The sequence below is a fragment of the Opisthocomus hoazin genome, chromosome 3, assembly GCF_030867145.1.
Source record: "Opisthocomus hoazin isolate bOpiHoa1 chromosome 3, bOpiHoa1.hap1, whole genome shotgun sequence".
In the NCBI taxonomy this organism is placed as follows: domain Eukaryota; kingdom Metazoa; phylum Chordata; class Aves; order Opisthocomiformes; family Opisthocomidae; genus Opisthocomus; species Opisthocomus hoazin.
This window is the reverse complement of record NC_134416.1, coordinates 41,045,776-41,109,138: the sequence shown is the minus strand read 5'-3', so window position 1 is coordinate 41,109,138 and position 63,363 is coordinate 41,045,776. Positions and strand designations below refer to the sequence as shown.

Below are 63,363 nucleotides of genomic sequence, written 5' to 3'. Positions count from 1 at the left end.
ATCAGTCTCCTTTCCTAATGACAGAGCTTGAGGTTGCAGCAGTGGGGCTTAAAGAGGAGCACTACAGGCGGTTAAGGTCAGAACAGAAATGAAATCTGTTCCCCGGTCAAAATTCCTACTGTTAGAACTCTGCAATCATCTTTTCTTAAATTCTGGTATTCACCTTTTCTTAAATTCTGGTATTCTAGGGACGCCCCTACCACTGCCACCACTGTGACACCTGTGTCCAGCCCTGCTGTCACAGCGCCGACTCCTCCGCTGCTAACCCAGCACTAACTACCCATGTTATTCCATAAAGTGCAGGGACTCGGGGAGGAGCAGTCATTCCACACTCTCTGGTAGCCGAGGAGATGTTCAGTGATGGTTTACAAACAGGCTCCCATGGGACACTGTGATGGCAAAGTAGAGAGGAGAGCATCAGGGCTGTATTTGAAAGGCAGGGCACTGTGCTAGAACAGCAAAGTGCTTGGTCGCTTACTCTCCAGGAGTAAGCGGGATTCTCCCACTTCTCTAACTGCTTTTGTTTTATTTATATCCTTTCTTCCTTCATGCCTCATTCTCACTGCAGGACATATTTGGGGGTGTGGAAAAGCAAGTCTGTGCCTGTTATCTGTGAAACTTGTCCCTAGCCCTGGAGAGGACCTATTTTTAGGCAGGCAGTAGTGCAGGGCTATTCTCCATGTGCAGTACTTCCTCTGTGCAGTACTTTGGACACACTTTGACGCTTTGCAGGTGAAATATAGATGTCTTTCTATCAGTAATGTGTTGAGGGTATGAGGGTTTGGGGAACTCTGGGCTTATAAACTTGTGTATGGCTCAGGGAGGGACTGGACCACTAATCTCATATTTGTTAGACCACAGCACTGGCAGCCTGTCTTTTCAGGCTCACTGACTTTGAGACTTCAGAGAATACAGATAACTGAAGGGAAGATGATAAACACCTTGTCTTAATCACCATTTGGGATTACCTTGCCTCCCTGAAGGGAATGGCCCAGCCACCATTTCTCATCCTGACCTCGAGGACTGTGAGGAAACCAGAGGTTTCTGCTGGGAGGGTTTTCTGTTTCCCTGTGGCCCCTTAAGCTGGGTGACGCTTGGGCCCATGCTGGGCTGCTGGCATTGATGGAGGGCAGCGGGAAGCCACAGGACCCTCTGTCTGCCAGGCAGGGAGCCGGGAGCAGCGTCCCCATGGCTTGGTGTCCTGCCAGCAGCAGAGCCACAGCACGCGGAGGTGACACCCTAATGGAGCTCAGCTATGGACTCTCCCCATTTCAGAGTCTTTTATTCCAAATCTCTGAAGTTCGTCTGCTATAATTTATGTTGGTACTGCTGCTGAATATGGAACAGAAATTATAATCTAGTTCATTTGCCCTTTTATCCTATGTTTCTGTCTGCTGCAAACTGTGGAAGATCCTTGAGCATACATAAACCCAAAGAAGGCTGCTTTTGAGCACGATTTAGCTCAGGTCAATGTCCATCCCCTGTTCGAAAGAAAATGGCAGCCGTCATCCCTCTGACTGGTCTTTGCAGCTTGTCCCTGAAACCCTGTCCTCCTGCACGTTTGATGTGCTCCCAGTGACTCACCCTCAGACATGCTTCGAGCTTGCCCATGCTGCTGCGATTTTGTATGTGCAAAAGGAAATACTGAAAGATGTCGTTATCTCCTGTGCTGGGCCTTGTTTTTCTGGAGATCTGAAACCGTCTCTCAGATTGTTTTTAGGAGGTCTCCAAACGCTGACCTCATATGGCCTATCATCACGTATGAGGTACACAAAGACATATATATGTACCGAGTGGAAAAATGTCAGTCTCAAAACTGTTTTTGAAAGCACTTGTCTCTGTTGCAAAGGCTCTTTTGATGCATAAATTGAGTCACGTACAAGGGTAGATTTGATATTTATTGTGGGGTGTTTAGTGACCACAATATAATCTTGAAATGCAAGTTACTGTTTGCAGTTTGCACTTGTATAGGTAGGAGGGCTTCATCTCATAGCTGGCTCATTGGCTTAGTAAGTTGCGGCAAATGTAAGCAAAATTTGAGCTTCTGCAACATGCTGGCTGTAGGTGGGAATGCCGGTGCTCACCATCCGCTGCTGAGGGACTGCTCACTGCAGGGTAAATGGGCACAGACGAAAGGTGAGATGGATGGAGAGCCTCCCCCATACACCTCCAGGGGATGACTGGCTTAAAATGCAAATATTTTCAGTCAAAACGACAAGCAGAGCTAGGGGGATGGGGAGAGGGGAAGACCACAGCCAGGACTTCTCACCAGAGCTGAACAAGGCAGGGCAAAGCTGGGGGGAGACAGGCGGGTGGGTCCAGGGGTCCCCCGGTACAGGGTGAGGATGCCTGGGCAAGGAACACAGTGCTTGCAGAGCAGGCTTTACCTCGGTGGGGAGCTAAATCACACGGGAGTTATCATCTGGCAAAAATATGCTTTTTCTCTTTGTATTCCAGTCATGCAAGAGAGCCACGGGGCAGATCTTCTGCCACTGACACACGAGAGCTTCACAGCATTGGTACAAGAGAAGAGGTTGCAGAGGGGAATTCTGTGAATGCAAAACCCTGGGATGTCATTATGGCATTGAAACTTGAACCTGGACATCGCTCAACCTCTCCTTCCTCCTCCAAATCCCTCTCCTAAACCCACGGCTTTGCAGCCAGCCTTCCAGGCTCTCCTGGCCATCAGTCTGCAGCCCACAAGCTGTTATTTGGCTGCAAAAATAGAGGAGTTAGAAGCAATGTCTATAAATGCAAGCATATCTCTAGGAACTAGCGTTCTGGTTGTGTCAACAAAGCCAGGTAACATTCCCGGGCAAGCAACATTGCAAAAAAAAAAAAAAAAATCTTTAAAAAGTTACATTTTCTTCTTGGCAATGACTGGCAGACATCCAGAGTTACTGTCCAGGGGTGGCGTTAAAACGGGTCCCCTTGCCCTTTGTTAGTCCCTTGAGAGATGGCTTGGCTTGGTGACTCTTTGGAGGTGGACAGCTGTGTGATCTGGTGGTCTTGCATGTGTGGAAGGGAGGAAGGGGAGGGTGACAGGGCTGCCAGGGAGAGACAGGAGGGTGCAGCACTTTCTCAGTGCAAGTCCTTCGAAGTCCAGCCTAAGCAATCCCTGCTGAAGACCAGCTATAGGGCTGTCCCGTGGCTCTGCAACCTCTTGGGGTTTCTTCTTCTCTTCCTCCTTGTTGCAAAGCAGTTGTACAATGCGTGGCTTTCCTGGCACTTCTTATCCAGCCTGTGCAAGCGCAGCCGAGCCTCTGCATTTCTTCACCTAGCAATCACTGCCGTGGTTCATAACGCTTTGACAGAAAAACCTGTACTAATTTTTCATGTGTCTGAACTACATAATGCTGCCAGAAAAATATTTCGCTTAGGCCTGGCTGCAGAAGGTGGATTTATCTTTGTTTTGTCAGCTCCTTTTTGTGGTTGTGCTGTTTGTTATCTGTTCCATCTTAGAGTGCTTCAGCACGCAGAAAGAGGACAGCCAGCAGCAGACTGTCCCTCACCTTGTTGCCATCAGATGTCCTCTGCAGATGCATCAGGTGTCATGCTCAGCCTGTTAACAGAAAGCGTTTGTGGACTGCGACAGGTAAGTATGAATTCACCAGAATTACATCCCAGAGGCATATTACACCCTGAGAGGTGCCTCAGCTCGTTGTCCAAGGGGCTGGCACAGTGGCATGATACCCCAGATTTTTTCCATGCCGTGAACAGTCCCTTCCCCACATCACCATATGTAGGTGTTTCTGTGCACTGACATTTCTAACCTTCAGTTTTTCCTCCCAGAATTTCTCCGTTTCTGCCTGTGCAGCGAGGTGGAGGTGCCTGCCTCGCCAGGCAGGGATGGCTTTCCTCATCTGACTCAAAGATGCTCATTAAAGCACGTTTTGATGCGCAAGGGGCAGCTGACTCAGAGTTAGGAGGGTAGGAATGAGGCGTTCGAATTCCTCCAGATGCGAAAGTCACTTCTCACCCGGCCAGGGAGGGGAGGGAGAGAAGAGCAATATCTTCTCTCTGCTGCCAGGAAAGGCTCCCCGCCAGCCCTGCCAAAGCCCCAGCTGTCCACGGTTCAGCTGCCCGAGCATCTTCTCCCGCTCAGCTCCGGGCTCTTGTCTGCACCAGGCAGTCGAAGCAAAGGTGTGATTTCGAAGGGGTTTAACTAAGCTAGCACAAATTTCCTGTGGATGCAAGACCTCAGAAAAATCTATTTGTTTTTATGTGACTGCTGACAACCGTGTATGGTTATGTAGGGGAAATTCCAGCTTGGTAGGCTGCAAATGGGTACAGGATTTCACCCCAAAACTTAAAAAGTATGCGAGGTGTTAAAGTAAAATAATCAATAATATATTGTATTTAATGTTATTTATTGCCATTGCATGTAGAGAATATTGTTCGTTTTCACAGAGAAATCAATGAAAATCTTCACTTTTATATTTTCTCGAAGGGCAGTTTCCACACTGGTGTTTCACAAATTTAACAGACCCTGCTTTGCAGTCGGGGTTTGCCCATGGACGCGTAGCAGACTCACTCAGCTGCTCTATAGCAAATTTCAGACATAAGCCATAAACAGTCATGAGGCAGAACAAACAAGAGAGCTTTCTACAAGACGCTTAACAGAGAAAGCATTACAGTTATTGATTAAAAGAGAATACAATATTCTGACCACATGTACAGTACGGTGGCAAAGTGATTTTATACAGTACATGCAGGGACTTTGGCTTAAATTTGAGGGTGAGATATTTATTGCTCGTACAGTTGTGTGACAAATTATTGGCAAGTAGAAGCACAGATGGCTTTCCCTTAAGATCAGGCATCACATGCCACAAATTATCTGGGAAATTGTCATTTTAAAAATAACTCTGTAACAAGTGCCAAACTGAGAGGGATATCAGTGTCTAATAAACAGATATAAACACAGCAGTGCCCAAAACTAAAATATATTTGAATTAAACTATGCAGAGAGAGAGCATATACAATTAGCACCTATTCTCTAGCAGTACAAATGAAAGCCTTTCATACTGTATTTCTTCTGCCTCTTTCTCATCAGGAAATTCAAATAATGTTTGATGTCAAATAATGTGCATATCTGAGCCGCTGTGGAGTTAATGGCTTGAATAGTTGTGTCAGATTCTTAAGTTACAACTCCTCAAAAAAAAAATCGTATCGGAAGAAACTTCAGCACAGTTATAGGCAGGCAATTTTTTTTAACCGGTTCTCAAGGTGGTGACATGTTTACACCCCAAAGTGGCCAAGCTCCGGCGCAGCCATCGCTCCTGTCATCTTCTCCAGCAGCCGCGTGTGCTTCACGGCTTCGGAAAGGCAAGATCCCGGAGCCCGCCGAAACACGCGGGCAAGATGGCACCCTGTGCCTCACCGCCACGGCTGCTCGCCCAGAGCAGAGCATTGACCAGGCTGCAGCGCGTTGATACCCACAAATGTAGAATTTCCACTTACGAGAGTGATTGTAATTAAACTAAAGCAGATCCTTGCTGTTCTGAGAAGACAAGTAAGCTCTAAGATAAAGGGGCTCCTAAATAACACCACTTACACAAGCTAGACTGGCTGTTTTGGGGGGGACAGGAAAGCTCTAAGATAGAGCTGGGCAGATCGGGGCAGCCCCGCGCTCTCCGCTGCCGTGCGGAGGTAAGGGGGGGAGCGGACTGCGCTTGCTTATCGCTCGCCCTCCTCCTCCTCCTCCTCCTCCTCAAGGGGCGAAGGCTGCTTCGTGAGAGTGAGGAGAGGCAGGGCCCCACTGGCCACCCCCCCGTCCCCCCGCCAGCCGTCACCTGTCCCAGCCTGTCCTCCTCTCACGCGCTTATATGGGCACGGCAGGACGGCATCTGGTGACGCCGCGCTGCTAAAAACAGCCCCGGCTCCCCTCGGCCCCTCGTTCAAACCATGTCCTCTGGCCAGAGCAACCCGGAGAGCCTCTGATCGCAGCATAGCCTTGGACTTCTTTCAAGGGAAATTAACCCCGAGACCCCTTCGCGAGGCCGCGATCCTGAGCGTATGCCCCTGGAAAAGCTAGGGATGAGCACCTCCCTGAACTACAAGTCCTTCTCCAAAGAGCAGCAGACCATGGACAACCTGGAGAAGCAGCTGATCTGCCCCATCTGCCTGGAGATGTTCACCAAGCCCGTGGTCATCCTGCCCTGCCAGCACAACCTCTGTCGGAAATGTGCCAGCGACATTTTCCAGGTAGGTTTCTTCTGGCGGAAAGCTCTGCTGCACTGGCTGAAATTAGTGTAAAAGCAGATTTTTGCATGTTTCGGTTAATTGCTTTTAGCATTCGGTAGGACCGGGGGGTGGGGGGGGGGGAAGTGATCTGAAGCAGAAGCCGAGCATCCCAGGGGCCAGGGCTGAGCCCGCAGCCGATGGCAGTGTCCCCTGTCAGCGGCGGGGACACGGCCGTGCACGTGAGCTGGGGGACCGGCCCCTCAGCCTGCAGTCGCCGTGGGCAGCTCGATGGACCTGCCCTCTCCTCGGGCCCCTTGACGAACCCCTTGCTACAGGCGTGGTTCTGCCCCGGTGCTTTTGAAAGAGGTTTCCATGGTTTTGCGTGGCCTTACTCACCTCTCCTTGTGCTGCTTGGCAAGAGCAGGCCTCCAACCCCTACCTGCCGACCAGAGGAGGTACAACCATGGCGTCGGGAGGCCGCTTCCGCTGTCCGTCCTGCAGGCACGAAGTGGTCCTCGACCGGCACGGCGTCTACGGGCTGCAGAGGAACCTGCTGGTGGAGAACATCATCGACATCTACAAGCAGGAGTCCACAAGGTAACGAGGGAATGCGTGCCCTGCAGAGGAGGTTTGCCTCAAAAGCGGACGTGGCTGAGGAGACTGGCGGCCTCTGGTCTTTCCGTCTGGCACGCATGATGTTGATTTCGTTGTTTTCTCTCTTGGAAATGCAGAAAGGGACTGTGCTGACATGCATGTCTGTCTGTTTGCTGTGCAATGAAGTCACCTCTCCCTGAGCGAGCACAGAAAACCATATCCAAACAGATGCTGAATTTCCCTGCTTCCCCTTACAGCAGAGGACTGTGCCGTGCTTATTCACATGAGCAACTCTTACTCATGCAAGCAAATCCCTTGAGGTCAGCATGATGGCTACTCACATGAATAAGGGAAAAGTAGCTAGGTTCACACTATTTATTTTAAAAACAGTTCAGACAGTTCTGATTTGTCTTTAACCTGTGTGTTCTCACGCTAAAGAAGGGAAAGGAATTTCAAATCCTGTTAGAAAGTCCTGAGGGACAGACAGTGCAAACAAGAAGAAAACTGAATTTCACATGGAAGATATCCTGCATCATAATGTCAAATCAAAACCCAGTAAAAAATTCTCCTTTCCTATCACCTTGGGATGTGAACTCATGAAATCAGGTCTTATTTAGGACTCCATGAAAGAGAAGGAAGAGCCAGAAATAATACGCATCAGTAGTTACGCACAAGAATCAGGACCTCAGGGCAGATGAACGGGTTAATCCTAAAAAGTAAGATTATTCCTGAATGTTAATTGCCTGCATTGGATGTGTAAGGGATTCAGCAACAGGCAAATGCTACGTTCTTGTCTCTCTTGCCCTGGGATGGGTTGGACGCATGGTATGACCTTGGGGAACTTCATAGGGGGGAAGCAAACTTGGTCCCAGGCTGCCAAGCAAGCAGCTCTCACCCAGGAAAGCTACCTGTTGTCACCGGCGTGCATTTGTGTTTTGCACACCTGAAGGAACATGTGATCCCGGCCATGCTCCCTGACAGTCTTCCCATCCCACCCCAACAAGGAGCTGGGTCTCACAGGGACAAAGATGTGGTATCACTGCAGCAGGTGGACACGACCGGCAGAGCCCGGCACCTTGAGTGGCTTATTTGGGTGGCTGACCCTCCTCCGGCAGAGAAGGACAGTCACCAGCAGAGAGGGCATTTCGGAGCCCGGCGGTGGCTTTGGCTGTTCTCAGCTGCTTGAATCGCTTCTGGGACTGTTGTAGCTGGGCATAGTTTGGAGGTCCAAGGCATCGGAGAGCACAAAGTTGGCTTAAAAGTGTCCTTTCTGCTGTCCTTCACGCTCAGTGCCAAGGGAAGGTCAGCTACCCTTGTGTGTGTCATTAATACCCAAATATTATTTTAGTCAGGAAAATCTCAGAGGAAATGAATCAGCAAAGCTACAGTGATGGACTTTGCTTTTGGCCTAATAAGCTGGGCGTGCGTGGCCTCATGTCTTTCTTGGTTTTGTTTTTTTTCTTCAGCTCTCAGTTGTATTTAACTTGAAAAATAAAGAAATGCAGCTCCTTTTCCCATGTAGTTCACAGGCAATTTGAACAAAATTCAGTTAAAGACAAATGTAAGAAATTCGACAAAAGTAAAACACAATATAATGAATAAAAGAGGAGAATAGAAAAAAATATAAATATGAACATATATTTGCTTAGATATTTGTCCAAAAGTTTCATTTGTTTAGTCTCTTAAGGTGCTTATTTAACCTTCCTGTATGTCCTCAGAATGAAAGTTATCAGGGGTATGTAGCAGCGGCAATGCATAGCAGCGTTATCTAAACTATTTGGCACTTCATAGGCCTCAGCTGCTTATCTCCCTCTACCTAACGTTCCTCAGGTTCCCATGAAAGTGTGAGCAAGATCTGCCATGGCTTTACCCTGTGCTGTCCCACCGAACCCAAAAAGTCAAGGGAAATCAAGTTTTCTACTCTCCTTCCTTTTGCACCAGTCTCTTCCAAACCGGGGGCTGGGGTCTGGCTGAGATACATAAGAGCACGGGTGGCATGTGACCTTTGCCTCCCTGTTGCTTCCCAAGACAACCCTTCAAAGTGGCAGCACTTGTGACTTCCACACAGGAGCCTCTTCCTCTCGAATCCTCATCTAGGCATAATTCACCATAACTGCGTGTGCCAGAATGATGCCAGCTCCCAGCTGCGTTTCACATGAACTTCGGACAGTGAAGGGAATTCAGCTAGGGAACAAGCTTTGTCTCCTGCTTAGACAAAAAATAATCTGTTTTTGAAATGTTTTTTTAAATTTTAGTTTCTATTTGAATTAAGGAATTATTTAAAGAAAAAAAAATACAATCTGGAGCAGGAACCGGGCCATGGGGTTGGGAGGGTCTGCCCAAGCCCTTGCAGGCAGCCCCTCCTATTACTAAAAATCACATCATATGGTCTTTTACATCATTGCTCATCAAATTCCAGCTGATCACAGCATAGCCTGTTGCCCAATTTAGAATCTATTAGCAATGCAAGGAAAGAAATCTTTAAGCAGGACATGGCTCCTACAAAGCTTTAAAGGAGGGCAAAGGACTGAACCCAGTGGAAATAGAGTTGGCTAAAATATTAAACCAGTGTTTGAAAGTCTGTAGGCCACTGATTACCTGGACTGTTGGAGGAACATCAGAGTGCCTGCTGCCACCAGGAAAGGGTAGCGACAGGAGGCTGTGGCTTCTCATAAGCTCTGACAGCCTCTAACGAGCTCAGCCGGCTATTCCTGATCAAATGATGCTTTGGGCTTTGTTTCCAGCTAAATCCTGATCAGGGGCAGTGAGACGCTATTTTTGCCTTGCACCTAGCAAGGAGAGCCCCAGGTACAGGCTGTCCCTGCAGCCCGGGGCTCGGATGGAGCAGTGCCTGCAGCAGTGTACGCAACAGGGACCGGGCGCTGTGCTGTAAGCAGCATGTGTGGGCTTTGCTTCAGGATCAGGTAGCCAGCACCACCAGGAGGAGCTATCCCGGACACCTCAGAGGCCTCAGCCAGAGCTCCCAAGGGAGGACGTGGCTCTGCAGGACAGGCTGCAGTGATGCCTGCGGATCCCAGATTGGCTGGGCCGGGGAGGTGGGCTCCCTGCCCGCAGGTCGCTGAGCAAGGGAGCTGCAGAAGAAGCCCCACGGACAGTGCAGTGAAAGAGATAAGGAAAGAGGTCGCCTGGATCTTCTCCAACTCCCCACAAATTCCCAAGCTCACCTGCACCAGTGGTGCACTAGTGTAATGGAGCTGCAGGAATTCCAATGTCTATGTGAACATTTTTAGTCTTCTCCTTTTTCAAGCCTCATTTCTACCCTATGTATTTATGGGGTCTTCACGGTTTTTGGGAGAGTCCATCATTGTAGTTGATTTTCAAGGACCACCTCCTCCAAGCTCTGGCATGGTCCATCCCCAAATACAGGAGCTCAAGAAATGGTGTTAGGATACCTGCATTGATTAACAAGGAGCTCCTGCTAAAAATAAAACATTAAAAAAGAAGTAAAAAAAAGGCGGATAGGTGGCTCAGGAATAGTTTGAGACACTCTCCAAACATGTACAGATGGAGTTTGGAAAGCCAAAGCCCACCTGGAACTGAATCTGGTGAGGGACGTGAAGGCTAACAAGAAGAGATTCTAGAGGTGCATCAGTAGTGAAAAGATTAGGGAGAGTGTGGGCCCACTGCTAAATGGGGCAGGAGCTCCTCTGACAAAGGACATGGAAAAGGCCAAGGTACGCAATGCCTTCTTCACGCTGGTCTTTACTGGTAAGATTGGCTTTCAGGAATCCCATGCCCTCAAGACCCACAGGAAAGTCTAGAGCAAGGAAGACTTACCCTCAGTGGAGGGGGATCAGGTTAGGGAAAATGAAAAAAAACCTGGGCATCCTGATGGGAAACAGCTGTGAGTGGTGAGGGAGCTGGCTGATACTGTTGCAAGGCACTCTCAATAATCTTTGAAAGGTCGTGGTAATGGGGGCAGGTTCCTGAGGGCTGCACTGGAAGAAAGCAACTGTTACTCCAGTCTTCAAGGAGTGCAAGGAGGAGAATCCAGGGAACTACAGGCTGATCATCCTCACACTGATCCCTGGAAAGCTGTTGTAGCGACCTCTCCTGGAAACCATTTTCAAGCATAGAAAAGAAAAAATACCTAAAGGTATTGATAAGATCAAGGTAATGATTAAGATCCCCCTGAATCTTCTCTTACCCAGGATGAACATCCCAGCTCTCTTAGCCTTTCCTCACAGAAGAGACGCTCCAGTCCCTTAATCATCTTCAGAGCCCTTTGCTGGACTCTCTCCAGTATGTCCATGTCTGTCATCTACTGGGGACACCAGAACAGGACCCAGTATTCCAGTTATGGCCTCACCAGTGCTGAGAATCCTCCTTTCCATAAAACATGCACAACACTCCGCACATTAAGGCCCAAATCCAAACTTAATGGAAAAGAGTAAGCCCGTAGCAGTCAAATACAGGCTTAGCATCTCAAAGAGCAGTCAGAACACAAGAACACAAAAGTATTAGGTCATTTCAGCTATCTGCCACTTCTTTGGTCACAAACACATTTATGATGAATCTTTTCTTCTACTAAAGCCATGCTGTCATGTTCCTACCGGCTACTCTTTTATCTTCCGTTTTAGGAGCAGCCACCATTTTAAACTTCGGGGTTGTGTTTTGGCCTTTGCTACACCTGCATAGACCTAGAGGATTTCCTCTGAGGTCAGAGAACATTCTACTAAAAATCTCTCCTTTTGCGAAACCTAGGGAGGAGACTGTAGATCTGATTACTTCTAGTCTCTTGTCACTGACTTGAGGGCCTCACTGGTTCAGGGAGTTCTGCCAAGTTTCTTTCAGCTCTTTGCGGCGCCTTTGAAGGTTGGCTACTTCTGGCTGAACTTCCTTGACACCGTCGCCTTTTTGCCCTGTGCAATGTGTCTTTCAAGCTAGTGGCACCATTCCATTGCCAGATAATATTCTAGTAGTTTCTGGTTCTGGTCTTGTAAATATTTGCAGGAAAATCAGCTATTTCAGGCTTAATTAATCACTTCGAAATTCATCATCTGTTATTGCCCTTGCATGCAGGCACTCCCACGGGTGCACTGTAGCATAAATATATTAGGGGCTGTTTGCAGTCATCTGCAGACCATGTAAAGCATTCCTTATAGTGGAGACTCACCTCTTTTGACTAGCATTGAAATGATTCTGAATTTGACGCACTGAGTGCCTGATGTAAATATGTTCTGGAAATTTGACCCAAATAATCCAGGCTGCCTTCAGAAGTGGCTGTCTCGTTATCATCTTGTATATCGTATTTTTCTTTATGAACCCTTTAAATTCCAGTGCCCTCCTGAAATTAAAAAATAGGAATGCATGACACATTTTCTTTGGTGCTTAAACTTTTTTTAAACACATGTAATTGATCACATTCCATTCCCTTCAGAAGAGAAAACCTGTATTTTGTCCTTAAAAAAAAATGCCATGTCCACTCCAACAAACCATATGGAAAAACTTTATTGTAATATAATTTAAATAATGATCTTTCCATAAATTATTAAACTTGTAATAGAATGACTGATTGCCTCCTTGCTACAGAGCTCTGTAAAATGGCTTTTAAAAAATCATTGCCATTTAATTCCATTAAATTCTGTAGTTTGGGAAAGTCTTTTCTGTCCAATGATGAAAAGATACATTTCTATGACACCACTCCTCCACTTGCTACTGCTCATAGTCATAGCTCTTCCCAATGGTAGCAGAAGGGGATAACGGCTTATATTGGAAAGATTTAACTTTGCCACAGTACGAGCAGCAAGCTTTGGAGGCTTGAACACCCAGGTACACTCCTCTCTCCGAGCTACTAACTCTGTGCTCCGGCACCACACCCTCACACAATCATGTGCTTGCTGCAGACGTGATCAGGGTGCCAAGCCTGAAGCGTGGGCTCTGAAAAGCATCAACCTGCCTACATGGGCTGGACCAGAGCTTTCACTTACTCTGGGATGTCAGTTAAGTGGCTTATTTAAAAGAAGCTACAACTGAATTAATTCCTGAAACAGCAAAGATTGACTTGTGTGAATGTGGCTAAAGCATTTTGGTGAAGAGAAGATCAAGACTGAGCTGTAGTCTGGTGACAGCGCCTGGCTTAGCACAGGAGAGGCACGCTGCTTGCATAACCCATGCCCTTGCTGGCTGGTGCAATTGAGTAGCTACTGTTAAAAAGTTCAACGCTGTACAAGCTAGACACGTGCCACACAGCTAAAATTAGTTTGTGTGGGACTTTATTTTCATTGCTGGCCTAGTGTAAAGGCCATAAGGAACCCGTTCTGTTTGATATTGACAGTCCTGACCCAGGCTTCACAAAGCTCATCAGCAGAGATACAGAGTTAAGGGCATGAAGGTCCACCAATACCTACAACTCTCACTTCAAATTAGCCCCCTGAATAAGAACGTTACTGCATTTTGCATGATGAACTCTAAAGGAATTACATATGTTTCATATTTCAGACAGATATGGGATAACATGCTAATTAAAGCACACAAGTAGTCTGAAGTCAGTCTTAGTGAGGTTATTTACATTTTTAAATACGAGCAAGGGTTCAGTCACACTCCCAGCTGGAACCCCCTGTATGAAATCATGTTGCTATATTGTCATCACATCCTGTTGTGTCAGGACACTAAGCTGTACAGCTGTCTATTTAGTCATCCTGTGTGGCAGGTTGAAGTCTGCATTGCATATTCAGGACAGCCTTGCACGCTGCTCTACAAGCGTATCCTATGTCGTGCTGACACCCTAAGTGTTGTCACCAGAAACTCATGAGGATCCAAGTTTGTTTTAAAATTGCTTTCTTTTGCAGACCGGAAAGGAAGTGTGACCAGCCAATGTGCGAAGAGCATGAAGAGGAGAGGATTAACATCTATTGTTTGAACTGTGAAATGCCAACCTGCTCCTTGTGCAAAGTCTTTGGTGCCCACAAAGACTGTCAAGTTGCTCCTCTCACAAACGTTTACCAGCGACAGAAGGTAAATATCTTTTTGTATCTCGTAGTCTTCCCAGCAACTGACACTGCTGTCGACAGGAAAGTATTCCTGTGGACTTTCTCTGAGTTTCCAAAGGAACCTGGGGGTGTCTTTGCAGTTCCTGTGTGTGAGTGAAAGTCTCACACAAATCTGCAGGAACTCTTTAGAAACATGGGAAAACAAATTTATGAGAAATCACACAGAAATCTATTACAGTGTCCCAACTTTAGTTAGCATAGTGAGTAAACATTTTAGACAGCAATTTGATGTGAAGCTGAGGATCTCTCTTTCCAGGTTCCTGGTATATTTTTTTTTTTCCCCAGTGCTTTTAGATCAGATAAACAAGTGGGATTTCCAACACATGAACTGGGTGGAGAACAGACCATTACAAATCAAATAGTCGTCTACCAGGCAATTTTGCCTTTAAGCATCCCATTTTTAAGAAAAGTTAATTGAAAAATCTTCTCCTGCAAGTGAACGCAGGAATATTGAATAGTTGGCAGCACAGGATGTACCTAACATCCTCTGCCCTTGCTGTCACCAGTAAAAGACTTGTTTATTTTTAATACAGTATTAATTTAAAACCTGACTCACTGGGTTATCCTCCTGAGATAAACAGCTCATTTTTCTGGAGGGTCCCAGTGGGGCAAGCAATCAGACAGGCCAAGTTTGCAATCCCAGCCTCCAACTTTGTCACACAGATGCTTGTGTGTGGAAACTACAAATGAGAAGTCACTTTAGGAAAGTAGTTACAAACATCCTTTTCAATCAAAAAAGGAGGGGGAAGGGGGAGAAGTCTCTTGGACTGAATCCATGTCCCTGATCGCTCCCTTTGCATGGCAGTTTGCAAGCAGTGGTTTCCTTCCCAGTGTGCCTGAGGAAAGGGGCTGTCTTGCCCGAGACTGGAGGCGTAACCCAGAGACTGCAGGATGTGTGCTTCAAAGGACTCTTTATAAAGCTGTGGAGGCCACAAACATGGTCATCTCTGTCACTACAGTGGCATGCCAGGGGCCCCTCACCCTCCCCAGTACCCTCTCCAAGTTCCCTAGAGACTACCTTCTCTGTCTCTTCTCTTCTATGGATACCTCACAGTCATCCCCCTCCCCACACTCAGGCCATTCCCTTCTTCCATTGGTTTCCCTCATGCCAGTGGCTCAGCCTTTACTTTCTCCTCCTCCTTTTCTCCCTTCTCCTCTCACCACAGCCCCAGCCCCACTGCACTTATGCCAGGGGCTCCATAGCACCCTGGTCCCTCCAGGTCCATGGGCCACCTCTTCTCCTCGCCAGGGCCAAGAGCTATAGTCCTCAGGGAAAAACCACAGCGGCATGGCTAGACCCAGACACTAAAAAAAACCAACCCCTCAAGAGACAAAGTCTTTTCTCTCAACAAACCCAAAGTGAATATTTTGGGGCTGTTGAAACATAGCACTTCAGACAAAAACATTTAGAAGAGCCTCCTAGAACAAAGTGCTTCCTCCTTTCCAACCACAGCTTCTTTTCTGTGAAAAGTTTCAAAAGGTCAATGCTTTCGTAGTGGTTTGGAAGAGGAAACAAATGTCAAAGTACTGGCGGGTAACTTGTGGGCAGGTAAAGCTCCAATTTTCCTTGGTTCTGGTGGACAAAGAGCTAATACCCTGGTTTGGCTCGTTCATCTCTGGCTCCCCCCTGTTACATATGCCGCCCTGAAATAGGACGGTGTCTAATCTCCTCCTGCTTGCTGTCCCCTTACTGCCTAGTCCGAGCTGAGCGACGGCATCGCAGTCCTGGTGGGGAGCAACGACAGAGTGCAAGGAATAGTCACGCAGCTGGAGGAGACCTGCAAGACTGTTGAGGTAGGTACCATCCCTTTCAATGAAGTTGTTTCAGTGTGAAGTCACATCTTTTAAACTGCCGGTTATAGTCATTCTTTAACAGACCTGATTTCACCCAAGCGCATTCACACATCAGTTCGCTAAACCGTTACCTGTGAGGTTTTTGCCTCAAACAAAGGATACGTCCTGCTTGGCACCCTGTCTCTGACATTGGCCATGTGGCTGAGGACAAAGAGTACGGATAATCTAGATCAGCACATCTTGCTCAGCGTTTCTAGTTGCACAGGATATCACTGAAGTTCAGAGCAGATCCAACAAAATGCTATCAATTCCCAGTTCATTTAACATCTAAGATCGAGTGCCAAAGCTGTAAGAGACCAGTATTAGTCTAACATCTGCCTGGTCCTGTGAACAGAGCCTTAGTCTCAGCTGCAGGGTACCCATGGCATAGCTGCCAAGTGCACCAGTGAGCTCTGTATTTCGTTGCTTTGCCGCCTGTGCAGAAGTAGTCTTATAATGTTCTTATGCTGCCCGTTAAGGAGACTTGTTTTGTTGCTCGTGGGAGGGAAGAGTTTGCGTTCTTACTGTGAATCTGGATTTGCAGGTAAAGGTCTTATTCTGACAGAGCTGGAATTAGATTTGTGTCATTCAATACCAGAAGTGGCTTTCATTTCCTCCAAGAGGTTTGCACCAGCAAAGCAAATACAAATATCAGCTCTTACCAATGTGAACATCACAGAGCAATAGGCTGAAAGGAGCTCATATTAATTTGTTTTATGATCAGAGTTTGATGAAGCATCTAGTGAAGGAGTTGCATCCCTCTCAGTCCAATTAAAATTATATTGACCCTTCAGAGCTAGAGCAGAAAAGAGAAAGTGCAGAGAAAAGGAAGTTAAACCAAGATGTATAGATAATAAGTGAGAAAAACTGATTCCACAATCTATGTACACAATCACCCAAGGCTCCTATTTCTTCAGAGCAAGGAAGAACAGAATACGTCCAAGTTTGGTTCAAAGAACATAAAACCATTAGCCCAAGTAAATGAGAGAGCACGTTAACAGCAGTCAAAACTTTGTAGTCAGGAAGCCTTCACATCGCAAGGATGAAACTGGCTGTTATCAGGACTTTGCAGACAGAAACAAGCCTTTCAAGTAGGTTAGCTGCAGGAATTTGAATGATACAAAAGCAAAAGCTTATACACATTTAAGTTGAACTAAACAAAACTTCAAACATCTAGTCTGAAGTATGGAGAAAATACTATGCTAAAAATACCTTTATTAATACAACAGTTTCTGAAACTAGCTTCCTCAGAGCCATCCACTCAGGTTTAAAGGTTTAAAGTCTAACCTTTAAACTCAAAGCCCAAAGAAAGTGCAGCCATTTTACCTTCAGATGTTTTAACAGGCTTTTCACCTTTAAAGTCAAAGATTGCAGAAAAGAGATCTCAGAGCTTACCTTGGCACTTCCGTGTTACATTTCAAACAAATCACATTTCTTACCATACAAGAGCTTTGTCCGAATTGCCATCAGTTTGTCCTTGAAGATTAAAAGCTACAGCTGGATCTGAGAAATGTGTACAGATGGAAAGAATGCTTATAATCCAGGATTGTCTCTTCTCGCTGCTGAACACTTTGCAGAGAACAATAAATATCTGCTTTAGCAGAAAATACATGATCATTTTCCTTTTAGCTGGAGTAAGTAAAAGCCTACGGTTCTATATTTAGCTATCCCTCCTATGCAAGCCTAAAAAACAGAAAAACAAACAAAAAGATTGGTTAATACTTGTATAGGCTTTAACTGATTGAAAGGTGGACCAAATTCACGTTACACTGAAAATAAAAAAAAGGAATATAAAATGCTAAATACTGGGGGGGGGAATAAATAATTAAGTACTGTTTAGCTCTGTAAACAATGTGAGTCAAATAATGATGGAAAAATTACAGTATTTCTTTCAAATGTTAATGGCGTTGGCCAGTCAATACAGATACTTCAGTACAAGCAGTGCAACTCATGCTCAGTGGCAAGGACTCCTTTCTTTTTGCTGTAACCATGCTTTCAAAAACAAAAGGCTGAGAACTTTTTTGAATGTAAAGACATGTATTTGTTAACCTTTTTCATTACTCAGAATCTGATTAGGGTAATTCCATCAGGCAGAGACTTTGAATGAGAACATTTTATGCAGAAAGAGATTATCTCAGAAATATTTCAGCATTTGCCTCTAGGAGCCTGTTTTGTGCGCCCACTCTTGAGATTCACAACTCTGTAATATTTGCTGGCAGGAAATATTATACATTAGAGCTTAGAGATTGGGAAGGATCTCTCAGGGCACCCTGCTATCACTCCCTTGCTCTTCCTCCCATAACGCTTGTCCTGTGTCAAACGGCAAAGATAGCACACACCTGTCTTGAAATTAATGATGTTTTACAAGTGATCTGAACGACATTTCAGAGGAGGTCATTGTAGACTAAACCAAAGAGGAGTCTGGAGCAAGCAGAAGTGCAGGAAACACTGGGAGAAAGCTAGGAGAGGAGCAGAAGAGGAGAGGGAGGTTATCCAAGGTCTGAACAATAGAATGACACCCCAGAACCGTGACTCACTTGATTCAAAAGCTTCCTTATCCCTACCCTGTAATTCACTAATCAGGAATTTCTGGGAAGCGTCAAGGACCCCCAGAAGGGCAGGATATGCCTGGCCCCCTGCAAGGAGTTTTAAATTAGGAGTATCTGTTTAGCCTAGTCTTCCTCATCGGGAAACAGAGGTGGATATTTGGGTCAAAGCAACAAGACCTCTATTTGCTCCCCACCTCTCAACATACACAGTTTGGTTTTTTTTTGGCCACACGTCCATCTTCAAAAGGCTTTCGCCTTTGAACGATGTAGAGCAGTCACCACTTGTAGGAAAGAGCTCTGGCTGGAAGTCAAGAAAAAAGGGGAATTCTTTCTGGTCAAGTGCTACGATTAATCAGTTTTACCACTTTCAAACGTACTGTGGGACTGTTAATAATCCTGTGCTGCCAGGATCTCAGCATTATACCTCAAGGGACAAAGATGAGGAATTGATTCAGCCTCTGTTCCTAGGAAAGAGATTTAAATAATCACCACCCTCCGAAACCAGATACAACCACAATAAGGTTATGCCCATATGTGTGCCCTGGGGCACACTGATGACTCAAGTACTTCTGTCTGGTAGACCTCAGACATTATAGATAACCTGTCTCCAATTTCCTCCCCATAAATTCTCACTTGCAAGTGCAGTGCGTTCTTGTTAGAGCGCGCTCAATGAAGCAGTTGTCAAACCCATCCTCTTTACTCAGTGAAATATGCTGTGTTGTCTGTTTGGAAGGACAATAAAAGTGTCTCAAAAAATGAGGTGAAAATCAGTGCCTAAAGGTAGGGTTGGAACCTGATTCCTCCTTCTTGTCTTCGAGCTTTTGTCACACACCATTTTCTTCATGGTACCTCTACCTCATTCAGTGCATAGTAAATGGAATATAATGGACACCTATTGTCCAAATAGTCTAAGAGGGTGTATGCGAAAACAAGCTCAGCCAGGGTAGCTCTAGTTTCTCCGGTAGAAAAATAAAATTCTCCAGAACTGTTTTGAGATGATCACTCCTTTTAAAACCTTTCTGTTCGTGCAAATGAACCCAGCTGCTAATATGGCGGGGGGTGAGGGGAGTGGGGGGGTGGTGGTGATGGTTACTTTTTCTGCAGACTTTGATGTATCACTTCAGACATCATAAATGCCTTCCACAATTTTTTAGCAGACTGACAAGTTATACAACAACCTGTTTGGGGGCTCTCAGTGGCTTGAAACTCAGAGTTCAAGAACAGTTTTAAAACTTTTGTTCCAATAGCTTGGACTTTCAAAATTGTGAAAGTCTCTGGGGTCATTCAGAATCCTTTGTACTGTTCAGAAGAGGAATTACTTTGATGAAAATACTTCCAAGTAACTGTAAAAATAGAAACCTTTTAAGAACATAACATGTTTAACATAAACTAAATGATTCACAGGAATGCTGCAGACGACAGAAAGAGCAGCTGTGTGAAAAATTTGATTATCTCTATTCTGTGCTGGAAGAAAGAAAAAATGAGATGACACAAATAATCACTAGAACCCAAGAGGAGAAACTGGAACACGTCCGCTCCCTGATGAAGAAGTATGCAGATCATTTGGAAGCTGTGTCAAAGCTCGTTGAATCCGGAATCCAGTTCATGGAAGAACCAGAAATGGCCGTGTTTCTGCAGGTATGAAGTCTATAGATAGAGACAGAAAAAGTACGATGGGTTTATCGAAATACTGTTCAAGCATTTCTCAATTTTAGGCACATTCACAGTTTGAGCATCTTTGAGTGAACATTTATACAAACTCATTTTTTAAACACTTGCATCAGCACAGACAATTGACTAGTCTTCTTGTGAATAGTGTCCAAACCAAGAACGTGAGTATTTGCTGTTTGCACCAAAAAATACTACCCTGTGTATGAATTTCTGGTCCCCAAAGAAGAAACAGGAATTTTAACATTTTCCAACATATCTTTATTGTCCCACCACTATAATCTCTGTGTATATGAACTTCTGTGAGTTATAGGCTTCATTCTCATATTGACAGAGCGATTAACTTTCCAAGAATTAAATATTTGTGTTCTAAGCCACATTTTTATGCCTTTGCTTCATTTTTGTTTTTTTCTATTTTCTTACTATAAACTTAGGAGAGCTGATTGGGAAACCATTAGCAGCCTGTTGACTGGATTCATGGGTGTAGAATTTCTGTCCTGCAGGCTTGCAATTCCTCTATATTAAGGGCTGGAAGGGTGCTTTCCACAAAAAAAAAAAAAAATAAATAACAAAACGCCTTATTTCCATCAAAGAATTGTCTTTGAAGAGTGCAATATTCTTTCCAGACAAATAAAATTTTTTGGCTCCAAAAGTATGCCCTTATGAATAGTGAAAGATATAGTTACTGAGACTAAAGATGGTAATGCAACAATTGCTTTTCACCACAATCACACACAAAAAAGAGAAAAAATACTTCCATTTCGTTTTCGTAGAAATTGTGTGTATTTCCCATCATATTCAGATTTTAATTACAAAGTTTTGAATGAACTAAAAGGTTTACTCAGCTGTATACTAATATACTGTCCAAATTTGATCTCATTCATAGATGTCATGGTTGTCATTTAGGAGATCCGTATTAGTGCATTTCGAAGCAGGCAGTGTAAGAGTTAGATCTCAATGCATAAAATCTCTGAAAAAATTGAACCATTTAAGAATTCAGTTGTTTCCTTTTTGTTTTCACAGAATGCCAAAACATTGCTACAAAAGTAAGTATTTAAACTTGAGACTCTCCATCTTTATAACGAATTACAAATTACAAATGTATCTGCAAATCCAAATGCCAATAACCAATCCTTCTGTTTTAGAATTACTGAAGCATCTAAAGGATTTCAAATGGAAAAAATAGAGGATGGGTATGAAAATATGAACCAATTCACAGTGAACCTCAGTAGAGAAGAAAAGATAATACGAGAAATTGATTTTGACAGAGGTATGTCATTTATTTCACCTAAATTACTTTCTTAAAATACAGCTGTGTGTAATTTACATGATGATAACAAGCAGGAAAACTTGAATCAGGTGTTTCTCTCCATCTCAAAGTGTAACTAGACCATTTTGTATTAATCATAATCAAAAGAAAAAATCCATCACAGTCGAAAAAATCACATGACCTATTGACACCATCAATCTTACTTTTTATGTGGCCTCAACACTTTTCTAAGCCCATGATCTTTACTTACTCCTCATGTGAAGGGGTGCCAAAATTAACCTTTTATCTCAACCTGTAAAGTCCTTTTTTCCCTAAAAGATGCCATTATTGTATGGCCTGTCTGCTCTAGAAAGTCACCAAAGAAATAGAATGTTTACTACTAAAAGAAGTACTTGTGAAAGATACTGGGTTTTAACTCTTTTTTTATAATAATCTAGAAATGTAACAGAAACTATTTGAAGATCACAGAGTTATAGAGGGAAGCAAAAATTGTCATAATCTTTCATGCACTGAATATCTTGTGTCATGCCATTTGTCATGACTTCATGATGAAACATGCTTAGCATGTGTGTGTAATAATGCAAAGTTGTAATTCTGAATTTACCAAAGTAGCCTGAAATCTCGGCTCACCTGTGCTTTACCTTACAGAGTAAGCCACACAAAGTTAATGGAGATAAATGTTTCAAACAAGCAGATCTCTCCTACTAAGAGGCAGCAGATGCCACCCACCACTTACTCCCCTGCCACCACTTACACTGAATTCCGGGTGCGCGGCTGCTCCCTGCGCGGGAGCCTGGGTGCCTGCTGTGCAGACCTTGGTCTGTGGGTTCGGATCTGGGCACTAGCTGTACTTGGCACGGAGGTCCATGTAGCGGGACAGCAGCTGTGGCACCGGTCAGCAGCAGAGGAGCAGGTGCCATTTTGCAGGGCCATGAACCTCCAGGGATTTGTCTTGGGAGGGACAATCCCTAGTCGCAGCCTCGTGCCCGGTTCGTCCCTGTGATCAGTCACAACCGCCACATCCCTGCCACACACGTGCATCTGCCAAGATCGTGACCTCGTGCTCTGGGCACACACTCCCACCATGTGATGGGGAACGTGACACCCGCCTTTCGGGGACAAGGCATTAGCAAAGGCTTTGGCAATCGGGAGTTCAGTCCTGCGTTTGAAACCCCTACTACAGTCAGTGAGGTCCTCTGCAGCCAGGGGACATGGAAGCAGAGATTCAGTGCTCTGCCTATAGGAGCGTATTTGCCTGTAGAAACATTTCTCCTGCGCTACTTCATTTGTACATCTGCATTCCTTCTACGTACTCAGGCAGAACCACAACCTGTGCAAAACGTGCAGCAAATTTGGAGCTTGGGTTAATACAGCCATCTAGGTTTATTTCTCCGAAGTGCTAGGGTGGCTCTGAACAACGCCCGACATTTAGGAGGATGAATAGTGTGATTATGCAAAAGAAAATGAATTGTTAGAGGGCTCCCTCTGGAAAAGAGCTGAGCCACGAATGCTGACAAGAGGATGTGTCAGAGGATGCAAAAGTGACAGTTTGAACAAGTTTGATGGTCTGGTTTTAGGAAGGGTGGAATCCTAAACCTCCAGTCATGTCCACTTATCCTCTCCCCAGAAAGTGCAGGGCTGTGCAGCACACCCCTCATGAGGATAACTGCATTGGCAGGAGTTTCTGTCCTCCTCCCCATGGAAAGGGACAGTTTAAGTGTTTAACAAACATGTATGTTCGGTGTCCTCCCTGCTGAGAAGGGCCTGCTGGCAGCTCCATGGCAGTGCCCAGCAAAGGCTGGTGGGAGCAGGCTCCTCACCAATGCCGTGTCCTCAGCCTGCATTCTCTGCCAGGCAGCAGATTGTCAGCAGCTTTGCCATGCAATTGTAAATGGCTTTTTAATTACATAGAGACTGTAGCCATCTTCACGTGATGCTCAGCGCTGTCCTTTTATGTGTGTCCTATCAGAAGAGGAGGGAGAAGAGGAAGAGGAGGAGACGGTGGATGGTGAAGATCTGGATGAAGTCCACACGGAGTCATCAGCAGAGGAGGAGGAGGAAGAGGTGGAGGAGGAAGGGGCTGAGAAAGCATCACAGCCACCTCAGCAGGACCCTGAACCACAGAGCACAGCAGGAGAGACCCTGGGCAAGCCCACCCCAGCTCCACTGCCCACCACCCCGGCTGGCCAGGTAAGTGTCCCCAGTGCTGCGCTGCCCGGCCAGCTATGCCGAGTACGCCCCAGCAGAGCAAGCAACTGCTCCCCTGTGGCCTGTAGGCACCATACTCCAGGAGAATGGCTGAGGGAGTCAATGCACTGGAGAGCAAAAACGTTTATTGCCCTTGAACACACACATGCAACTGTACCTTGTCCTCTCGATCTGTATGTACATCGCTTGATAGGCAAAAAATTATGCTGCTAGATAAATTGAAGCATATGTGGGGTACATAAGATATAAATAAAAGAGATTCCATTTGGGAGTTAAGCACGTTACAAAGGACATTCTGCTTGCTGTGATTTAACTCAGACTAACTATTATAAATGAAATGGTTGTTAAAATATTTATACTAAGAGAATTTGGCATTCCCTCTGGATGTAGTGAGTTTTCCACCACCAATTTTTATGTCCTATTCCTAATCTGTTTTCTGTGAACGACATTTGCCACCTTCTGCTCTGGTCATCCTAGGGATATTGCCTAGGCAGATATCATACACCAAATAGAAAAGGAAACTGCCTCTTACAACCTAGCAGCAAAGAGGTTCAGGGAGTGAATAATTTAGACCAGCGCTTTTTCTCAAGGAATGCTATTAGAATGAGACCATAATTGCCACATATTCTGAAAGACCTACATGAGAAGATATACTTCATGTGCTGCTTTAGCTGGCCTTACATAAAATTAACTTCACAAATTCTCCTCTTATGCAATTTACCCATGAAGTTGCTGAGCAAGTAAAGGCTGCAGTGAAGATATTTGAGGAGGCCAGTGTGAAAACAAGAGAGCACGTTAAGAATCTTTGATTGTAGCAAGCTCCCCACATAAAACAAGGGAAAATAAATACTTTAGATTCATACTTGCTTTGATTTAAAAATATATGTGAGTTTGCACCAGTTTTGTGAAGATGCTCTGAAATCAGGCTTTATTGATTTAACCAAAGTTTGTCTTTTGAGGATTTGCACTGACTTAGCTAAACTTACGTCACCTAACTGATGTAGATGTTTTTGCAAACAGGAACTAGACATAAGCAAGTCTGCCCACTAACATGAAGTCCCTCACTTCTACGGCTAAAATGGGAAAAGTATGGCATGCTGCTGTAGCAATTGTAAAATGTCATCAGGAGATGGTCAGACGTGGAGTCAGACATGGCATGTAGGCGTTACAGTGTGTGGGATACTGGTATTTCTGCTTTTGCCTTCTGATGTAAGAAAGGCAAAGCAGAAATGCTGTGGTGATAGCAGGTACCGTGTGGCATCAAGAGCTTAATGCAGGTAGAGAGGCGCAGTTCAGCCAGCTGCTCCTCTTCCTGGCAAAGTGCAACTCCGCTTGGCTTATAGCATTAGTGGCAAGGCTGCTGGGCAAATGTTTCTCTCCAGTGTCTTTGTATTCCCCTTATTCTGACTGCTCATATCAACAGACTCATTGGTGCGTGGGCTGTTCTTAACCCAAAACCCAGCAAGCCCTTCAAACGTACCTACACTTGTTCTTGGCTGGTATGGGTTCATGAGGCTCTTATGCAGGATGTCTTATATTTTTAGGATTGAACTGGGGGTTTTTTTGAGTTAAGAAACCGCTTGCTCACTCCTTTCTCAGTCAGCGTCCCCTTCCCAGCTAATTCTACCATCCCGTTCTATTTTTTCGGTAATCAATTTTCTTTCCCATATCAGCGTTATTCAAATGACAGTTGCTTTTGCTTTGTGTTTTGATTGTAATTATTTTGGACCACACATTAGGACAAAACTATTCCTTACACTGACATAACAAACACGGCATGTAGAACAACGTGGCTACAGCAGGAAGGTAACATGGAGCATTCTGCTTGTTCTTCTCTTTATCTGTCCTGATTAAGGATGAGGTTGTGACACCAAGTGGTTCTCAACAGACCCCAGACTCTGACACTCAAGTGCCGGCCACAGCAGAAACCATCGATCCCTTGTTTTACCCTAGCTGGTATAAGGCTCAGTCGCGGCAATCAAGCAGTCCGAGCTCAACCCCGGTGAGTGGGCTGGGGAAAGTAGGGCCTCCTGTTTCTCTGGAAACAAGTGCAAAGAAGGCAGAAGCCCCCACAGCAGCAGCAGCAGCAGCGATTGAGGAGAGTGCACCGGGGGGTGGTAAGGAAAGTAATGCCACTGCAGCGACGTCCAAGGTCAGTGCTACTTAAGTCACCCCAGAGAGCTGTGATGCGCAGCAAGGCGGGAACAGCAGTTGTTAAGGAAAATGTGACTTAACTTTCCTCTGCATGCTAAAGAGTAATTTTGCTAATATGGAAACAGCATAAATTGTTGTTTCAGCAAATCCACTGGATTCACAGATGGCTTCAGAATGTGACAGGCTGACTTTTCAGCTTCAGAGTAGCATGCCGTTGGTTGCTTGTGCTTAGCTGCTGGTGCATCTCGCTTGTGTGAGCTGTTATCCAAGTTGCTCACGCACACGCTCAGGGGCTGTCGGAGAGGCCAGCAATGCCTCTGCGCAGTCAGATATTTGCATGCAGTAGCAGCAGACAAATCCTGTGCATCAGATTATTCTCATCAGCTGCCAAGAGCCTGTGTACATCACATGTGGTCCTACCACCCCTGGTTGAGCAGCCACAGCCAGAGCTTCTGCAGATCTGTGGCTGCACCTGGAGCGTACTGCTGCCCCATGTGAACACAGAGCTATGGAAATACCCGGAGTCTTCTTGTGTGCTTGGCTGCCTCTCTGTAAGCAGTGTGATTTCCTGGGTTCAGATCTGTTGAAGAGGGTTTTGTCCAAGGATTATTGGGACTTGATTAAAGGAGACCATGAAGATAATATATTCCCGTTCTGTGTTAGACTACCAGCAGCATGATGGGATAAGAGAGACTGATGTGTTGGGTATGGGACTGCGTTTTCCTCAAAAGTACAATGTTAGAGTTGGTATAACCTGAATTTGAATATTCATTCTTCTGCATATGTGTACAAACTCCACAAGGGCCAAAGATTTGAGGAACAGAGCTGAGGGAGCTGTGTGTGAAGGATTTGCACACACACCAGCTCCTGCTCTAGTGCCTGGCTACCAGCCCACGAGCAGCACTCACTGAATTAGACCACCTGGATCTACAGGCTTAAGCCATATGTCTTACCAAAGCAGTCACCTGTATGTGTGTGACGAGACGAGATTATGTGTGTGTATGAAAAAGCACGAGAGGGCAGTAAATATTTCATGCTGTTTCCTTTAAAGTTGGAGTCGACTATTTAGCATACATAAGCAGCCCTGCCATGATAAACCATCGTGTGGTGGGCAAGAAGTTAGAAGGAGTTCATACAGATGTGATAAAAGGGGCACTTCTCATTTAGCTGGAGGCTTGAGTCAGTGACATTTGAATTTGGTGGAAGGATCCTCACCGACTTCAGTCTTAACAAAAGCAACATTTGATCCCCAAAATTCAGTAGCTGTTTTTAAAGTCAGGGTTTGATTTGAGAGTATTTGAGTGGAATAATAAAAAAAAAAGAGTTTTTTAAAATTACCAAATCTGCTCTGACCTTGTCTTCTTAAGAACATTCCAACCAAACTGGCAAAAGCAGGTAAAATCACAGTGAAATTAATCATTGCTGTTTCTTCGTATCAGTTCCACTAATGACTGGGCAGCCAAACTTCACCATAGGCAGGGCCTGAGAGCCTGCCTGACTGTGATCTGCTTCCCTGGATCGTAATTTACCAGCAGCCAGTAAAGTAGAAAAACTCAGGCTTGATGTGGCCAACTGTCTGAAATACAGTGGCAGTGTTTTTCAGTTGCACTGAAGCAGCAGACTAGTACCCAACTCTTTTCATCATCGGGTACCGTGAATTTAAACAGATGTGTGGGAAAGATGTCAATTCCTATTGGCAAGTGAATTTGGGGATGCTGGGTTTCGATATTTTCCCAGATCACGAGTGACACTGACATTTCAGGAGGAGGAGGGTGTTGAGAACAGTAGCACGTGGTTCTGGCAATGGGGGGAAGAAGGAGCAGGGAACACAGCTGAGGATGGGGTTGCCACTGAGCTGGAAACAGACGAAGGGATAGGAAAGCTCAGGAAGCAGAAAGGTGCAGAGTGTGCTGAAGAACAGAAAAAGCCGAGTGATGAAGTTAGGAAGGGTGATGCCACGGTCAGATTTACGGATCTGAGCTGAAATTTGTCTATGTCATGAGCAAAATGGCCTCTGTCATGTGGCAGAGATCATTTTCATGTGAACTTCAACTTTGGTTTTTTCCTGCATGTGATTTTTACACAACCCACTCTGAAATTTGTTTATTTTTTTAAAACCCCAGTTGATGTTACTCACACCACTGTTTTTAGTCGCTTCTTCCAATTAAAGGACGTAATAGAAAAGTGCTTTGGAAACAGAGCTTTTTCACTGAATGTAATGATAAAGACTAGTTCATGTCATAACAAGACTGGTGAAGCACTCTTCTTGTTTTCTCACAGGGGTTAGCATTCTGCATATCACTTTTGGCATTTGTTATCATGCTACATCATCTTTGGAATCTGATTCAATACATGATTTGTACTTTCATGGGTAGGAAATATTTCATTTTACCATTAACTAACAGTTCAAATAGTGTCTCTGGTCATGTTCCTACATGGTTTTAAAGGATTTTTTCCCTTTCTTCCCATCCAAAAACATCGTGCTAGTTCACAATACATGCCTAAAACATTTCTTCCTTGCATTTTCGAAACCCCACCATTCAGCTTATTCCTGCATGGTTAAACATTGCATCTCCCTGGTTCAAAATGAAAAGAGACATTTACTCCCTCAGATTTACGGGCTTATATTTCAGTTGCTGTTCAGATGACCAGCGGGTTGGAGAACCTGTGGGTTGACAGGAGATATGAAGACCCTGAGCTTGTTCAGTCCAACAAATGGGGGAGGAATTACTGGAGAGCAATAGCCGTAATCAGAAGGGTAAACATCAGGAAGAAAAATCCACTGAATAGTCCTGCTGCTTGGGATTCCCACCATGAGCAAACCACCGGTGCTCCCTCAGGGCGATGGCTGGAGCCTGACTTCCCGGAGCTCCCCTCCTCCTCTCCTGCCGGGGAGCTGGGCTCCAGCCATCGCCCCAGGGGAGGACCACTGTGGACAGAGTCCCCTCACACCCCAGCCCACACACTACTCCACAGGCTGGGGACTCCTCTTCAGGTCCTTTGCCAAAGCCATCTCTCCCACATCACCAGTGAGCAGAGAGTATCAAACATGGCCCTGAAATGCATCCCCATGCAGCTGGTGGGGATCCCAACCTTTTAGACAACCAAGACTCTGTGTGTGCTTTTAAATACCTGTGCTTAGAAATGTTTTTTTCTGTAGGCAAAGGCTTTTTTTCCTTAGGGCACTCTAATCAAGATCTGAAATACCTACAAGATCAACGACTGAGAACTTCACTACCCAGTGAAGTTGTCCTGAATGGAAATTCTGTAAATTAAACCTTAACTATTCCATAACACCTCCTCCTTTTTGGTAGACACTGTCCATTATTTAGTTCTTCCAGCTCCAAATTCACGCCCCTTTTAGGTAAGAAATGTGTGTATATTCAGTTTCCAAAGTGATATGGCTGATCTGCAGAGAATTCTGTGTTACGACTGGGATGTTTAATCTTCTTTAGTGGAAAAAGACCAAAGACCTCTGACACAAAACAACTCTAGTTACCTTTGGGTATTTGTTCTAATGACAGAAGAATTCCATTTTGGTCTGTTCTTCAACACAAAAATGCTTGATTTTCCCTGATCACTTTCTGCACTGCGCTCTAAGCACTATACAACATGACACGGTGAGTCTATGAAAAATGCTAAATTATTGTTCAGCTTTTATGTGCAAAAATTCCAGTACTATGACTGAAGAATATCCCTCCATAAAACACAAGAGAGAAGGGAGAAGCTGTCACCTAGGCTTTAGCTGCATAATTTATTCAAAAAGATGCACTGTCTGGTGGTAATTTGAATTTGAAAAGCATCGGACACTGTAAATCTCAATTAAATTTATGGATCATAGTTTAATTTTAATTTATTTATGTCTGTTTTTGAAAATTTCTTGTATTATTACATGAGGACATAGAGCTTGTTTGTACTCCTGGGAAATCAGATATGCAAATAGCATCATGCTCTTTTTTCCTTCTCTGTCTTTCTTAATTCAGAATAACTTTTGAAATTAAAAATAAACAAATGCAGAAAGTTCTCATTTCTACCGTTGGAGACCTTTTTCTATGTGGTCTCTAGTGACAGCTTTATGATTCATTTAATCATGAAATAGAAAGGAGGTGAGGGAGAAAGGCATTTTGGTCTCAGACTCTATTTGCATAAAAATTATTTCTTCTCCATGTGTAGTGAGGTGGCTGTTTAGACAGTTTATGTGTCTTCATTTTTCATGTGGGATACCAGGTCACTGCCCTTTTTTCTTTTTGTGTAATAAGCCCCAGAGAGCCAAATAACAAAATTACTTTAAATAACTCTAATGATAATTTATAATAGTAATCGGAATCTGCATGGCTGTCATCATAAAGGCAGTATATAATTTATTTTCAGGTTACTTTAACAGAATGCACTGATAGGGATTTCCTTGTTTTACAGCAGCAAAAAGAGGTCTTTTGAACCTATTGATTCCCAAAATTTACTTTATTTAAGGGCCACTACACTCTAAGAAATTGTATCGATGCATCAGGAAACTTCCTCCAGAGTACAGGATGGTGTGTCAGCAGGGATACGGCAGCAGGAGGTGCAGCCCACAGGCGTACAGATCACTTGGTCTAAGAAGGGACAGCAGGAGATGATTCAGCACGAACAAAACAGGAAAATCTGCGCTAGAGAGACGCAGCCCACTTCAGGGTGTGCCTAAGTCAGGAGCAGTCACCGCAGGCTGCTTCTGGGTCTGACGGAGGATGAGAGGCATCTCCAGTAAGAGAGTTCACAGGGTGCTGCTCGTTCACACTTGGCACCTATTCACATCTGCCTGCTGAGTGTAAGGCGACATTGCCCTTAACTCAGGTGCCTCTGCTCAGGGTCTTGAAGTTGGCAGGGTTGTGTGTGTCTTTTGCAGTGAATCTGAGCCTCTGCGAATGACAACCAGGAGTGAATGGTTAAAACACAGGGAGTAGGGACAGCATCAATGAGCTGCCTTGCCACCGTGTGGAGTAATGTATTAGTGGAGGGTGACACAGACATTAATAAGCAGCCCTTTCCAGTGCGTGGGAGAAACAGATCTTGGAGTCCAAACTAGAAACTTAGAGAGCTTAGTGACAGACTGTGTGATGAGTTACAGAAGGAGGTGAAGCAAGCCTTCACCAAGTCTGAAGTTGTCTTCTTGTGTTCAGCCTCAGAAGACAGGCTAAGTGAGCTACGAAGAACAATATATATTTTGTGCATTTGACTTCAGAAACTCTTTCACTCAGTTGGCATTTCAGGATTCAGGCATGTGGTTTTGTACTCTTTATAGCTAGAGGATGCCACCAAGGCATATAGGTGTGGAACTTCAGGTGTAGGAAGAATAGCGTGTATGTTTATAGATGCTCTGGGCATCCAACTGTTGGACTGGCGCACCTGATGCATTGTATGGCCTTTCAGTCTCTTGGAAATCTGACTTCTATATATGCATTGAGTCATCCTTACCAGCAAGATTAGTTTTCAGGAGTGTTGAACATCTGTCTGTCACTCCTAACAGTGCAAATGCTCAATACTCCCAGCTATAAAGCCAGGTATGTAAGACCTTCTTGCTGCCCAGCTTCAGACAACCAAACATGAAAAGACGGCCCGAAGTTCCATCGTTTTATTCCCTTGTGCAGACCTCTGATAGCTAGAGAAAGCCACACACATCAGGAACAGTAAAACCACTTTCGGGAATGTGTAGTCCTTAAAAATGTCTTCGCATTCAGAGCCACACTATCCCTCGTTTTTCAGTAGAGGAATCCCAAAAATCAGCAGTGAGGAGTATTTTATAATAAAATCCTTTTGTGCTGTCACTGGAAGAAGACAGATCACAAAATACCTTACATCTGCTCCAATTATTTCAGTCTGATTAAAATACAGAGGGCAATGGATGCATAAGGAAAAGTTTGTTCATTTTTTTCCCCAATCAGATTTTTGTAGGCAACATCTCTCATGCAGTGACACCATATAAACTTGTGAGAGTTTATGAAAGTCTTATATTCACCTGGGTCTCTTGTTATCCAGTTTATTTCACCTAAGATGCAGTACTAGACCCTATATTCTGTCACTCACATTCCCTGTCAGAGAAGTGGCTGTCTGTGGCTCCGGGCGACTCAAGTGCATGCATTTAGTTTGAAAGGAAATGCAGCATTCTGATCTAATTTCCCTTTGCTGCCAGTAAGTACAGTGCTTTAATTCCAAGAGGATAAAAATATAATCAGGACTGAGCTGTTTGGGGGGAGAAATACTAATGGAGTGGCATATGTTAATCTTGTTTCATTAGTTTTAAAATTTTCTATTACTTGCTTGCAACCTTATGCCTCTGCCAGAATTACCATAGGGACAGTCCTCTCTGTATTCATGCACTGTAGTTCTGTTTGCCCTGCTGCTAAATAGTTCAATTTCAGCTGGTAACCCTTCAAATATTTTTCCATGAGACAGCTTTAAATCACTTGCCAGAGAGGTCAGTACTTAGCTAAGTTTTAGCTGATTGCTTGTCATGTCAATATGCAGGCAACCTGGACAAAATAAGATCATTTAAAACCAAAATAAGCCCAAAAGAGATCACGCTGTGCCCGTTGCCCACGTACCACTGCTTTTCCATCTCTCTGTAAAAGGAATGGTCCCACATTTTAGCACAGTGCTGCTCTGGAATGATTGCACTAGCGTGGCAGTGGTATGCAAATAATAATTTCCTTTCTCTTCTCCGAATTGGAAACTCAATCTTGCCAATCTGCTCAGGTAAGGAAGCTAAGTCCTCCTCTTCATGGCAACTGCTCCAGGACAGGGGACTGCTTGCCGGAGAGAAGGCAGTCTTGCAAGGCTAGATCTTGCGGGAATGATGCTAAGCGCACCCGACACGGCCTTCCCACAGTTTAACCCCAGAGCAGGACGAGTTTGTCAGCATCAGCAGCAGGCGCAGCCCAGGCACCTCTCTCCCAGGAAGTCAGCTGCTGCTCCAAAGGCTCTCTGCTCACTGCAACAGCTGTGTTTAGTGCTAATGAAAGATCTGAGAATGCAGAGAGCGTAAGTCAACTTGATAGTTACCATCTATCTCTGGATATACTTGTACTGGATCTTTGCTTAGGCAGAAAACTGGATGGCTTTATTTCTGTGCAGTTAAAAAATCTGCAAGGTTTGGCTGAATGAAAAATGGGTCATCTGTCCTCCATGAAGTTGAGCCTTTTGTAGGTGACCCATGAATCAGCTGGCATACAAGCCCAAATTAAATTCTGTTTGAAGCTTCTTCCTGAACATCTCTTAAATTTCACTGGGGGAAAAAGAGCAAAAAAATAATTCAGCCTGTAGCTGAAATACAGGGCAAACACTAGGTGCAAGGATCTCAGTTAACGGTCCAAAAATTCTGCCTTTGCTTCTCTGTGACTTGACTCCGTGAGTTGGGAGTCACAGTGGCTGGGTCTGAGGCCACTCAGGCTGATGTTTAGCTGATGGCAAATTCTGCCTGTAAATTTCCATTTTGCATCTTGTCTTTGTGCTTCAGGTGAGATATTTTTTCCTCAGTTTATCAAATACATGCAGAGAAAATCAGGAAAGTCTTGATTGCTCCTCTTCTAACACCTCTCTCCCCCTTTCTTCTGAGAATTATCCGAGTGATTCAGAGGCAGCAGTGGTGAGTCGTGAGGGCATTGCATTAAGACCAGCTTTCAGACAACAGTTTCTCATAATTAATATGAGTGGCAAATACTTCACCTGAAGTTTTACCTCAAATAGTCTGTTCTGTGATTAGTCTGGTGAGTCATAGATACCGTCTGATTTGTGTATATTTCATTTGTTTCAGTCCATTACTAACAAAAGGACCTCCGCAATGACAGCGTGGACAAAATGTTTCTCCCCTTTAAATTAATACAAAGCCAGGCTCACCTAGATGCTGTCTTTCTGAGACTATCTCATTTAAATACTGACATCTACCTCCACTCAACCTCCTCTTCCAAACATCACCAGTTCTGCTCATTATTAAGGCTTTCGGAAAGGAAAATAGAGTGTAAACAAAAAATATTTCTTAATCATGGATGAACTGTTGCTGTTTGCCATCAGATTATGGTAGATCTACGTCACAACTACACAAGCCATCTGTTTGTAAAATATTTGGTTAGTTGTCATGCTACTGCCTTGAGACAGTTCAGGCTCTCAGTGTAGCCGTATGCTCGACTATGGAAAGCAATATTTGTAATCCTGTAATCATTAGAGATGGATCATCTGATTAAAAATCACACTGGAAATAATTAGTAATCTGGGGCTGAGGCCTCATGTTTGGATATTGTAACATGCCAATTCTGTGCTTTCCTGACCTGTGAGCGGGTGACGGGCTGGACCGCAGCACCCTGCAGGATTCGGTGCCCACCTACCTGGCGTTTGAAATAGAATTACTGGCTGGGTGTAAAAAACGTAATGAAAATTTCATTTTCATTACAAAATGAAACAGAAAAAAGGAGAGGGACATATAAGACAGCATTGATTCAGTCATAGATCCCTTCTCAGGTGACATATATTCCTGATATCTTTATAATAATCTTCAGGTTATTAAGTAAGAGACCAGTGACTAATTCAGAAAACCTGTTATCCCAGGCTACCGGCCAATGGAGGTATAGATAGGTGCTGCAATGTTCAAACCATGCTACAGAAGTCTGACACAGATGTCACACCTTTGACAGAGCAGAGGATGAGGATCTCACAGTCCTAGAGACAAAGTGATCTGAATTTCTCATTGCTTTTTTTTAATATAGAGAGCACCCTATAAAATCTGCCTGAGTCTATCTATCTCAAATACCAAAGTTTACGATCAAAAGACAGACCCAGTCTCTTAGAGCACTCCTGGATCAGCACTTCTGCGCACAGAAGGAATGGCTGTTTTTCATGACAAAACACTTGCTGTTTGACTTGCTCTATTACAAAATGCCTTGTTGAGGAAAGGTGGTTGTTGTTTCCCCCATCAGTAATTGTGAGCCTTTTCAACATCTACTACCAGAATTATTTTTTAATAGACTTATTTTTATATTTATGCATAATTTCATAATTTTATAAAATTTTATTTATTTAAAAAGAAAAATGGAGCTGGTGTCTGCCCAGATGCAGGTCAGTTCCCAGCTTGTCCCTGGTGACAGTTGCCTGTGATCTGAGCTCCAGACTCCATAACAACCCAATCAATAACTGTGATTGAATCTGAGGCTTTAAGAGTAGTATTTATCATTTCCTTGGACTTCACCTGGGAACAGTGAGAGATAGGCAGAAGGAAGCTTGATTTAATATCCTGCTCATCAGTTGGCCGAGTGCTGTGCAAGCAAGCCAGCATTGCTAATGAGTGAGCAGAGACTACAATGTGAGATGTGGTACGACAGACTTCTATCCAGGAAGTCACGGTGCCACTCACTGAGCAATGTATTATTGCTGGAGTAGAGTCACTTCTCGGCTACTGGCTTCAGTTGCTGCAGTTGTAGTAAGGAGAAGATTCAGGCAATTGAAGACACGGAAAAATGAGCACGCAAAGGAAAAGGGGCAGCAGCAACAGGTGATGAGGGAAAAAATGTTTTAACTGAGGCCAAGACTTTCTTTTTTCTGTTACGTGGTGGGTTTAAAAATGGCAACTGGTTGCTTTAACTGACATTCCAGCTTTTCTTCCTGCATCTCCACCAGTGCGTTTTGGTCTCTTAGAGAAAGCGTGCTGTGTCCATAGCCCACGTATACCACCCTCCCCACACTCACAACAGCCCAACTAAGCCACTCACGATGCAAGCAGTGCTCCAGCCTCCAAAGCGTGGTATGCATCTACACACCTCACAGCTATGCTGGCTCAGTTATCTGATCCTGTGAATGGAGCTCTGGGGTGAGTCACAGCCTGAACTGGCACTGTGTCTCATTCACTGGATTTACAAAAATACCCTTTGCAGAGGAAGAAAAAGCTTTAATATACAACACTCCATGATGAAAAGACTACATGGCAGAGACAAACATGATGTTAAACCATTACTAGATTTGCTACTTCTCTCTTAAAGTTAGTGGTGAATTTTCTCTGACACAGACTAGATGGGTTACTGCCACAGAGAAGTTCTTGGAAGGTCTCTATTTCACATTTAACTTTTTAATCTGGAGTTGTATCTACTTGTCTGATGAAGTAGAAGTAGGGGGAAGAGGAGAGAACAGGTAGCTGTGAGTAGCTTTCTGGCCAGCACATACCACTTACTCCTGCACCTTTTCAAGATGATCCTTTCCTTGCTGAACAATTCTCCAGCAGAACTGGAAAGGAGCAGAAGTGATAGACAGCCCAATGATCGAGAGGTTCTCAACAACTTCTGTATGAAAGGAACAAGGAATGATGTGTGGATAGATCCAGGAAAGACTGTTCTGATCATGCAGCCTTCGTGTTCATGTGTTTGTAAGACCCTCCCTCCGTATTTCCTTCATTTTCCTGGACAGTGGCAGGACTAGGTTTTATGCAGAAAATAATGTCAGTGAGGAGCAGCAGTGGGTGAAATATTAAACAAGTATCTTATTTCTGGCTTTTTTTTCGAGTCATGAAAAAGCTATGTGACATAAATAAAGAAATTGTATTTTCCTTGTCTCCAGTAGCAGAAGAACGCCACTCTCTCACACCATTCTCCAAAATTGTTTCCACCAAGTGTCTGGACCTCCATATCCCATGAGAGATGTGCAGATCCTATACCAAAATAAGCTAGCTGGGCTGTTTTCCTCTGAAATACAATTGATCTCTTTAAGGTCATTATGTAAGAGACACTGCATTAGACATTAGCCACATAATGTGAACTGTAATATAACAAAAATCTATTGAAGAAAGGCATTTCCTCCCAATGGACTTTAAAAACTCATTACTGACCGCTATTAAGAGAGTGACATATCTAGTACTGTGACTGATGGAACTTGTCTGTGCATATTATTTTGTCTGCCACCGTGGGTATACCCGTGGCAGGTAATTGTAGCAATTATTTCAGAGAATATTCTGTTGATTCCCACTAATAAAAAGAAAAGATCCGTACAAAATAAGCAGCCTCTTAGCTTGAAACAATATTGTTGTGATATATGTGACAGCTGCCAGGTGTTACGCTGAAGGAGCTAGACTGCATAAAAATATGAAAACAAAATGCTTGAACTAAAGTTTAAACTATTTAAAAATAACCTGTTGTGCTCCCTTTGTTTCTGCTGCCTGGAAGTGTTGAGTGCCAGAAGTGTAACGCTTGACATTTCAGGCAGACAAACATAGCCTACAGATTCTGTGATGGCTTTGTGACCAGCGAGCATTTTTTGATCATGTCTGTTCTTGTCAGCACTGGGGGCTGTTTCTAAACAAGCCAGCTAAAATATGGGAATTAACTTTAATTTCTCACTTCTTTTCTGAGAAAGCGTAGAAGCTAGAACCTTGAATTTTTGCTGCCTCTCTCTCCAAGACCCACATCTTTTAACAAATTCACACTCTCACTCTCCTGCTGGATCCTGAGGAGGCAGCGGCGGGGGCATTTGGGTAGTTCACATGCCTCTAAGGTTGTAGATCCATTTTTTTCTCTGGCAGCAAAGGTGATTTAGCAGTTTCTTGCCAAACAGCCCTGCTTCTTACTGCTGCCGAGATGCTACCACTCACATGGCATTTGTGGTGAGGCAGCTGTTTTTTTGCACTGTGTTGGAATCAAATCATTCAAATGGTCCAGGTTTAAAAATATCTTCCTTCACCTCAAAAAACAACAAAAAATTTGTCTTTCCAGTGACATTCCCATTCTTACCACAGCCCTGCAAAATGATGCAGCAATGCAAATGGACAGTGAACCGCGAAGGCAAAGCAGGAAGAGGTGGATGGGGAGCCAAGGGGCAGGACCTGCTTTGGTCAGCATTGCTGCTCTGGAAAATATTCATACAGCTGCACAGGAGGGCTATTTGCAACCAACCAGTGCATCCATGCTGTAAGAAATAACCCCTTTTCCTAGGGCATACTGACTTCTAATAAACCACATGCATTCTTTTCTCACTTATTTCACTGTAAATCTAGACCTGTCTCATTAATTCAGTCAAAACTGAGACGTTGCTTCCACAAGATGGTAAATACAGTTTTGGCGAATTCGGCACTAGGTCAGAAATCACATGCTTGGATGGCACAAAGTGTTCAGCTACTACAAATTCACTAGGTAGAACCATCTTTGTTCAAAAAATGTGACAAGATCAATGTTGCTTTGCCCGCAAAGTAGCAACCTATTCTCCTGCAGTCAGCATAAAACCCGCAACCCATTTAGTTTTCTGATTAGTTACATAAAATTGTGATCATTGAGTCATGCTCAATCTGGATAAAATATACCGGTGGGTAATCTACATCCATGGAGGAAACAACCATTTCAGCCCTCACCTCTGTTATTTCTCACATCTCCTTGCAAGCTGGTGTGAAATAACCATGAGAGGGCCATCATAGCAATGGTTTCTCCAGACCCTACCTTACCAGAAGTCATCAAAAATGAGCAAAAATTTGCCCCCACAAAAAACAATCTGAAAAAGACTATGAAGACCCTTCACCTTTCCTCCCCACTTCCTAAACTGAAGAGTTACTGATCTTCTAAAAAATAATAGCGCAGTCAAAGTTCTCAATTCCTATCAAGAAGTTTTCTGGTATTCTGAAGTATTTGGCTGGACTCTTTCTTGTGTAATTACTTAAAAGGCAGATCTAGTCTAACCTGGTCACCAAGAGTGTCTCTGAGGTCAGCAGAGAGAAACAGATACCTCCAGAGGGAAACCCACCCTACAGATGCTTCTTTTAGGATGCAACAAATCACCCTTTCCTGGTGCCTTTCTCTTATTGGTCCCTTTAGAGGTGATGAATGAAGTTTGCTTGAGCGGCTATCTCGCTTCTAGATGACTGAAGTTTACTGGTGGTAAAGCAGAAAACATTGTGTAGACTTCATTGTGTTTTAAATGTCTAGAAGGCCTAGACTGCCTATTTTCTGCCAGCACAGATAGGCTAACTGCTGGGCCCTAATAAATGAAGAAGTTATGACAAAGCAATCCCACTCACCCATTTCATCCATACCTTTTACAAGAGCCTTACACAGATTTAAGTAGTGCTCTGCTTAAGGAAGCAAATGCTGACAGATGCTGAATACCTGCAACTTTAAACACAGAGATCTTTATACAGTTTATTCACGCAAATTCTAGTGTGCCAGGTGCTGAGGAGTGCTGAGTGGCTGCTCAGTGGGAGATGTGGTTGCTCAGCACCTCCAAAGAATTGGCATGGAAACTCCAGCCTGGACTTTGCTTATGGGAAAAACAAACCCAACAATCAGTCATGCAGGGTGTGCTTCCCTCCCCGCTTCATGAGCTGGCCTGGTGAAAATTCCTGGTGCTTACTGAAGGCATCATCTGATGTCATTCGACACCAAAGGGGAAAATATAAATCAAATATAAATCAAAGCATAAGTATTCAGCACTCTCTCAGCATTGGCCTAATGTGATTAATGTAATCTGAGGTAAACTCCTTAGTTATCCTTATTACTGAGAGATCTCCAAGACTAAGATAAAGCTTGGGCAGAAGCTTAACAGCAGTTGCCCAATAGCAATGGACAGACACAATGAAGTGTTGAATCCGAACCGTCTGCAAGGCATGTGGCAAGGGTTGTGCCACGCTCAGCAGAAAGCTTTTCTCTGGCAGCGGAGTAGGGCTGTGGTAACAGGGAGAGCGAGGTGATCTGGGATGAGATTGCAAGGACCTACGGAGGGGTCAGATGCCCAAATCCCATTGATACTGAGGGGACCTGGCTCTGCTTTCTACCTTTCAGAATCACCTCCTGGTTCAAAAACGTTGTTTTCTGTGAAAGTCTGCAGAAGGAGAGAGTCCAGCGGAGGGCTACAAAGATGATGAGGGGACTGGAGCATCTCTCCTATGAGGAAAGGCTGAGGGTGCTGGGCTTGTTTAGCCTGAAGAAGAGAAGGCTGAGAGGGGACCTTATAAATGCCTATAAATATCTGAAGGGTGAGTGTCAGGAGGAAGGGGCCAGACTCTTTTCAGTGGTGCCCAGCGACAGGACAAGGGGCAAAACTGAAGCACAGGAAGTTCTGTCTGAACATGGGGAAGAACTTCTTCACTCTGAGGGTGATGGAGCACTGGAACAGGCTGCCCAGAGAGGTTGTGGAGTCTCCTTCTCTGGAGATATTCAAGACCCACCTGGACAAAGTCCTGTGCAGCCTGCTGTAGGTGACCCTGCTTTGGCAAGGGGGTTGGACTAGATGATCCCCAGAGGTCCCTTCCAACCCCAAACATTCTGTGATTCCATAAAATTTTTGTCTCGGACAATCTCATCACACTGTGTAACTCTGAGTTGTGTGGGCTGCCGTTGGCAGGGGGAAGCAAACTTAATAATGTGGACAGAATTGCTCCTGGCACCTTTTGATGGTCTCTTGCCTCACATGAGGATAGCGTACCTCAGCCACTGTATGACTCAGAGCACAAATCCTGCAGTGTCACAGGTGTGAAAACACAAGTCTAACAGCTGAGGAATGGCCCTATTGTCAGTGCTGTGCTTGCTTCACTCCTGGCTGGGTGTGGTGGTAAATGATGGCTCTTGGAAAGGCACATCGAGGTGTTGCAGACGGGCAGCCTGCTGAGCCCAGCGAGGCACAGCGAGTAAGGGCTTCAGCCAGCCAAACCCAGTGGGAAAGTGCTGGAGCTCCAACATTGTTTTGCTGCCACAGGAAGATACCATCACAGCTGAATATGAAGGATTTAACACATTATGAAATACAGCTTTGGCAGTGATGCATACAAAGACTGTTTTGCTTGAAATACAGTACCAGCAGTGAGGGTTAACAAAGTAATGCAGTCACCTTGCCAGTCTAAGTCATTAGATTGTGCTTTTTTTCTTCTAACATGTTAGTTCCAAATCCTATAAAACAAGATACTTAAATTTAAGCCCATAAATAGTTCTTTGCTTCAAAGTTAACCTTAGTTTAAAGTATATTTCTGGGTAGTGGGTGGTTGGAATAGCAAGTGGAAGCACTAAAGGAAGCCCGACTTGCACAGGAAGAGAAATTACAAGGTGACAGTGTGGCTTTAAGTAAGAAAGAATAAAAATGCAGGAAAATTTTTTTAAACCTCTTGCCAGTCCTATTCCTTTGCAGAGTGAGGAGGAGCGAGGAAGGCTGTCTCACGCCTGCTTACACACTCTGCTGAGGGCTCGGTGCACAAAATTGCACAACCAATTTCAAAATGGCTTTTAGCGAGTCCAGGCACTCCAGCTGTCCTTCCAAAAATAAAAGGCAAAGTTTTCAACATCACAGAGGGCTAATAAAACACCTACGCCCCTACATCTACCAACATCAAGAGAGCACAGAATCCCTTACGACTCAGAAAGTCTAGCCATGTATTTACTGCTGACACCTGACTTTTGTAATCGGGTTGGAAGGTTTGGGTTTCCAGGACTGAGAGGCAGATCTTCTGTTATCAGGACTTAATTAGCTACCTGCCTTTTCAGCTGAAGATCTGGCCCCGTGGGCCCAGTTCTTTACAATACATTTGCGTAAGCCTGGGAGACGACCCTTCTCACCAGCATCACTGAAAATGGACTTTCGTATTCAAGGAGACAGCTGTTTCTCCCAGATTTTTCACCGTGCCTATGCTCTCATTAAAGTACACGATAAAGTTAGCAAGCAAAAGCTACTTTCTTCTGCAAGATGCTTGTCCACAAAAATCCTTTCTGAGCTCTGTATTTTGCAGTGAGTAGCAGTGAGTGCCTTGCTTTGAAAATATGAATCCGAGTCAAAGATTAGTCCACATTTGAAATATTAAAGTAGATTCTCAGACAGCATTTCATTGGAACAAGTAGGGCTATTCCAGTCTAGAGGAACTGAGGATCTGGATCTAAAAAAGGAGCTACGAACTCTCATTAGATATAAAGAAAGGAATAGGGAGCCACTTTTTACACACCTCCGTGCTGGCTTGTCTGTTGGTGTCACAATACTCAGATCGGTAGTAACTGGAATGAAGCCCAGTAACCAATTTATACTTAACACACCATTAGTTCTTACTTTAATGTTAAGCACTTACAAAAAAGGCTTAGGAAAATAATCCGTCCCGTGCTTCATTTCCTCACAAGCTTTCCTGCTTCGTTGTTTGTTTCTGGGTATGTCTGTTCATCACTGCTTTTGTAACTTTCCATTTTAGGACAGTATTATAAGTGGTTGAGACATGTTAAAATTCAGAGGACACTGCTCTGTCATTTTCCCTCTCTCAGGTATATCTTGGCATCAAATAGTTCTCCTGAGATCACGTTTCCAAAGTTCCCAAACTAAGGTGAAACCCTTCACAGAGAAGGCTGCCAATATTGGCTATTTTAATTTTGAGAATGTACAATAATGCATGTGCGTATCTAGGAACATGCAAGGAAAACACATCCAGTGTATTGCACGTTAAATTGTGATTTTAATGATGAAGACACAAAGCATCCCTTAACTACCAAATCACCGATTTTTGTATATTTTATCCTTAAGAGGATTTCTGATACTACCAGAAAGCTGGTCTTCATTCTCTGCCAAAGGGATCTGAAAATGTTAGAACTAGTAAAAATATTTCTGTGTATCATACTGGCCGGTTAAATATTCAGTTAATTTAAAAGATAATAATAATTCCTGTGATTAGCAGCTAAAGCATGTCATGTCCAGATTTCTTTTTTTACTGTAAGCAGAGGACACCTGTGCAAACAAAAGCAGAATTTGGCCTGGGAAATGAGCAGGAGCTTGTACCTCTTTATTATTTATTCCCTGATCTTGGGCTGAGTGAAACTGAAGTGAAATAAACATTAAAAGACTTTAAAGAAAAAAAAAAGCATCCAAGGCAGATTTCACGACAGCAGAAAAAGTACCATTTTGAGTGGCAGGGCACTGACAATAACTTTTGGCCTCGGTCCACATCAATCTGGAGGCCCAGCTACGCAAGCCAAGCTGGCTCAGGATCACTTCTAAACAGGCAGTTGCCACCTTCGGTGCAGTAATTTTCCAGAGGTCCGAACCAGGACTAAGCACTTTGCGCAGAGGCGACACGCTCACCGGCCAAATCCTTCCTCTGCCGTTGTCTGTGGCAAAAGTCCCTCCCACTCCTCTGGCACTAGAAGTCTGGCTGGCCTCCCCAAACCTTCATGCCCCCTGCCTTTTCACCTCTTTCCCACTTCATTCTGGTTTTCTGCATGTTGTGAAATCATACGGATTTTAACGCAATTCGTCTTTTCCATTTGTCAACCTCTCCTTCCTTTACAGACTGGTTCTGAACCGTCCCCTCAAGGACAAGTGGAGGAAACTCCTGTGAGCAACGAGAGGGGTGATGAGCCGGCTCGTCATGTCTTCTCCTTCTCCTGGTTGAACTCTCTGAACGAATGATGACTCACTCTGGCTGGCTTCTGGTGTGCTTCTCCTCGGAGGGACCGTGAGCGCAGGCAGCCTGGCTGCAACCAGCACAGAAACTGGCCTGGAAAGGGACATCCGAGCAGGTTTCGTCCCCAGGAACTCAGCTGATCTCCACGTGATACCCAGCCCTTGAGATGACAGCCCTGAGAGGGATGGGGGCATGGGGACAGATTGCTATACTGTATTGTAGTCAGAGTGTTTTCCAGTGATTTCTTGTTTCCAAGGGGAAAATGGCATCACTACAGCTGTAGGCTGCGCACTGCTAGTGTTTTGTTATTCACTTTTTGGCATGTCCCTGTGTAGGTGTAAACGCTTCAGCGATGTCGTTAGCTAAAATGCCGGTATGGTATTCACTGGTCGCATCCTTTGCCAGCACAGCGCGTTTCTCCTCAGTACCCTCCCGCGTCCCCGCTCCTCGGTGCTGGTGACTTCAACGACACCGTCGCGCCCTCGGCAGCCCCAAGCCAGGGCTGTGTCTGAGCGCCTCCCCGCAGCCACCCCTCATCCCCACGGCTCCGGTGCCTCACCGGCAGCGCAGCCCAAACGCGGGAGGGGAGAGGGGAGCTGCCACGTCTTCCTTCGCTCTTGCTCTTCCTGCCAAGCCGCGACAGACAACACTCCCGTGAACCGTTACTTGTCGGGAAGGTGCCCAGCGGTGGAGATGAGGAAGACGCACGCGTCGAAAGCACCGGCCACCCCCTGCGCCTGGACAGGGGACGCAGCTCTGGGCCTGTGGGGCAGACTCCAGAGGGCTGCCCACGTTGGTCCAGCCGCTGTCTGTGTCTGCGTCTTCTCAGTCGTCTGGGCTCGCAGGAAAAGGGGCATGTTCTGGCACGAAACCGGGAGGCGGCGAGGTGGCCACAGCTGTTCTTTCAGGGTTTAATTTGAAGGCCGCTGTAGAAAAGGTGAATGCTGAATGTCCGGTTCCACGTGCGTGGCAGATGTCGAGCTGCCTAATGAAATCAAACTCGTGTCTTCAAAGAATCACAGAATCACAGAACTCTTTGGGTTGGAAAGGACCTTTAGAGGCCATCTAGCCCAACCCCCTTGCAGTGAGCAGGGACATCTTCAACCAGACCAGGTTGCTCAGAAGCCCTACAAGTTGTGCGGAAGGTGACACTCTGCAAGCTTTGTCGCTGGGGACAGGGTGCTGGCACTCAGTAGTGTTTAAGAGAGAGCGGCAGGTTGCCAGCGTGCCATGGGGGACCAGGTGCCAAGCTCTGCACCAGGTTTAAGTGCGGATCCTACCGGAAGTCCCGAGTCAGGCCCTGAACACCCGCCGTTTCCGCAGGGGAGCGTGCCGGGTCGTGGGGCCCCAGCAGGACTGGCTCGCTGGCGGGGCTGAGTCTCACTGACCCTCGCTTGGGCCTGCTTCCCCTGGAAAACGCTCCTGCGAGGGAAGCTTTGGGGGGCTGCAGAGGCGAGGTCCGCACAAGCGAGTCCCGCTCCCCACCGCCACCGCATCGCCTCCGGCCATCGCATCGCCTCCCAGAGGCCGCTGGACCCTCTTGTCCCCGGGTATGTGGTTTGGGCTGAGGGATTTCCTGCTCTCCTGGGCGGATTTCCCCCAGTTTCTCCCGGGAAGATTCCCCGCGGTTTATGCAGGGCTGCCGGGAGCGGGGGGACCCAGGGCGGGGAGGCATCTGCCCTTTCGGGGGGTGGGGGGTGGGGGTGTAAGCAGAGAGCGAAACGAAACAGAAGAGAGATGGGGGAGCGCCTCACCGGCGCACTGGAGGAGGCTGCCTGGCTTGGGGGGCTGCTGCTGGGAGACCCGCTGGGCTGGGGGCGACCCACCAGCCCCCGACCCGACCAGTCACCGGGAGGGCCGGGGTGGGGGGGTGGGGTGGCCGCAGCGACGGGGAGGGGAGAAAACCCTTCCCAGGGGTTGTTTGGGGCTCCCTGGGGCGCTCGTCCCGTCCCGTCCCGTCCCATCCCGGTGAGAGCTGCAGTAGGCGGAAGAATCCAAGAAAGTCCACCAAGCCATGGTTACTTTGCAGCTTTTATTAAAAATATAAATATTAAACATTCTCTTACACAACAAAATCGACCGAGCGCTGAAAAGATGTTTTATTGTGAAAACGTTTACAGGAAGAAAAAAAAAAAAAGAGTGGATTTAAAGTAGCTTACAGAGATTCCCCCTCCCACCTCCCTGCCCCCAGCAGAAAAGTTCTCTGTCTTCTCGGCACCATTTCCTCCAACGCTCACACACCCCTACGCAGCGATGGCACTAGAATAACTGGGAAACGGAGAAATAAATAAAGGGGGGGGGGGGGGGGGGGGGTACGAACGACACTCGCGTTTCTGCACTTGGTACACGGTTGTGCATGCTGGCCAAGGGACAGAGGCTGTGCGGAGTACGCCCTTCTGGGTTTAAAGCCATGTAAAAATAAAGAGGTGACACCAGAGCAGCACTATGGTACATCGGACGGTGTGATTACTGCCGTGCTAACCGCGGAATCTCTTTGGCAAGGCGGGGAGGGGCCGTCTCACTTCCCGATGATCTCCATCAGTTTCCTGTTGCTGTGAGCCTGCTGCGCCAGCTGCTCGGCTCGGGCCATCTCCAGGACTTCGCGCAGGAGGTGGAAAGTCAGATCCAGGGATATCGGGGGCTCCTCGGACCGCTTCTCCCTCTCCACGGCCTCCCCCTCGGCTTCGCCCTCCTCGGGGCTCCCCGGCACCGCCGCCCGGAAAACGTCGCCGGCGGAGGCGTCGGGCTGCCCGGCGGGGCCGGCGGGGGGAGAGCCCTCGGGTCTCCTGCCGAGGTTGCCCAGGCGGAGGAAATACTCCTCTCCCATGCGGAGCAGGACGGGCAGGGCTTGCTGCTGCTGCTGCGGAGGCTGCTGCGGTTGCTGGAAGGAGCCCGGCCGGTGCGGAGCCCCGCGGGCGGCCGCCGGGCTCTGGCCGAGAGCCCTGCACTCCCGGCAGGGCAGGAGGGCGACCAGCAGGATCCCCGCGGAGACCAGCAGCGGGACCTTCATGGTCGGGGCCCGGACCTGCGGGAGCAGACGGGGAGGGGGGAAGAGGGGAAGGGGGGGTTACGCAGCCGAGCGGCGGCGGCGAGGGGGACGGCGGGGGGGCGGTGCGGTGCGGGGAGCCCCCCGCCGCCGCTGTCCGGTGCTGAACCGCGCCCGGACCCCTCCGGACAGAGCCCACGCGTGTGCGCGGCCCCGCGCCTCCCCACCCACCCGCGGCGGGGAAAGGGGGGCGGCGGGGAGCGTGGGGTGCCCGGCGTTCCCCGGGACGCCGCGCTCAGCCCCCCGCAGCGCAGCCCGGGCGCGGCCCCGCACCTACCCGGGGCGGCGGCGGCGGGGCAGGGCAGGACAGGGCAGGGCGGGCGGCGGGGGCTCGGCGGTGCCCGGCGTCCCTTCCTCTCTCTCTCCCTTGGAGCCGGCTCCTGGCGAACTTGGGATCGGGTTCGGTCCTAATCAGAGCCGGGGCGCGGGATTTTTATAGCTTAGACCCTCTCCGGGAATCACGCAGAACTTGCCTAATAAGCTGACGCTCTCCTGACAGCCCGATTGCGTGCCCCGATCCAGTGCTGAATAAATCATGGGGGCCCGCCGGAGCGGCGATGGGCCGAGTTTCGCTATCGCAACCCCAAATCTCACGTCCAATTATATCAACAGATATTTATCGCCTCTGCGGTGACGTCAGCCGGGCCGGGGGCCGGGGAGCAGGGTGCCCCCCCCCCCCCCCCTCCACCCCATTGACAAAAATACTTGAATGAGATTTCCTAGCAGGCGCGTACTATGAGAGGTCGCTCCGGGGAAACTTTCCACTCGCGGGGAGGGACCCGACCCACCCGAGACCAGGGCTGCTGCCCCGGGCGGTCTCCTTCGCCCATTCCCGGCGCTGCCCGGCCCGCCGCCGGCGCGGGAGGCTCCGCGGGGCGCGGGGTTTGTGGGGGTCCCGTCTGTGCTCCGAGCCCGGGGCCGGCCCGGGCCGGGGCAGCGCTTCCCCCTGCGAAGCGGGGCCGGGAGGGACCTGCGGCGGGGGCTACCCGGGACCCCGCACCCGAAGAGGGGGCGGGAAGCCCCCTGGGGGGCGGAGATGAGACCGGGGGTGCGGTCGGGGCCGCCCCGGGAGCTCCGGCCGGGGCCGGGAGCGCAGCCCGGGCACCGCTCCGCTCGCCCCCCCTGCCGCTGGCCCCGGGTTCTCCCCCTCGCCTTCCCACTGCTTGCGCGGGGGTAGCAACCGCTCCTTTTGCTTTTCCTCCCCCCCCCCTCCAGCTCCGCTAGCTTACCTTCCCCACCTCTCCCACCCACGGATACGTGTTTCCCCCCTCGCCCTCCTCAGCTAAGGCCCGACCCCCCAGCGCGTCCTGATCCCACACCGATGCTCTCCCATCTCGGCTACGTCCGCAGGCTCCAGACCGTATTCCACCAGTGTCTCCAGCTTGGTTCCTTACCCTCCAGTCTCCTCTGCCAGGAGCCAGCGCTGCCTAGAGAAATAATTTGCAGCGCTGCCTAGAGAAATAATTCCTGCCCAACGCCCATTTCGCGCATAATGTGCCTTCTTCCGTTTTTGCATCCCACCAGCTTTGCCACTGCGTCTCAGTCCTGCTTCTCCACTGCCTCGGTTGCAACGCTAGTCATGCCCTTCATTTTAAATCAGAAAATTGTACTGAAAACCTTCCGGTTTCAGCCCGTCTAGACTGTAAATGCTTGGGGTCATGCACTCGTACGTCTCCCATCCCAGCGAGGAGCTGCAACAGACCATGGACGGTGGTTGTATGCTACCGATGTTAAATCGGTGATGAACCTGAAACACTTTCCTTAATAAAATAACAAAGTTCAAACAACTTAATATATGAGGCTGGCCACAGCCCAATTCTGAGCATCTCCTTGGGGATGCTATGCACTTTAATTTTTGTTCTATCTACCTCCAGTCTCAGACGCTGTTGGTGAACTGCCAAAGAATCAGATCTTGTGCATCACAAAGAAAGAAATGGAAAAAACGAGTAGCAACACCAGAGACTGATCTCTGCATTACCTCTGTTAGCTCAGGCGTTCATGAACCGAAATGCATATTACAACAAAAACAGAACAGAATATATTGTGTGGATAGTCACAGCAGGAGCTATTTGTATGCTTTTAAAGCATGTCAGCACCGCTTTCAGTGAGAACAACAAGAGGTTCAAAGAAACAGGAGCGAAGTTCAAGCAGTTGATGGAAAATGCAAGAGGCACTTATTAAGCTCAAACCCTCCAGACGTGCTCTGGGGTGGGTTTTATCACAGTGTCTCCATTCCTGGGTTTAATATATCTTTTAAAGACACAAAAACCTCTTAAAATAATGTGATCATAAATGTAAAGAAGGAAGCACTCTGATCCAAATACATTTTTTGGTGTCGTGGGTGAGATCTGAATAAGACATAGAGCTGCATCTCTCCAAAAGATTGATGCCAGTGAGAATTGGCTCAGATTATTTTATGTTTTTCATAATTTGCAACATTATTCAGGTCCCTTTAGGCAGACAGTTTTGTCCCTTGAAGAATTACAGGGGTAGCAAAGACAGCATAGGAGTGGGCTAGGAGAGCTCCTGCAGTTTTCACAGGAGCTGCACAACCTGCCAGGTTCTTCACCTGCTTTTTCCCGACCCCTGGCTCTGAGCCGCATCGGCAGTGTCTCACACACACTCGTTTCTAATCCAAAACAGTCACATTACCCCATTTCCCCCAGAGATCCTGAATTATGTGTGAGAGGGCTTGCAACAGTTTAAACGCAGGGAAGACTGTGAGATATTTGGATGCCTTGATAATGAGGAATATAAAATATTACAGATACACAAACCAGAAAGTACTTCCCTCAGTACTTCAAATGCAGAACTGACTGCCTAGGAACATAGCAGTGCCTTCTCCAGAGTCACTAGTTTCTGAGTGAAATCTCAGCTGTTACTCTTGGAGGAGATTACGGCAGAAGAAATCCTGGGTTCTCACCCGAGGGGTGAAAGAGAGAGACAAGGCAGGTATCAGGCGTATCTGGACTAGAGTTTTCTGTTTAGGGACATAGTTTTAGATTGGCATACCCTTCATAAGAGAAGTATTCCTATGATTTGACTCATTCTGCAAACATCAGGTGCAAACAGACGTTTTGCAGTGAATCACAAAGCAACACCATCTAGAAATAAGAAGCGCTAGCGAGGCCCATCTCCTCTCTGCTGACTTGGGTTGGGTGCACCTGCCCTTTGGCCTGAGTGATCTCAAACTCAGGCACCTACTGAAAGGCAATTATAGCTACCCTGAGTAGCTAATGGAAAGCAAAAGCATGCCCAGAGCATGATACCTCCCTTCACAAAATAGTACCTTCAGGCTTCTCGAGAAGCTCACCTCGTTCCCTTGTCTATAAGGGGAGTGCAGACAACTACCTTAGCCTAGTCACTGATTTTTTAGACAGCTAATGCGAGGCGAGAAGAATCCCTTCCTCACCGACTGACCATAGCAGAGAGATCACAAAGTTCTAAAAACAGCAGTGCAGAAGGGATGATGTTAAACTGAGGGCATGGCTCTTACCCCAGGTATTTTTTAAGATGTCCAGCTACAAACATGGAAGAAAACACTCACTAGATGTAGAATAGCTTTCTACCACGGTGCAATATTTCATTACCACTCCAGCCTTTGTCAGAAGGTGGTAGGGATTTCTGGTACTGTCGCGTTCAGCAAACATATCCACATCATCTCACATAACCACTTCATGTGACCACCACCATTACCCGATCCCTGCTATTGGCTCTCTAACATGCGACCTTATGTTCTGTGACTGTTTATTTCAGGTGAACTCCAGCACATCTTGCCCACTCTGAGGTGTCAGCAATCATACACTGACACACGCCTGCATTACATTTCCGTTTCACCGTCTGGTACTCCTGATACTATGAAATCTAAATCTGATGGTCATAAATGTTATGGATTCTAGGGCAATCTAGAGAAAAAAGAAAAAAATTCAGCATATCTTACTATGCCTGAAGGTGATAAGTCTTTTTAACAACAAAATACATTTTCCTATTATTCCTCAGCAGACTGAATTTGCTAGAATAATCATAGAGAACATCAATTAAAGTGAGTTATAAAAATGAATAAAAATCAATTAAATACAAAAGAGTATGTTCTAGGTCAGGACAAAGAACAAAACTGATAAGGAGCTCAGCTGTTTGCCCTTTCTTCTGACCACAGCAGACTTCAGAATTCTCTCATTCAGTTTTCATTTCTCTTCCAATTTTTCAATGACCTTGCTCCAGGAAGGGAATCATGTGCTCCTGTCACAGGGGTTTGCTGTGGTGCATCTCACCATCGTAGCAGAGCTCCACCTATAACTTATAACAGGTTTTCCTACGGTCCTGTGAGAGAGGGAAGAAAGCACCTTAATTTCCCAAACTTTCCAGTGGGGAAAAACCACATGAGATGGTGAAGACATCCAGTGTCCCACAAGGATTTGTGTACGAGGCAGCAGTGAATCTTGCGTTTTCCAAGACCAAGTCCATGAGCTCAGCCAGAGGACTATTTTCATTCACGACTTAATGTTCATACTCATGATCCCAGATGGCTGCCCACAAGTCACAATTTTATGGGCTGCGGGTCTCAGCAGAAGGAACAATTCCTCGGGAATATCCTCTCGGTTCCACCGTGTCTGGGAGGAACAGAGCCACTCGCAGCCGCTCATGTGCGGGTGGATTTGCAGAGGGACAGTTTTCCTCCCAAAGTCTGAGCCCTGGCTGAGCAGAGGCCACCCCACGCTGCTCAGGAATCACAGGCACGGACCTTCTGCCCTAGCAAGAGCCTTCCCCGTGCCCAAAGCCCTGCGTGCCTGGGGGGGTATTCCCACCAGCGCGTGGAACATGGAGAGGAGCTCCTCCCATACCCTCTTGGACATCACCAAAGAGCACTTTTGGACCCGTCAGAGCCTCGCTCACAGCTGCTGAGCGGCAAAGGGATGTTGCAGACGCAGGCTGGGAGTAGCGTGCAGGCAGCAAGGGCTGCGCCTCTCTCCTCCTGACAGCCCTCATCCAGGGAGGCAACAGCTGACCTTTATATTTACCTCACAAGACTTGTCAGTTGCTATTCTTGCTCTCGAATAAGGCCTGGAGAAGGCTGTGTGGGTACGCATGTGAGCCCTCTACGCCATTAATGATAACGCTACAGGCACTCATCTCACAATCATTGGTAGCAACAGGGAAACCCATCAAACAATCACTGCCCGCGAGCGCCGAGCCATCGGTTGTCTCGGCGTCTGGTACATTTGGCCAAGAGAGAAATTTCACTGGTTAGCTGAGCGCCTGATCTCTCTGTCCGTCTTTGGCACAGACCGGGGCAAGGACCAGGATTTGGGTTTGGGTCTCGCACACATCCAGAGCAGCCCACTGGGATGGCCGGGTTCACTGAAGCTCGCGGGGGCAGAGATGAGGACACGCACAGCTGGTACGGGCAGCAGGGTACAGCTCGGCCGGGCGGGAGGGGGATGCTGAGCTGGAGGAGGGCAGGCATCGGGCACATGGGCCAGGGGGAGGTAGGGCAGACCAAGGTGGGCCTGCCAGGACGGGCAGGTGGGAACACCCACGCTGCCTCTCCCCCAGCATGTCCCTGCCCCTGGGATGCTGGAGCCCAGAGCTGTCCCTTTGCTCGGCACTGAGAGAGGGGCACAGAGGGGACCCCACAAGGCTGGGACCATATTGCAGATGGCTTGTTCCAGGTAGTCAGTGAGGAACCATCCACCAAAGGCCAGGAGCAGATGAGAACCTGTCTGTCCGGCTGGGACATCCCAATGGAAAGGACCACCGAGCCAGTGATGGCTTCAGCCATCGAACACCCTCCTGACACTAGCGACCCTGCCTTGCTCTCATCACGTGCAGCACCCAGCTTGCGATCAGCCGTTAGCGTCAGCAGCAAAATTTAGTTCGTTCATCCCCAGAGTTGTATCCGTGTCAGAAGCATGGAGAAACTGTGCTGCTGGGGTGACGGATCTGGGCATCACCACGAAAATCACGAGAAGCATTTGAGCAGAGCTGGGCTGGTGCGGCATTTCCCAGCGTCTGGGTGGAAGCAAGCTGAGACAGCTGCTGGGGCTATGCTTTTTCAGTGGCCAACCCACCCCTCTCCTGCTGGAGGAGAATATAACAAGAAAAATGTTGGAGTTGGAATTTGGAGAAAGCAAAAGCCTCACTCAATGGCAAAACATTCACCGTGAGTGTTCGGTGTGAACCAGGGTTTCCTTCGTAATGTAAGACACGTGATACATTCACTTGTAAGAGTATATACAACATGAGAATGAGACTGATAAATGAAAAATTAAAGGGGATTTGTGATACCAAGGGCAACTCCTGCTCCTGGAATCCTGTTACAACCTCAATCATTGCTGAAAAAGAAAGTTTAGCCTTCAAGCTTAAAGAAATCACCCAGCTATACCATCAAGACTGAGAAGCCCCAAATAAACACCAGACATGCTGAGAGTGTCATCTTCTCAAAAAATCTCACAATTCTGAAAACCATCGCAATATTTGGGAGAGAAGGAGATGGTGGCAGCACAATTTTGGAATCCGTAAGTCTAGAGATGTTGCAACTGCCTTGTCACCCCTTTCAAGTGAGGAAATAAGGGAAGAAGTACAAACACACTATCTGTCTTGAATGGCTGGGCAACGGGCTATATATAGAACCTGCTCTGTCCTACTTAAGTTATGACTAATGCTAAACAATTAGAAATTCAGATGTCTGCATATTTGAAGGAGCAAACATCTCTAATGCACCATTTGTTGTTCATTAAAAAATGGAAGAATCAAAGTCTCTCTAAGCTCTGACCAGGCTGCACTCATCAACAGGTGCGTGTTGCTGGAAGTGGAGCCCCATGAGACTAATTGCAAGGGATAATTAACAAGATGAAGCATTTCTTGGAAAAAAAGATTGTCGTCTTTATGATGACCATACTCATGCCAAAGACTGCAAATTCTTTAGGGAAGGGACTTTCTTTATTGTTCTGCGTCTGCCTGGTGTCTAGCACAGCGGTGCCCTAGTCTGTGACTAGGAATCCTAAGTGCTACTGCAATTCAAGCAGTACATTACAGTAAATAGTAGTATTAAATTAACTGGGAACATGAAGGTGGTTTTCGTCAGCATCTCTGATGTACAGGATCAACAGACATTTCTCCAAGCCAGAGGCCAACAGAGTTTTATTTGAAAACCCTTCATTTTTATGAGGAGAAGACAATGCTGACACAAAACTACAGCTTACTCTCAGGAATTTGGCAGGACTTCTTGTCTGGTTCCTCTAACTCAGGGTTGCAGCGTCTGGAAGCACTGGAGTAGGTTTTGATATAGCCAAAATGAAAGACTGGGTAAAGGAATAAAAGTACAGAACACAAACACAAATCATGCCAGCCAATAAATAGAAGAAATGATCAGTCTCCTCCAGACAAAATCTCCAGATCTCTCAATGGTTCCCATTCTCACAGTGGGTTACTGTAGTTGCAAAGCATATACTTGATGTATTTACTCACTGGATGGTTTCCTTCATCGCTGTTCTGCTTTGTCCTCGTCACAGATGTAAAGACAGGGGCTACGGATGGTGCTGCCACACACACATCGTCATATATTATTCTTTTACCAAATGAGGAAGATTTTAGTCTGGAAGAAAATACTGGCTTTATTCTTAACTCCTGATGATGGGAGAGCAAAGGCGAGTAGCAACAGAGGTATTGTAGCTGCTTCTCTACAACTACGAGCTTTCAGCGTACTTAGAAGCAGGTGTATCCAGCCTGAGGGTGTAATTAAAAAAAATTCTACTCCAGGCTAGTGAATATGAAAATAAAGTAAGATGGCCTACGAATAGTCTGAGGCACTAAGTTCTTGATTTCTCCTTCACTAGGAAACAGTGGTGCCAGTGGCCTGATATCAGGCCGCTTGATAAGAAGCAAATCTTGAACTGCTTTGCAAATATTACCGCTGAAGTTCATGAAATTAAATGCACTCTGTACTGAGATAGTCCACCACCACTCAGAATCAAGGCCCACAGACAGGGTTAAAGCTAGCACCAGGACAAGTATGTGAATACCGCCTCCAAGCACGGCTGCAGGACAAAGGTGTTACGGGCAAGCCTACCTCGTGTCACGGGTGCAGAGACGCTTGCACCACCCAAGCTTGCATCGTACTGCTCCGGCAATGCAATGCCGCCTCTCACGTAAGAGCCTTGCTGAGGGCCGGCGGCTCCTCGCCTTTCTGCGCAAGGGCAGGCACATGGGTGTGGGGCAGCTGTAGCTCAGCGCTCTCTCCCTGTGCTCTGCTGTGCACGGCCTTGGATCAACACTTAAACTGAAACCCAGCTAAAACCATCCAGTTAAATGCCAAGGGCTCTTCAGCACCCATCTCTGACATAGCCTGGCTCATCCAGATTCAGTTTTTACTAAATGACAGAGGAAGGATGAGATTTTAGGAGTGAATAACTAAAGCAGAGAGCTATAGGGTGGCCTCAAAGATATTAGAAGCTATAAGTTGATAGTTACTCCTCGGATGCTTTCAAATGGGAGAAGACAGCTGCTACCAGAGGGACTAAAGCTTCTTTTAAACTTAAAAGATAACATCAGAACTGTAATCAGTAAATAAAACCTGATTTTAAGCAATATGTGAGTTGATAGTGTCTGTTTTGAGGCAGCCACATATATGGGCATACAAAGGTTGGGAATGTCCCTATAAGGCTTTCTCAGTTCCCTTAGTGAAGGCTGTGTGAAAAATAATTTTAGAGCAGCCAAATTTAAGGTGTTAACTGTGAGTGCCGTTGACCTTTGGGTGTTGCTGTAAGACAACAGCGTGAATAATAATAAACTCCCTGAGACTGTCTGTCTTCAGTTTTCTATGAGTGTCTTGTGCTCAAGGAAGATTTTATAAGCCCTTGGCTGAACCAGAGAGCTCATCTGAACCTCCAAGGGATGCCACCCCAGGAAGCCTGCTCAGCAAGGCCTCTGCCATGAGAGGCGGATTCAGAGGAACCTGGAAACACGTCTAGTAAGAGGGTTGACACAAAAGCACTTAAAGCTTAGGCAGAATTGCTCTCAGGCTTGGGAGTGAGAAAGGTCTCTCCCTTTGTCAGCGGGAGAAGGAAGAGGGTCACCAGGTGTAACGTGGGAGTGCATCTCAGTCCCTCATTTGTCCTACCTGTGTTAATGATCATGAGGGGGAAAAGGTACCAATTTCGACTCAGAGGGGATGAAATTGTGCATCCTGAAATCTAGGAGTTTGACACTGACTGTAATTAAACTTGTTTTGGCCCCAAACTGAAAAGCACACGCTTTTCTCCTCTTTGTCTTGGCAGAGCTTTCGGCAAAGCTGTGTGATGGAGGCTGGCTGACTGTTGCAGAACAGGAATGGAAAGGAGATGCCAGTAACAGGAAACTGGTGAACTGGAACAGAAGGGCAGCGGTAAATGAGCTGGCTTCTACACGGCAACAGGTGACTGAACTGCACCGTCGTGCCTTTATCATGTCAGCAAGAGCAATGACAGTAGGTACAGATGTGTGACACAAGATACTCTCCAGTTTCACTACTACAGTGACTGTGTCGAAGAGGTGGAATTTCTCTCTGGATCCTTTTGCTATTTCTATCAATAAACAAACTTCAAATTAACAAAATGAGCAAGGAGGAATATTGTGTGTTTCAAAACCAGTGACCATCTCCAGCACAGCTCTATCTAGACCCAGGAAACACTCAAGCAGGTCTTTTAGGGAGCAAGGAATGGAGGTATTAATCCATTCTGAGCATGAAGAAATTGTGGTACATGTTTTTCTGTTGTAGCTGGAAACTGTCTCTTGCCACAGGCACAGGACTATCTTCCCCCCTTCAGCTGCTTAGCAACTTATGAGGACAAACTTCTAATAAATAACAATTCCTACATACCTATCTAAGGGGTAAATATCCCAGGTTTGGCCCCTCAGAACAGATCTTCATTTCAAAAAATGAGCTACATGATAATCCCTTCAAAAATCCATTAGAGTCAATGCCAAGCAGGGTCAAAATTGGCAAATGGAAAACAAGTTGTTATTTGACTCTTGCTTTGTAATGAAAAAACAGTCCCAGTTTGGAATCAAGGCCGTATTTCAAATCCTGAACACCATCCTGAAGTGTAACCTTATCTCTACATGATTCTGCTTGAGATACTACACAGAGCTTGAGGCAGAGCCACCTCATGCTCCAAAAGAATGCATGTCGTAGCTCAAATATCTTTACATGCTGTCTGTCGTTATGAGTGCACAAGGACTAAGTTTTCCATGTGCATGTATTTCCATCACCGCATCACAGAGATCCTATTTGGTTTGACTTCTGTCTTCTAAGAACTGGACACAGACAATGCCAACTGCAGAGGAGTCGCAAACAACAGTCTGGTGAATCTTTCCAGGCTCATTGACTTCTACTGATAACCAGTCTCTTTTCATTACCAAACCCAGACTGGGTAGGATGTAGTTTGAGACACTCTAAGATGTTTTCAGGAATCTAAACTGAAGTAAAACTTCCAATGACTTCTCTCTTCCAGCCATGAATTAACTGAGTTGTTGTGAACTCACAGCATGTATAACTCCTGGTGGTTTTGGAGAAATAAAAAAATATTTTGATAGCACATTTTCAGATGGGGTACATACAGATTTTGTACTCTAAGTAACCTGGCCTTCTCCAATTTGCCAAGCACAGCATCAGCATCATGCCACTACCCAGGATGCCAGTCTCAGACCGTATCTCCCGACTGAAATACTGGAACGGGTTGCCCAGAGAGGTAGTGGAGGCCCCATCCCTGGAAACATTCAAGACCAAGTTGGACAGGGCTCTGAGCAACCTGATCTAGTTAGTGGTGTCCCTGCTCGCTGCGGGGGGGTTGGACTAGATGACCTCTAGGGGTCCCTTCCAACCCAAAACTTTCTATGATTCTATGATTCTATGACTGTGCTCATCCTGAGCTCATTTTTCCTCGAGAACCAACAGATGCCTCACTTACTAGCCACAAACTAGCTGTGTCTTCAGCTGCACTATCCTTCTGAGCGCTGAGGAACTAAGAGCTATTACAGTGCTTGCCACACTTCACAAATACATCTCGGGTCCGTCACTCATTCACCCGAGGCCTCAGCCAAACATCGCTCTCTGCCCGCTGGCCCCCATGCTAGGGCCCGAGCACACAGCCCTGCGCACAGGGGCTCTGACGGGAAGCTGTCTGCGGCTTAGGGATTTTGTGACCCAGCGGCAGGTTTTGTGTTTAATGGAGCAGAACTTTAACAGAATAATATAGATTTTTCTTTCACCAGTCTGTCTGAACAATGATTGAGAAGTGCTCTGTCTGTGAATGACATCTGCACTAAAAATAAACAAGCCCCATAACAGATCCTAACGTGTAACTTGACTGTGATAGGGAAAAGAGAGCTTCAGGTACACAACCCATCCACAAAAGTGGAGAGATCCTTCTTTTCCTAGGAAAGGTATCTCTGCATCTGACATTGCTGCTTTTACACTGGAAAAGGAAGGAATTGATTTTATAATTGATTGTAGAAGTCCTGATTCTTCCACAATATAAACAACGCGGATGATCACCGACAGCTCAGGTTTCCAGTGGAAACACCAGCAATTCCAGCAGTGCTTTTTAAGGCTGGTAGATTCCTGGCTTTGTGTGTTTAGCTGAGGAAATAATATCTCTCTGAGAAGAACAGAAGAGTGGAATGATCTTTATCCAAAAAGGCTAAGCTTCCCCATTACCCGTTATTCAATTATTTAGCTCAAATCATCCCATACCTACAGGTGGGAGCCAAGAGGTGGTGCTAGCGCTCAGCTATCTTGTACCCAGCCAGCGTCGATTCCATCTGGTTTTCAGGTGGAAAGACGTAAAAGATGGCTGCGCTCACTGTGCTGTATAATGTGCCCAACCTATACTGTTCAGTCTCTCTCAGCTGTCTGTGCTGTCAGGAAGAGCATAACCTGTTTTGTGGTTTTAGGGATTAGCTGTTCTGGAAAGCAATCAGCCTCAATTCTTCCTGCTCGCTTCCTAGAGTTCTCGAAACTGTTCACTCCTTGGCTATATCCAGAAGCGCTCATTATCAATATAATGAGAACAACTACCTCAGATGCAAATATTCATGAGTTAATCTCGTCTCATTGTCCCTAAAATGAGCACTAGAGCAACACACTACTAAATACGCGAGTCAAACCATACTTAAAACTGACACCAGGCCTTTCATCAGTGACAAATGTCCTACTTTGGGGATGAATTACCAGAAGCTCTTTCAGTGACAGTGAATCGCACTACACTTCAGGTTGAGGGCCTTGAGCAAGAAAACAAGAACAGCACCAGAGATACGTACAGCATTGCTGACAGGAGCATCTTCCATAGCTGAGGCTTTTCTTGCCCTGCTGGTGTATGGCTGCACTGGGAAATCAGTCCCCTGGGAATTGTTCCCTCTACAGAACCATCCTCAAAGGGAGATTTTGGTGCTGCCAGTGGAAATTTGAGCAATGTTAGGAAGAGCAGGTACTTCTCTGCTGAGAGAGCCACAAAGCAAGGTTTCAGTGGCAGGTTTGCAGCACAGACCTTTCCAAGTCAAACTAAGCAGAGACCACAAGAGCAGTGAATAACCATTTTTATTATCAGCTAATAGTACTTATCACTTGTTAACTGCACTACCTTTTAGCAACTTATTTTAAAAGGTCCCCAAAAGAGCCCTCCTCTTATAGCTTCCAATGTGTTTTCTGTATTTATCTCCATTAAAATCTGGACAATTAATCCTCCATCATCAACTTTGTTCATTCTATGAAAACAGCCCACTAAAGACTGTTACTTCAGCATCAACAAGAGGTAGATAATAAATTGTAGCATCATGATCAACGATTAGGGAATTTCTTGAAGAGATCCTAAACAATTAGCTGATAGAGTACTTGATGTGAATTTTTCGTAAGCTGCTCATGAATAAACCTGGTTTTATTTCATCATAAAAAAGAGCATACTGATATAACAAATTCAAATACTAGCATATTACAGATTTGTCATTATTATATTCTTATATAATTTGTATAGCATTGCATTGTTATGCACTACATCGATTTTCTTTGGAACAAATAAATGTAACGGCCACCTTCCATTTTAGGATAAATGTAAGCAGCAATTACAGTACTCTAGGGAATCAGACAACAAACAACACTGTTCTCTGTCCCCAGAATATACACACGTCACCAATAAAGCCATACATCAGCGTGACTAGCAGGCAAAGTTTATTGGACGCTGTTTTTGGAAGGCTATCCATCTGAAAGAGGCTGAGAAGACTAAAGCTGCTGAGAAAGAAAAGCAGAAAAGCTCATGACATGATCAGAGCAAGCTCTGGGCACACAGCTCCAAGTACTCAGTACTGCAATTCTGACCTGGCACCTGCCAGCATTGGATCAAAAGTGCTGCAGCCACCTGGTGCAAAGTGCTGCTGGATCACAGTTCTTCAACAGCAAGTTAATTTTGTACCAGCGGGGTTTGTGCTGCTCTGGGTATCATCTGTTCCCCCTAAAGCTGGCACAGAAGATGGAGGCAGTATAAATACCACAGCACGTGACACGAGTAATTTGACAGAAATGGGAGCATATATTCATGCTCCAGCTGGATCGGTGGGTGATCTGGTGGAGAGCAGTTCTACCAGCAATGAATGTGGCACCACCACCAAAAAACGACAGGGGACTTTCAGGCTAAGAGCTGACTGAAAAAGAAGTCCAAACTACGAACAATTATCCTTTGTCGCTTGATTCTTTCACCAAGGTTTTGACAAAGAAACACCATTTTGTCAGCTTTTGTGTTTCAGTAGCTACAGACGCGTGTCCAAATGGGGAACAATAGTACATTTAGACTAAACCAGAATATTTTGCTTAAAATAGCCCGTTTGGCAATATATATCCAAGTTTCATAATAAAACAGCAATAGCGTAATTATTTAGTATTTTTAACAAACTGAGAAGACCGATGCATTTCAAATAAGATACAAACCAGCAGATAAAATGCTTTGAGCTCTCATGGTCCCTCTCTCTGCCAAAGAATGCGTGAATAAAACTAAGTTGCAAGATTGGAGTTTACGTCTTTCCTGTTTTTTTCCTAAATCTATCCCATTACTGAGCTATGTACCAAAGACCTTACTTCAGTAGAATGTCCTTCACCATTTAGGGTTTGCCCATGACTCAGCGGAGGTAATCGGCAGATGTGTTTATCCCATAGGAAATACCTGGAGCCAGCATTTCCACATGGGTTATTTCATTAGCAACTGTTGATATCACAGGAATTTACACCACCAGAAAGAGCACTTGGAGCGACCTACAGGCAATTTTGTAGTTGCTGGTGTTTCCATCATCATGTGCTCACTACTGTCTTTTTTGAGAAGTTTTGTTTACCAACTTTTTGTGGACAGCCACTTCCACCCTTGCATAAGGAACAAGAACTAGAGTTAGGCTAAGACTTGGGAGACCAATGCTCAGTTCCTTTCTCTGCTGCTGTCGTCCTAGGTGACTTTGAGCAAGCCATGTACTGTTTCTGTGCCTGACTTCCTTATCCCTGAAATATTCTTTCTGAAGATGCTTACCGTAAAGAATATAGAGTACAAAGGTGTTACTGTCCTGGAAGCCCTATGACCCTACAGGCGATACGCATGGCCCAGTAGCTTCCTAAGTCATCTCAACCACGCCAGTCCCTCAGTGTTGTGATCTCTCCTCCGCTCCTACCAGGTTTATTTTGGAGCTCACAGATGGATGTCTCAGTAGAATGCCTCTAATCAGGCACAATATTTTGCATGCAGTTAATCATTCATATGGGACTCCACATTTCAAACAGTTCAGATTTTCCTAATTAATGTTTTGCATCATGATCGTATTTACAGTAATTGGGACTGATATCTGAAGTACAGTAAAAGCTGTCATCTCATTCCCGCCGAAAGAACCCAATTACCTTCATTTGTTAGCAAATTCACACTAACATTTTGGTTTATTACACTTGACAACACAAAGCCAGCTCCTTCCGTGACACAGTTCAGCAGAGTGCCATCATCTCAGGCCTAAAGGACACTGCAGACCTAGTCTTGGAGGCTGGAGCTGGGAGTGCCTTCCTGACTTACATCCTGACAGCAAAATCAGTCAAAAAGTGTCTCCAGGACAAGAATTTTCCTTGTGCCCATGCTAGACTTTAGTCCATGACTACCGAGGAAGATGACAGCTTTTGCAATCAGCCATTTCTCTGACGCTCATGTGCTACAGGAGACAGCTTGTGCCCAGGTTCACTCAGCCCAACTTCCACCTGATTCCTCGTGCCTAGTGATTTCAATTAGCACCTCTGAAAGCCTACAGCCAGCCAAGAGGAAATATTAGGCACAGAAACTGGGGCAAAAGTCAGACCACATGAACCAAGGCAGTAGTCTTTTCGGGTTTCCACGTCTCTGGATTAGAGTCCTAAAGGACGGCTGCAGAGTGGCACATGCCGCTCACGTCGTTGAAAGCCATAGCTGCCATTGCATCCATAAGTTAATGTCACGATCAGGTGTTAAAATGCGCCTGTGTCTGTGGCTGTGTCATACAGCCACATATGCCTCAGCGAGGCGTTTACCATTCTGCCGCACGGGCGCTTCAGAGCGAGTCAGCCGTTCCACAGACGGGAAAGAGGATGGAAGAGTGCCATACTTCTTTCTCATTCTGGGAAGTCCTGTTTCAGCTACTGATTATTACCTAATAACCTAATCAGCAGTAACAGCAATATTTGGCACTTAGAAACACTTTATATTCAAAGAGCTACACAAGCGGATTAGGTAGAAAATTAATCCCTAAATAATTAGCAAAGGAAGCAAGCAAAACCAATACTTTAGGATCAGAAAACAGAGCTACAGAAGCAAGGTCAGATCATTAGAGCACAGTCATTCATTTGTTGTGGCTTTCTGTAGGGAAACAGGTGTTTTTCAACAAGGAAATAAGGTAAACCATGATTTTAGCAGATGTAAGTGGGTCAAGGTCAGGCCTAGTGGGATGCTTTGAGCTGCCTAATTAAGAAACGTTTAAACACTAAGGAGAAAAATGTTTAGATCACAATCACCCGAGCTACAGCAGAGGTTTAAAATGGGCGTGTTACAGTGCGTTAGTGAGCGCCAAAGATGCCTCTCTGCCTGGGGTAAGCAAGATATGAATGAGAGGAATCAGGAGGTCCCACCCTTCCCACTTACCTACAGAGAAAACCAAATTTGTCTCTGCATGAAATTTCAGCACAAAGTTTTCCAACTGAAATCAGTTCCATGATTCAACAGTTCAATAAGCAGAAATCTCTCTCTCTTCTTGGTAATTTTCCCAAGAGTTTCCTCCAACTATTTTAGCTCTTAATTTATCTCTCTCTCTCTTTTCTTTTATTTTTCTTTTTCTGTTTTTTTTTTTATTGCTACAAGTAACTTCTTCCCCAAGCACCTATCTACAATAGAATCCTACTCTAAATTCATGTCAAGATCATCTTATGTATTCATTGCTGAATGAATTTCAAATATGTGCTCCTTGTGTTTCTCTCCCAACAGGATAGAGAGGCCTCTTGAGTTGCTTTAAATGTCTCATTACAAATGCTTCATTAGAAACTACGTCACAGATTGTGTCAATCTGGTCCACACTTTCATGCCAAAAAGTAAAGACTTTCAAGCTGTGCCTTTCTTACCACTAAGTTTCCAATCTGTTTTTAGAATCTCAATCAGTTCTTTAAGGAATGCAAATGTTACTTCTCCCTTTAGTGCTGAAACTAGCCATTGGGAAATGCACATGCATAATGCTTTCCTGTTCCTGCATGTATTGAAGCAATAATCAATGCTGGAAGGGCAGGCTACTTTCTATATATTTTCTGAAGGATGCACAGACCTTCTACGCTCATAGGGACAGACCGCCTTCTTTGCGTTGTGGAAACAGAAATAATTCAGTTGAAATCAACATTACATGTGACAAGTTTAATCAAAATCAGTGTGAGATGCTTAAGTCTATTGGGGCTCAAGCTGATCTTATGATAAAGTAACAGAAGTCAAGTTTCTTTAAGCCTGTATTTCCCCTCCGCCAGACCTGGTTTATACCACCATAAACATAGTTCAAGCGATTACTCTTAACTGCTGCTTCCTGCTTAGTGCAACTTGGCTCCATTACTGTTTCCTACAGACTTAGGAGGCCTACTCACTTTACAGAAAGTGCGTACCTCAGTTTTGTCAGTAATTCTTACTACACTCTCTAATATCTACATGGCAGAGGCCTTCTGTTCCTGCAGCTTCTGAACCGTGTGGTGAAATACAGATTTTTTCTTTTTGCTTCTAAATCTGCCTCAGAAGCTGAGTTAAAAGCTCCTGTTTGCTGTGCAACTGTAAAGAACTAGTACAGAAAAGTGTTCCAAAGGAGATCATCAGCAGTTAAAATAGAGGCAACCAGTGACAGTGAATATGAACCAGTGAATATGACATGGAAAACCCAGCACCTTGGATATGGGAAGCTCAGCCCAAGTGAAAATAGGGGGTAGAATATATGAAATACACCACAAA

At 45.8% G+C, this 63,363-nt stretch overlaps 2 protein-coding genes across 4 annotated transcripts; one reads left to right on the top strand and one right to left on the bottom strand.

The window, feature by feature from the left end:
* Positions 1-5,888: 5,888 nt before the first annotated feature.
* Positions 5,889-44,480, top strand: TRIM55 (tripartite motif containing 55). The gene is made up of 10 exons (XM_009940490.2): positions 5,889-6,204; positions 6,608-6,780; positions 13,590-13,755; positions 15,489-15,584; positions 19,577-19,810; positions 20,864-20,886; positions 20,986-21,110; positions 23,080-23,300; positions 25,174-25,470; positions 42,711-44,480. Exons 1-10 carry the CDS (start codon positions 6,016-6,018, stop codon positions 42,828-42,830), a joined length of 1,644 nt encoding a protein of 547 aa, XP_009938792.1. The 5' UTR covers positions 5,889-6,015; the 3' UTR covers positions 42,831-44,480.
* A 367-nt stretch (positions 44,481-44,847) lies between these two features.
* Positions 44,848-47,284, bottom strand: CRH (corticotropin releasing hormone). 3 transcript variants are annotated; one of them, XM_075415264.1, is made up of 2 exons: positions 47,266-47,284; positions 44,848-45,850 (listed from the first exon to the last, which is right to left on the bottom strand). In XM_075415264.1, the coding sequence occupies exon 2, from the start codon at positions 45,833-45,835 to the stop codon at positions 45,344-45,346; it is 492 nt and encodes a 163-aa protein (XP_075271379.1). In that variant the 5' UTR covers positions 45,836-45,850; positions 47,266-47,284; the 3' UTR covers positions 44,848-45,343. The 3 variants fall into 3 exon arrangements, with proteins under 3 accessions (XP_075271379.1, XP_075271377.1, XP_075271378.1); XM_075415262.1 differs by lacking the exon at positions 47,266-47,284 and adding an exon at positions 46,149-46,450; XM_075415263.1 differs by lacking the exon at positions 47,266-47,284 and adding an exon at positions 46,345-46,450.
* Positions 47,285-63,363: the final 16,079 nt, after the last annotated feature.

Bases quoted from the DNA above. Each gene is read 5' to 3' on its own strand.
- TRIM55 (XM_009940490.2), top strand. From the start codon at position 6,016: ATGCCCCTGGAAAAGCTAGGGATGAGCACCTCCCTGAACTACAAGTCC. The intron at 6,205-6,607 runs GTAGGTTTCTTC...TGGCAAGAGCAG, and splicing joins GTGCCAGCGACATTTTCCAG to GCCTCCAACCCCTACCTGCC. The intron at 15,585-19,576 runs GTAGGTACCATC...AATGATTCACAG, and splicing joins AGACCTGCAAGACTGTTGAG to GAATGCTGCAGACGACAGAA.
- CRH (XM_075415264.1), bottom strand. From the start codon at position 45,835: ATGAAGGTCCCGCTGCTGGTCTCCGCGGGGATCCTGCTGGTCGCCCTC.